Source organism: Equus asinus, chromosome 22 (assembly GCF_041296235.1).
Source record: "Equus asinus isolate D_3611 breed Donkey chromosome 22, EquAss-T2T_v2, whole genome shotgun sequence".
In the NCBI taxonomy this organism is placed as follows: Eukaryota; Metazoa; Chordata; class Mammalia; order Perissodactyla; family Equidae; genus Equus; species Equus asinus.
Window position 1 is genome coordinate 10,208,450 of NC_091811.1, and position 72,089 is coordinate 10,280,538.

General features: G+C 43.8%; 1 long non-coding RNA gene, 1 other non-coding gene and 2 pseudogenes across 2 annotated transcripts; 2 read left to right on the plus strand and 2 right to left on the minus strand.

Annotated features, from left to right (window-relative positions):
* Nucleotides 1–25,624: 25,624 nt before the first annotated feature.
* On the minus strand, nucleotides 25,625–52,480 carry LOC123283932 (uncharacterized). The gene is made up of 3 exons (XR_006524751.2): nucleotides 50,317–52,480; nucleotides 39,295–39,403; nucleotides 25,625–39,130 (listed from the first exon to the last, which is right to left on the minus strand). It is a non-coding gene; the product is annotated as an uncharacterized lncRNA (long non-coding RNA).
* Nucleotides 45,546–46,741, plus strand: LOC123283894 (olfactory receptor 4C16-like; annotated as a pseudogene).
* Nucleotides 48,697–48,826, plus strand: LOC123277057 (small nucleolar RNA SNORA18). The gene has a single exon (XR_011497224.1). It is a non-coding gene; the product is annotated as a small nucleolar RNA SNORA18 (small nucleolar RNA).
* Nucleotides 52,481–60,142: 7,662 nt separating the features above from the next.
* On the minus strand, nucleotides 60,143–61,102 carry LOC139041641 (olfactory receptor 2AE1-like; annotated as a pseudogene).
* Nucleotides 61,103–72,089: the final 10,987 nt, after the last annotated feature.

A 72,089-nucleotide genomic window follows, 5' to 3' on the forward strand; every position in this document is an offset into this window, starting at 1 on the left:
AGACTGAGCCACCTGCTGGACATGCCTGAACCACTTGACGGACATTCCAGAACCACATGCCAGATACGCTGGAACCACCTGCAGTACAGGCCTCAACCACCTACTGGACATGCCTGAACCACCTGGTGGACACACCGCAACCACCTTCTGGATGCGCTGGAACCATCTGGTGGACATGCTGGAACCACCTGAATAACATGCGGGAACCACCTGACTAACATGCCGGAACCACGTGCCAGACACGCCAGCACCACCTGCTGGAAACCCCGGAACCACAGCCCAGACATACTGGAAGGACATGCTGGACATGCAGGAACCAATTGCTGCACACACCTGGACCACTTGCTGGACACCACCAAAGCACATCCTGGAGAGGCCTGAATCAGCTGCTGGACATGCCCAAACCACCATTTGGACACTTCAGGACCATGTTTCAGAAATGCCTGTACCACAGGACGGCCATGTCTGGACCATGTGCCGGATGCATCTGGACCAGCTGACAGACATGCCTGAACAACCAGCTGGACACCCCGGAACTACCTGCCAGGCATACCGGAACCATCCACTGGAAACGCCTGAATCACCTGCCTGATATGTTGGAACCAACTGCCGGAAATGTTGGAAACAACACCCGGACAATCTGCAACCACCCATTGGAGACACTAGAATCAGATCCTGGACACACCGGAAGCTCCTGCCGGACACTCTGGAACCACCTTCTGGAACCACTGGAATCACCCACCGGATACGAAGGAACCACCTTCCAGACACACCAGAACCACTTGTCAGATTCGGCGGAACCAGGTGCTGGACATGATGAAACCACCTGTCGGATATGCCAGAACCAGGTGCCAGACACGAGAGACCCACCTGCTGGACAAGCCGGAACCACCTGCCTGACATGCTGGAACAACCTGCCGGACACGCCAAAATCACCTGCCTCATACACCGGAACCAGGTCCTGGAAAAACCTGCCAGACACACCGAAACCACCACCTGCACACTCCGAAACCACCAACCCGATTCTGGCAGTTCCTGCAGGTGGTTCCAGCATGTCTGGCAGGTGCTTTTGGTGTGCTGGGACCTGATTCTGCCATCTCCGGTGGGTGGTTCCAGAGTGTCCTTGTGGTGGTGTCCAGCAGTTGGTTCCAGCGCGTCAGGCAGGTGGTACAGGCGTTTCTGGGAGGTGCTTTGGGGGTGTCTGGCGAGTGGTCCGGGTGTGTCTGGCGAGTGGTTCCAGCATGTCCGGCGTGTCCTTCCAGTATGTCTGGCCTGTAATTCCTCATGTCCAGCCAGTGGTTCTGGCGTGTCCGTCACCTGGTTCTGGCATGTTTGGCAGGTGGTTCTGGCAAGTCCACCAGATGGTTCTGGCTCATCCTGAAGGTGGTTATAGCATATCTGGCAGGTGGTTCAATCATGTCCAGCAGGTGGTTCAGTCTTGTTCAGCAGGTGGTTCAGTCGTGTCCAGCACCTGCTTCTGGCATGTGAGAAAGCTGTTTCTAGCATATCCAGCAGGTGGCTCCAGTGAGTCCGGCAGGTGTTTCAGTTGTGTCCAGCACCATGTTTCTGTGCGTGCGACACCTGTTTCTGGCATATCAGGCAGGTATTTCTGGCATGTCCAGCAGGTTTTTCACTCAAGTCTGGCAGTTGGTTCAGGCGTGTCCAGCAGGTGGTTCTGGCATGTTGGGCACCTGGTTCCAGCATGCCCAGCATGTGATTTGGGAATGTCTGTAATGTGGTCCTGGCTGGTCCAGCAGTGGTTCAGACTAGTATGGCAGCTGCTTCAGGCTTGTCTGGCACCTGGTTCTGGCCTGTCCTGGACCTGTTTCTGGTATATCTGGCAGATGGTGCCGGTGTGTCTAAGAGGTGGTTCCGGTGTGTCTGGCAGATGGTTTTGGTGTACTCAGCAGGTGATTTGGAAGTGGCCGGCAGGTGTTTCCTCCATGTCTGGCAACTGGTTCTGGCGCATTTGGTAGGTGGTTTCAGTGTATCCGGCACCTGGTTCCCCCATATGCAAAAGTTGGTTCCAGCATGTCTGGCAGGTGGTTCCGGGGTGTCAGACCAGAGATTCCACCATGTTTTGCAGATGGATCAGTGCTGTCCAGCAGGTGGATCAGTCGTTCTGGCAGTGGGTTGCAGCATATCTGGCGGTGGTTGTGGCGTGTCCAGAAGGTGGTTCTGTCGTGTTCGGCAGGTGGTTCTGGTGAGTCAAGCAGGTGGTTATGGCATGTTTGGCAGGTGGTTCAGGCGTGTCTGTCAGCTGGTCCAGGTGCATCTGGCACATGGTCCAGGCATGGCCGTCCCGTGGTCCAGGCATTTCTAAAACATGGTTCTGACATGTCCGAAAGATGGTTTGGGCGTGTCTGGCATCTGATTCAGTCCTCTCCGAGAGGTGCTTTGGGGGTGTCCCACAGGTGGTCCTGGTGTTTCCGGCCAGTGGTTCAGCATGTCTGGCACGTCATTCGAGTATGTGTGGTCTGGGGTTCTGGTTTGTATAGCAGGCAGATCCAGTGTGTCTGGCACCTGGCTCCGGCATGCTTGGCAGGTGGTTCTGGCATGTCCACCAGATGGTTCCGGTGCATCCTGAAGGTGGTTATGGCGTGTCCAGCAGGTGGTTCAGGCTTGTCCGTCACTTGGTTCCGTCGTGTCCAGCACCTGCTTCCAGCATTTGTGTCACCTGTTTCTGGCATATCTGGCAGGTGGCTTCAGCATGTCCAGTGGGTGGTTCAGTCATCTCCTGCACCTGGTTATGGCGTGTGCAACAACTTTTTCTAGCGTATCTGGCAGGTGATTCCAGCATGTCTAGCAGGTGGTTCACGCTAGTTTGGCAGGTGTTTTGGGTGTGTCCAGCAGGCGGTTCTGGCCTTAGGGCACCAGGTTCCGCTGTGTCCAGCACTTGGTTCTGGCATATCCTGCAGGTGGTTTCAGTGTATCTGGCCCCTGGTTCCAGCATATCCAACAGGTGGTTCCGGTGTGTCTAGCAGGTGGTTCAGGTGTGTCTGGGAAGGGGTTCTGTTACATTCGGAAGGTGCTTCCGGCGTGTCTGGTGGGTGATTCCAGTGTGTCTGGCAGTTGGTTCCAGCATGTGTGGCTGGTGGTTCCATCGTGTCTGTTTGCTGGTTCTGATGTGTCCGGTGGGTGCTTCTGGGGTGTCCGGCAGCTGCTTCCCACATGTCCAGAGGGTGATTTCACCACATCCAGCAGGTGGCTATGGCGTGTCCAGGATCTGAATCCATCAAGTTGGGTGGTGGTTTTGGTATGTTTGGGTGGTGGTTCCTGCGTGTCCAGCAGGTGATTTTGGCGTGTCTGGCAGATGGTTCCAGTGAGTCAAGTAGGTGGTTGCAGCGTGTCAGGCAGGTGGTTCAGGTGTGTCCAGTAGGTGGTTCAGGCCTGTTCGGAAGGTGGTTTCGGCGCATCCAGCACCTGGTTCTGGCATATCTGACATGTCGTTCCAGCGTGCCCAGCATGTGATTCCAGATTGTCCATCAAGTGTTTCAGGCATATCCAGCAGGTGTTTCAGTCTTTTCTGGCAGGTGGTTCCAGCATGTCCTGCCAGGGGTACTGGCGTGTCATTCAGGTAGTTCCAGCGTGTGAGGCAGGGGCTTATAACATGCCCAAGACCTGATTCTGGCGTCTCCAGTGCATGGTTCCAGAGTGTCCGGGTTGTGGCTCCGATGTGTCCAGCAGTTGGTTCCAGCATGTCAGGCAGGTGGTTCAGGCGTTTCCAGGGGATGGTTCCGGTATGTCCAGCAGGTAGTTCAGGTGTGTCCAGCAGGTTGTTCAGGCATGTCTGTCAGCAGGTTCAGCTGCATTTGGGACATTGTCCTGGCATGGCCATCCCGTGGTCCAGGCATTTCTGAAACGTCGTTCTGACGTGTCCAAAAGGTGGTTTGGGCATGTCCAGCATCTGATTCAGGACTGTCCAGGAGGTGCTTTGGTGGTATCTGGCAGGCAGTCCAGGTGTGTCCAGCATTGATTCCGGCATGTCCAGTGTTTCTTTCTAGAATGTCTGGAGTTTGGTTCTGGGACGTCCAGCGGGCGATTCCAGTGTGTCCAGCACCTGGCTTTTCAGTAGGTGGTTCCTGCATGTCCACCACATGGTCCCAGCGTGTCCTGAAGGTCATTCCGGCATGTCCAATAGGTATTTCAGTCCTGTCCAGCAAGTGCTTCAGGCTTGTTCGGCAGTTGGTTCAGTCGTGTCCAGCACCTGGTTCCAGCGTGCGTGACTCCTGTTTCTGGCATTTCTGGCAGGTGATTCTGGTGTGACCAGCAGTTGGTTCATGCAAGTCTGGCAGGTGATTCAAGCGTGTCCAGCAGGTGGCTCTGGCATGTCAGGCAGCTGGTTCCACCTTGCCCAGCATGTGGTTCCAGAATGTCCGTAAAGTGGTTCAGGGTGGTCTAGCAGATGGTTGAGGCTAGTCATGCAGCAGCTGCAGGCTTGTCTGGCACCTGGTCCTGGCCTGTGCTGGACCTGTTTCTGGTGTATCCAGCAGGTGGTTCTGGCATGTCCTGCACATGGTTTTGGTGTATCTGACAGGTGATTTGGACGTGTCTGGCAGGTGTTTCTGCCATGTCTGGCACCTGATTCTGGTGATTTCGGCAGGTGGTTTCAGTGTATTTGGCACCTCGTTCCGGCATATCCAACAGGTGGTTCCGGTGTGTCAGGCAGGTGGTTCAGGTGTTTCTGGCATGTGATTCTGGTACGTCTGTAAGGTGGTTCTGGGATGTCCAGTGGGTGCATCCAGAGTGTCTGGCAGTTGGTACCGGCATGTCTGGAGGGTGGTTCTGGATGTCTGAGTGGTGGTTCCAGTGTGTCGGGTGGGTAGTTCTGGCATGTCTGTTGGGTTGTTCTGGCGTAAAAGAGGCCAGGTTCCGGCGTATCTGGCAGGTGATTTTGGCGTGTCCAGCAGGTTGTTCTGGCAAGTCAAGCAGATGATTGCGGTGTGTCCCACTAGGTTGTTCAGGCATGTGCAAAAGGTGGTTCAGGTCTATCCTGAAGGTGGTTTCTGCACGTCTGGCACCTGGTTCTGGCATATCTGACATGTGGTTCCAGCGTGCCCGGCATGTGGTTCCAGATGTCTGTAAAGTGGTTCAGTAATATCCGACTGGTGGTTCAGTCTTGTCTGGCGGGTTATTCAGCTTTCTCTGGCTTGTGCTTCCGGCATGTCCTGCCAGTGGTACTGGCGTGTCATTCAGGTGGTTCCAGCATGTCTGGCAGGGGTTTCCTGAGTGTCTGGTATGAGTTTCCAGTGTGTCTGGAAGGTGGTTCTGATGTGTCAGGAGGGTGCTTCTGGGGTGGCTGGCAGTTGGTGCCCGCATGTCCAGTGAGTGATTCCAGCGTGTGCAGCAGGTGGGTACAGCGTGTCCAGGACCTGATTCTGTCATGTCGGATGGTGGCTTTGGCATCTTTGGGTGGTGGTTCTGGCGTGTCCAGTAGGTGATTTCAGCATGTATGGCAGGTTTTTCCACCCTGTGTGGAAGTTGGTTCTGGTGTATTCAGGACTTGGTTTTGGGGTATCCAGAAGTTGATTTTGGCGTGTCTGGCAGGCTATTCTGGTGTGTCTGGCACGTGGTTCTGGCTTGTCTGGCATGTGGTTCTGGCATGTCCACCACCTGGTTCTTGTGTATCCGGTGGGTGGTTTCATGGTGTCCAGCACCTGGTTCTGCTGTATCTGACAGGAGGTTCCGGCGTGACTGTCAGGTGTTTCCAGGGTCTCAGGCAGGTGGTTCTGGTGTGTCTGGCTGGTGGTTCAGCTGTGTTTGGCAGGTGGATCAGTGCTGTCCAGCAGGTGGATCAGTCATGTCTGGTGGTTGGTTTCAGCATATCTGGGGGTGGTTCCAGCATTTTCAGAAGGTGGTTCTGGCATGTCGAGAAGGTGGCTCCATCGTGTCTGGCTGGGGCCCAATAACCTGCATCCCTTGGCAGACAGTCCAGAACCACCTGCCAGGCACGCCAGCACCACCTGCCAGCTAAGCCAGCACCAGGTGCCAGACACAACTAAACCACCTGCCGGACAAGTTGAACCACCTGCTGGAGAGGTCTGAGCCACCTGCCAGACATGCCAGAACCATGTCCTGGGCACGCCGGAACCACCTGCTGAACAGGAAGGGAAAAGCTGACAGACAGCCCTGATCCACCCAACGGACATGCCATAACCACAGTCCAGACATGACAGCATCACCTTCTGGACATGAGAGAACCACATTCTGGACATGCCAGAACCACTCCTCAGACACACCAGAACCACCCACCGGACATGACAGAACCACCTTCCAGACACGCTGGAACCACCTGACACACTGGAGCCACCTTACTGACATGCAGGCATCACCCAACAGACATGCCAGAACCACCTGAGGGACACGCTGGCACCACCTGCTGGTTACACCAGAATGAGGTGGCAGGAATGCCAGAACCAGCTGCCACTCAAGCCTGAAAAATCTGTCAGACCAGCCTGAACCACCTGCTGGACATGCCTCAATCACCAGGCAGACACACTTCATCCACCCGATAGACATGCCAGAACCAACTGCAGGACCCACCGGAACCACCTGCCGAACACACAGGAACCAAATTCCAGTCACATGGAAACCACCTGTCGGATACACTGGAACTAGGTGCCTGGTTCACTGAAACAACAAGCTGGATACGCCGGAACCAGGTGCCAGACATGCTGAAACCAGGTACCAAATATGCTAAACCCACCTTTTGAATATGCCAAAACCAGGTGCTGGACACTCGCAAACCACCTGCTGGACATAGCCAGACCACCTTTCGGACATGTCAGAACCACATTTCAGAAACACCTGGACCACGGGATGGCCATGTCTGGAACACGTGCCAGGTGCACCTGGCCTACCTGACGGACATGCCTCAACAACCTGCTGGACACGCCCGAACTATCTGCCGGACATAGTGAAATGATCCACTGGAAATGCCAGAACTGCCCAGCAGACATGACAGAACCACCTTCCGGTCTTGCCCCAGCCACATGCTGGACACTCTGGAACCACCAGCCAGACAAGATGGAACCTCCTGCCGGATATGCCTTAACCGCTGGAGGGACAATCTGGAACCACCTGCCTGGCACGCAGGATCCACCTGCCAGATATGCCAGAACCAGGTGCTGGACTCGCCGGAACCACCCGCAGGACTGGAGGGAACCACCACCCGGACATGCCGGAACCACCTGCTGGACAACCCTTAACCACCAGCCAGACATGCTGGAACCACAGACCAGATATGCAGGAAGGTCATGCTAGACACAGCAGAGCCACCTGCCATACCTACCTGGACCACCTGCCACACACGCCTGAAGAACCTACTAAACACTTCCGAACTGCCTCCAGACAAACCCAAACCACCATTCTGACATGTCAGAAACACGTTTCAGAAATGCCTGGACCACGGGACTGCCACGCCTGTAGCAGGTGCCAGAAGCACCTGCATCACCTGACGGGCATGCCTGAACAATCTGCCAGACATGCCAGAACCACCTGATGGACATGCGAGAACCACTTCCCTGAGATGATGGAACCACTTTTCTGACAAGCAGGAACCATGCCCCGGACACACAGTAACCACATGCAGGACATAATGATCCACCAGCTGGACACAACTGATCCACCCACCAAACGCAGCTGAATCACCCACGGGACACACCAGAATCACCTGCCAGACATGATGGAACCACCTTCCGGACATGCTGGAACCACTCATTGGACACACTGGAACTACCCACTGGACATGATGGAATCACCTTCTGGGCATGCCAGAACCACCTGACTGACATGCAGGAACTAACTGACTGAGACACCAGAATCACCCGCCAGTCATGCCAGAACCTCCTGCGGGACACACCACAACCCCCTGCCAGTTACAGCAGAACCAGCTGGCAGGAACACCAGAACTGGCAGATGGACAAGCCTGAACAACCTGCCGGAGCAGCCCGAATCACCCACCGGACATGACTGAACCACCTGCCAGACATGCCAGAACCACATGCTTGACTCGCCAGAACAACTTACTGGACGTGCTGAAATCACCTGACGGATACTCCAGAACCAGGCCACTTATATGCAGGAACCACATGCAGGACAAGCTGGAATGACCCGACGGGCAGCCTGAACCACAACTCAGACACACCGGAACCACCCACCAGACACACCAGAGTCAGGCCCAGGACACAGCACAACCAACTGCAGGACATGTAGGAATCACCTGTAGGACACACCGGAACCACCTTAAGAAAATACTGGAACCACGTGCCAGACACACAGGAACCACCTGCCAGACACCATGGAACCAACTGTCAGATACGCTGGAACCAGGCACCTGATACGCTGAAACCACCTGCTGAATACACCAGGACCATGTGCCAGACACGCCGGAAGCATGTGATGGATACACCAGAAACAGGTCCAGCACAGGCCAGAACCAGGTGCAGGACATGCCTGAAACACCTGCTGGACACACCTGAACCACCTGCTAGACCAGCCTAAACCACTTTACGGACAATCCAGAACCACATGCTGGGCACACCAGAACCAGGTGGCCAACACACCAGAACCACCTGCTGGACACGCCTGAACCACCAGCCAGTCTTGTAAGAACCACCTGACAGATGCACCAGAAACACCTGCCAGATACGCCAGAAACAGGTGTCGCACATGCCAAAACCAGGTGCCAGACATGATTAAACCACTTGCAAGACACGCCAGAACCAGGTGCCCCACACGACTGAATCACCTGAGGGACAAGACTGAACCATCTGCCAGAGAGGCCTGCACCACCTGCCAGACATGCCGAAACCACTTTCTGGACTGTCTGTTGCAGATGCCAGAACCGCCCACTGGACATGGGTGAACCAGCTGCCTGCCACGATGGAACGAACTGCCGGAATCTTGGAACCACCAATGGGACACTCTGGAACCACCCACCAGAGACTCGAGAATCAGGGCCAGGACACGCCAGAAGTACCCACAGGACACACTGGAAGCACCTGACTGACATGCAGGAACCACCTTCTGGACACGATGGAACCATGACTATGGCACTCCAGAACCAACTCCTGGACATGCCAGAAGCACCCAACGGACACGCCGGAACCATCTTCCAAACATAGAAGAACCACATGCCAGACACACAGGAACCACCTGCCAGACACGTCAGAACCACCTGTTGGATATGCCGGAATCAGGTGCCAGATACACTGAAACCACCTGCTGAATACACCAGAACCAGGTGCCGGACACGCCACAAACACCTGCCAGACAAGCCAGAACCACCAGCCTAACATGCCAGAACAACCTGCTGGACACGCCAAAATCACCTGTAGTTCCGGCGTGTCCAGCACGTGGTCCTGGCATATCTGAGAGGTGGTTCCGGCATGCCAGGCATGTGATTTCAGAGTGTCCGTGAAGTGGTTCTGGCGTATCTGGCAGGTGATTTCGGTGCTCTGTCGTGTCCAGGACCTGGTTTTGGCATGTGCAACACCTGTTTCTGGTGTATCCAGGAGGTGGTTCTCACAAGATTGGCAGGTGGTTCAGGCTGGTCTAGCAGGTGGTCCTGGCGTGTCGGGCACCTGGTTCCAGTGTGCCTGGCATGTGGTTCCGGATTGTCCATCAAGTGGTTCAGGCTGGTCTAGCAGGTGATTCAGGTGTGTGTGGCAGCTGTTTCAGGCATGTCCGGCACCTGGTTCTGGCCTGTGCCAGACCTGTTTCTGGTGTATCCATCACATGGTTTAGGAGTGTCCAGCACATGGTTCTGGCATATTCGGCAGTTGGCTTCAGTATCCTGGGCGCCTGGTTCTGGCGTATCTGACAGTTGGTTCCGTGGTGTCTGGCAGTTGGTTCCCGTGTGTCTTGTGTGTGTGTTTCCAGTACATTCTTAAGGTGGTTCTTGCGTGTCTGGCTGGTGGCTACTGTGTATCCGGGACCTGATTCCGGCGTGTCCAGTTGGTGCTTTCAGAGTGTCTTGGTGTTGGTTCCGGCGTGTCTGGCAGTTGGTTCCCACATGTCCGGTGGGTGATTCTGGCATGTCTGGCAGGTTGTTCTGGCCTTTGACAGAAATTGGTTCTGGCATATCCAGGACCTGGTTCTGGTGTATCCGGCAGGTGATTTTGGCGTGTCTGGCAGGTGGTTCCGGTGAGTCAAGCAGGTGGTTCTGGCGTGTTTGGCAGGTGGTTCAGGCGTGCACAGCAGGTGGTTTAAGTCTGTCCAGGAAGTGGTTCCGGCATGTCTGGCACATGGTTCTGGCTTATTTGGCAGGTGGCTTCAGCGTACCACGTGCCTGGTTCCGGCATATCTGACAGTTGGTTCCATGGGGTCTGGCATGTGTTTCTGGTACATTCTTAAGGTGGTTCCTGCATGTCCGGCAGATGCTTCAGTCTTGTCTGGCAGTTGGATCAGTCATGTGGGACACCTGGTTCTGGCGTGTGCTGCGCCTGTTTCTGGCGTATCTGGCAGGTGGCGCTGGCGTGTCCGGCAGGTGGTTCCATTATGTCTGGCACATGGTTCCTGGGTATCATGCAGGTGATTTTGACGCGTCCTGTGGGTTGTCCCAGCGTGTCCAACACCTGGTTCTGGCATGTCCAGGAGGTAGTTTTAGCGAATCAGGCACCTGGTTCCAGCGTATCCAACAGGTGGTCCTGGCATGTCTGGTAGGTGATTCTGGTGTGTGCGGCACATGGTTGCGGTGTATCTGGCAGGTGATTTCAATGCGTCCAGCAGGTGTTTCCAGCATATCTGGCACCTGGTTCTGTCATGTTTTGCAGGTTTTTCATTCATTACCTGCACCTGTTTTTGGCGTGTGCAATACCTGTTTCTGGATTATACTTCAGGTAGTCCCAGTGTGCCCAGCAGGTGGTTCTTGCAAGTCTGGCATGTGGCTCAGGCACATCCAGCAGGTGGTTCTGGCGTGTTGGACACCTGGTTCCAGCATTTCTGGCAGGTGGTTCCCGACCATTCAGCAGGAGGTTGCACCATGTCCCCTACCTGATTGCGACGTGTGTTTTGCGTGGTTCTGGTGTGTCTCTGTAGTGCCTCCAGTGTGTCCTGCAGGTGGTTCCGGCACATGTGGTCAGTTTTCCCGGCGTATAAGGAGATTGGTTCCAGCCGTCAGTCGAGTCTGGCTGTTGGTTGCAGCTTATCCAGGGGTGGTTCTGGCATCTCCACAAGGTGGTTCCAGTGTGTCCAGCAGGTGATTCCAACATGTCTTGTGGGTGGTTACGGCACATAACCCCAGGCCAGATATAATTAAATGATACGTTGGATATGCCAAACCACTTGCTGGAAACACCCAGACCACCTGCTGGACACTCCCAAAGCACTTCCCGGAGAGGAGCAAATCAGATGTCTGGCACACCCAAACCATCTTTTGGGCACATCAGAACCATATTTCAGAAATGCCTGGAGAGGTCGGCCATGCCATGTGCCATGCCATGTGCCAGGTGCACCTGGACCAGCTGACTAACAGGCCTGAACATCTTGCCAGACTTGCCAAACTACCCTCTGGCCATACCGCAACCATCCACCAGAAACGCCTGAACCACCTGCCTGACACGCTGGAACCAACTGCTGGAAACATGGGAGCCACCACCTGCAAACTCTGGAACCAACCCCAGAGAAGCAAGAATCGGGTCCCGAACATGCTGGAAGCACCTGCCGGACATGGTGGGACAACCTGCATGAACTGCCAGAATCACCCACCGAACACAATGGAACCACCTTCCTGACACGCCAGAAGAACCTGTCTGACACGCTGGAACCACCTGCCAGGCACGATGGAATCACATTTTGGACATGCTGGAACCACCCTAGGACATGCTGCAACAAACCGCCAGAGATGACTGATCTACCTGCTGGACAGAACTGATCCACCTGTCAACCATGGCTGAACCAGCAGCTGGACACAGCAGAAACACCTGCCTGACACCCCAGAACCACCTTCCTGACAAGCTGGAACCACAGGTCGGATACAGCAGAAGTAGGTGCCAGACAATGCAAATGCACCTGCCAGATATGCCAGAACCAGGTGCCAGACATACCAGAACCACCCTCCAGACATGCCAGAGCTAATTGCCAGACATGCCGGAAGCACCCACCGGACACGCCAGAACCACCTTTCGAACATAACAGAACCACATGCCAGATACACCTGCCCCACCTGCCAGACATGCCTGAACCACCTGTTGGGTATGCCAGAACCAGGTGCCGGACACACCAGAACCACATGCCGAACAATCTGGAACCGCCTGCCAGACACGCCAAAACAACCTGCTGGACATGCTGAATTCACCTGCCACACATGCTGGAATCATCACCCAAACATGCCAAAACCACCATCTGACATGATGGAATCAGGTCCTGGACACGACATAGCCAGATTCAGGGCACACCGGAATCACATGCCAGACATGTGGGCACCAACTGCTGGACACCCCGGAAGCACTCACCTGACACATTGGAACCACCTTCCAGACGTACCGGAAACTCATGCCAGACACTCAGGAACCCCCTGCCTGACATGCTGGCACCACCTGAATGACACGCCAGTACTACTGGCAGGGCATGCCAGAACCACCTGCCGGACAAAGATGAACTACCTGCCAGACAAGACTGAACCACCTGCCAGATATTCCTGAATCACTTGACAGATAATCTGGAACCACATGCTGGGCATGCAAGAACCACATGTCAGATATGCCAGTACCAGGTGCTGGACGCCCCAAAACCACCTTCACGACAGGCCTGAACCACCTTCTGGACAGGCCTGAACCACCTGCTGGACATGCGCAACCATCTGGTGACTTGCCGGAACAACCTGCCAGACACACCAAAATCCCTTCCTGGATACACCAGAAGCACGCCATTATATGCCGGAACAACCCAACAGACATCCCAGAATCAACTGCCGGACACTCCAGAAGCACCCACTGGACACGCCGGAGCCACCTTCTGAACATACCGGAATCACATGCCAGACACCTGCCACACATGCCAGAACCACCTGTTCTATATGCGGGAACCAGATGGCAAATACACTGAAACCACCTGCCAAATACACCAGAACCAGGTGCCGGACATGGCAGATACACCTGCCTGAAATGTACAAATCAGCTGTCAGTTAAGCTGAAACCCTGTGTCGGACATGCCGAAACCATCTGCCGGATACGCCAGAAACAGGTCCAGCACAGGCCGGACCCCGGTGCCGGGCAAGCCTGGAGCTGCTGCAGGACTAGCCTGAACCATCTGCTAGACCACCCTGAACCACTTTACGGACATTCCAGAACCACATGCCGGGCATGCCAGAACAAGCTGCCTGACACACCAGAACACACTTCCACACAGGCCGGAAAAGCCTGTGGCACATGCCTAAATCACCAACCAGACACACAAGAACCACCTCCCAGACATGCCAAAACCACCACCTGAAATGAGGGAATCAGGTCCTGAACACACTGTAGTCACCTGCCTGATACCACGCAAACACCTGCCAGACACACCAGGACAACCTGTCGGATACGGCAGAACCATGGCCAGACACCCTGAAACCACTTGCCAGAGATGGCAGAACTAGGTGCCAGACACGCCATAACCACCTGCCAGACAGGCCAGAACAACCTGCCAGACACACCAAAATCACCTGCTGGATACGCCAGAACCAGGTCCTGAATACACCAGAAGCAACTTCCACAGAGTCTGGAAAAACCTGCTGCACATGCTGAAATCACCTGCCGGACACGCCGGAACCACCACCTAGACATGCAAAGACCACTACCCAACATACAGAATCAGGTCCTGGACACACTGGAATCACCCTCTGGACATGCAGGAACCAAAAGCCGGACAACCTGGAAGCACCCACCTGACACATCACAACCACCTTCCAAAAATACCGGAAACTCATGCCTGACACACAGGAACCCCAAGCCTGACACACTGGAACCACCTGAGTGACACGCCAGTACCACTGGCAGGACATGCCAGAACCACCTGCCAAACAAGCTGAACCACCTGCCAGATACGCATGAACCACTTGATGGACAATGTGGAACCACATGCCGGGAATGCAGGAACCACATGTCAGATATGCCAGAACCTGGTGCTGGAAGTGCTGAAACCACCTTCTGGACAGGCCTGAACCCACCTGCTGGACACGCATGAATGACCTGCTGGGCACACCGCAACCACCTGCTTGACTTGCTGGAACCATCAGCCAGATAGGCCAAAATAATCTGCCAGATATGCTGGAACCAGGCCCCTAGATGCCAGAACAACCCAACAGACATGCCAGAACCACCCGTCGGACACACTGGTACCACCACTCAGACACGCCAGAACCACCCTCCAGACATGCCAGAGCTAAGTGCCAGACACGCCAGAAGCACCCACCGGACACGCCAGAACCACCTTCCGAACATAACAGAACCATATGCCAGATACCCCTGCACCACATGCCAGACATGCCAGAACCACCTGTTGGATATGCCTGAACCAGGTGCCAGGTACACTGAAACCACCTGCCGAATATGCCAGAAACAGGTGCTGGACATGGCAGAACCTGGTGCCCTAAGTGCAGAGCCACCTGCTGGACACAACTGAACCACCTGCCAGACTTGTGCGAACCACCTGATGGACATGCTGGAATCACCTGCTAGATATGCTAGAAAAAGGTGTCACACACGCCGAAACCAGGTACCGGACATGAGTGAACAACCTGCCAGACACGCTGGAGCCATCTGACGGATATGCCAGAAACAGGTGTCACACATGCTGAAAGCAGGTGCTGCACACGACTGAACCAAGTGACGGAACAGCCTGAACCACCTGCTCGACACACTGTAACCAACTTCAGGATGCACTGGAACCATCTGCTAAACATGCCGGAAGCACCTGCTGAGCACGCTGGAACCAGGTGCTAGACACACTGGAACTGCCTACTGGACATGCCAGAAACACAGGCAAGACACAATTGAAGGACACACCAGACATGCCGAACCACTTGCCAGAAACACCCGGACCACCTGCCGGACACCCCCAAAGCACCTCCTGAATAGGACTGAATCAGATGCCGGACATGCCCAAACAACATTTCGGACACATAAGAACCATGTTTCAGAAATGTGTGGAACACAGGATGGCCATGCCAGGACCAAGTGCCAGATGCAACTGGACCACCTGACAGACATGCTTAAACAACCTGCCAGACACACTGGAACTACCCACCAGACATACTGGTACCATCCACCAGAAAAACCTGAACTACCTGCCTGACACACTGGAACCAACTGCTGGGCACGTTGGAACCACCACCCAGACACTCTGGAACCATGCACTGGAGATGCCAGAATCAGGTCCTGGACATGCTGGTACCACCTGCAGGAACTGGCAGAATCAGCTGCTGGACACGGTGGACCACCTTCTGGAAACGCCAGAACCATCTGCTGGACACAACAGAACCACCTTCTTGACACACTGGAACCACCCCTGGATATGCTGCAACCAACCACTGGACATGACTGATCCACTTGCCGGACAGCACTGATCCACCTGGCAAACACGGCTCAACCACCAACCGGACACACCAGAACCACCTGCCTGACACCCTGGAAACACCTGCCTGACATGCCGGAACCACCTGTAGGATATGGCAGAACCAGGTGCCGGACACTGTAAAACCACCTGTGGGATACGCCAGAAGCAGATGCCGAACACACCACAACAACCTGCTTCACATGCCAGAACCACCTGCCAGACATGCCGAAACAACCTGCTGGACACACTGAAATCACCTGCTGGATACGCCAGAACCAGGTCCTGAATACGCCAGAGGAAACTTCTGCACAGACTGGAAAAACCTGGCGTACATGTCGAAATCAACTGCCGGACATGACAGAACCACCACACAGACATGCCTAAACCACCACCCGACATGACGGAATCAGGTCCCGGACGTGCCGTAGCCACCTGCCAGACACGCTGGAATCACCCACCGGACATGTGGGAAACAACTGCTGGAAACCCCGTAAGCACCCACCAGACACATTGGAACCACCACACAGAAACGCCAGAACCACCAGCCACACACGCTGGAACCAACTGCTGGACACCCTGGAAGCACCCTCTGGAAACGCCAGAACCACTTTACTAATGTAAAAGAACCACTTGCCAGACATACCACAAACACCTGCCAGACACACCGGAACCACCTATTGGATATGCCAGAAGCAGTTGCTGGACATGGTGGAATCTGGTGCCCTAAGGCCAGAACCACCTGCTGGACATGCCCGAAACACTTGCCAGACTTGCGTGTACCACCAGCCGGACATACCGGAATCACCTGCCAGATACGCTAGAAAAAGGTGTCACACATGCTGGAACCAGGTCTTGGACACGACTGAACCAAGTGACAGACAAGCCTGAACCCCTGATGAATTCATCGTAACCACTTTTAGGATGCGCCAGAACCATCTGGTGGACATGCTGGAAGCATCTGCCAAACACACTGGAGCCAGGTGCCAGACACACTGGAACCGCCTGCTGGACACGCCAGAACCCCAGGCCAGACATACTCCAAGGACATGCCGGCCATGCCAAACCACTTCCTGGATACACCCAGACCACCTTCTGGACAACCCCAAAGCACCTCCCGGAGAGGATTGAATCACATGCCAGACACTCCCAAACCATCATTCAGACACATCAGAACCACACTTCAGAAATGCCTGGACCACGGGACGGCCATGCCTGGACCATCTGCTGGATGCACCTTGACCAGCTGACAGACATGCCTGACCCACCGGCCGTACACGCCAGAACCACCTGCTTGACTCACCAGAACCACCTGCCCGACATGACAGAACCACCTTCTGGACACACTGCAACCACCCCGGGATATGCTGCAACCCACCACCCGACATGACTGTTCCACCTGCTGGACAGCACTGATCCACCTGTGAAACACGGCAGAATCACCAGCCTGACACCCCAGAACCAACTGCCAGACATGCCGGAATCACCTGTCACATATGGCAGAATCTGGTACCAGATACCCTGAAACCACCTGCCGAATATGCCAGAACCAGTTGCCGGACATGGTGGAAACACCTGGTGGCCACGTCCAAATCACCTGCTGAATACACCGAAACCATCTGCCGGACACAGCCGAGCCACCTCTTGGACGCGCTGGAACCATCTGCTGGTTATGCCAGAAACAAGTCCAGGGAAGGCCAGAACCAGGTGCTGGACAAGCCTGAAGCAGCTGCCATACCAGCCTGGACAACCTGCTGGACCAGCGAGGACCACTTTATGGACATTCCAGAACCACATGCCAGACGTGCTGGAACCAGGTGCCCGACACACTGGAACCACCTGATGGACATGCCTGGACCACCAGCCAGGCTTGAGGGAAACACCTGCCAGACATGCCAGAACCACCTGCCGGATACGCCAGAAACAGGTGTTGCACACACAGAAACAAGGTGCCGGACACGACTGAACCAGCTGCTGGATATGCCAGAAACAGGTGTTGCACATACCAGAAGCAGGTGCTGGACATGACTGAAGCACCTCCCGAACAAGACTGAACCAGCTGCTGGACATGATTGAACCAACTGCCTGATGTTCCGTAACCACCTTCAGAATGCGCCAGAACCATCTGGTGGACATGCCGGAACCATCTGCCGAACACGCCAGAGCCAGGTGCCAGACACACCTGGACCACCTGCCGGGACCTGATTTTGGTGTCTCCGGCAGGTGTTTGCAGATTGTCCAGGTAGTGGTTCCGATTTTTACAGCGGTTGGTTCCAGAGTGTCTGGGAGGTGGTTCAGGCGTTTCTGGTGGACGCTGGGCATATGTCCGGCAGGTAGTTCCAGAGTGTCCAGCAGGTTGTTCAGGCATGTTGGGCAACTGGTTCTGGATTGTCCGTAAAGTGGTTCAGGCTGGTTTAGCAGGTGGTTCATGCGTGTCCACCACTTGGTTCTGGCCTGTGCTGGACCTGTTACTGATGTATCCCTCACATGATTCCATCATGTCTGGCACATGGTTCTGGCATATTCGGCAGGTGGCTTCAGCGTACCGGGTGCCTGGTTCCAGCGTATCTGACAGTTGGTTCCATGGTATCTGGCAGGTAGTTCCTGTGTGTCTGGCAGGTGGTTCTAGTACATTCTTAAGGTGGTACCGGCGTGTCCGGCAGGTCGCTGCTGTGTGTACGGGACCTGATGCCATTGTGTCGGGTTGGTGCTTTCAGAGTGTCCGGGTGTTGGTTCCAGTGTGTCTGGCAGTTGGTTCCCACATGTCCGGTGGGTGATTCCGGCGTGTCCGGCAGGTGTTTCCCACGTTTTATGGAAATTAGTTCTGGCATATCCAGGACGTGGTTCCAGTGTATCTGGCAGGTGATTTTGGTGTGTGTGGCAGATTGTTCCGACATGTTAGGCTGGTGGTTCCGGCTTGTGTGGCAGGTGTTTGTGGGGTGTCCGGCACCTGGTTCTGGCATCTTCGGCAGGAGGTTTCAGTGTATCTGGCACCTGGTTGCGTCATATCCAACAGGTGGTTCCAAAGTGTCTGGCAGGTGGTTCTGGTACGTTAGGAAGATGGTCCCAGCATGTCCATTGGGTGCTTCCGGCATGTGCAGGAGTTGGTTCTGGAGTGTCAGAGTCATGGTTCCAGTGTGTCCGGCGGGTGGTTCCAGGTGGATCTGGCGTGTCCAGTGGGTGCTTCAGGTGTGTCTGGAGTGTCATTCAGGCATGTCTGTGTGGTGGTTCGAGAGTGTCCAGCGGGTGGTTCCCACGTGTCTGTCAGGTTTTTCCGGCGTCTAAGGGGCCTGGTTCCAGCGTATCCGACAGGTGATTTTGTCGTGTCCGGCAGGTGGTTCCAGCGAGTCAAGCACGTGGATTTGGCATGTTCGGCAGGTGGTTCAGGCATGTCCAGCAGGTGGTTCAGGTCTGTCCGGGAGGTGGTTCCGGCGTGTCCGGCACATGGTTCTGGCATATGTAAGAGGTGGTTCCAGCATGCCCTGCGTGTGATTCCAGAGTGTCCATCAAGTGGTTCTGGCATATCTGGCAGGTGATTTCGGCGTGAGTCAGGTGGTTCTGGCATGTCCTGCAGGTGCTTCTGGCGCGTTCTGGACCTGATTCTCACATCTGTGGTGGTGGTTCCAGAGTGTCCAGATGATGGTTCCGATGTGTCCAAAAGTTGGTTCCAGCCTGTCAGTCAGGTGGTTCTGCTGTGTCTGGAATGTCATTCCCTGTTGTCCTGCATTTCGTTCTGATATGTATGATGATTTGTTCCGGAGTGTCCAGAATTTGGTTACATCGTGTCCGGCTTGTGGTTCCGGCATTTCAGTCACATGGTTCCATCATGTCTGGAGCATGATTCTGTCTTGTCTGACCTGTGGTTCCAGCATGTCCGTTGACTGGATCAGGGTTGTCTGTCGGCTTCTTACTTCCTGTTCAACAGGTGTTTCTGGCATGCCCATGAACTGGTTCCTGTGTGTCTGGCAGGTGGTTGTAGTTTGTCCACCACATTGTTCCAGCACGTTTGGATGGTGGTTGTAGGGGGTCCGGCAGATGGCTCAGGTCTCTCCAGCAGGTGGTTCAGGTTGCCTGGCAGGTGGTTGAGTCGTGTCCAGCACCTGGTTCTGGCTTATCTGGCAGATAGTGCTGGCGTGCCTGGCAGGTGGTTCTGGACTGTCCACCAAGTGATTCAGGCGTATCGGGCAAGTGCTTCATTCTTCTCTGACAGGTGGTTCAGGCCTGTCCAGAAGGTGGTTCTGGCGTGTCCAGCACCCAGTTCTGGCATATCTGACTGGTGGTTCCGGCGTGCCCAGCATGTAGTTCCAGAGTGTCTGTCAAATGTTTCAGGCGTATCCGGCAGGTGGTTCTGTCTTGTCTGGCAGGTGGTTCAGTTTTGTCTGGCAGGTGGCTCCGGCATGTCTGGCCAATGGTACTGATGTGTCATTCATGTGGTTCCAGTGAGTCCAGCAGGGTGTTCCTGTGTGTCTGGCATGAGTTGCCGGTATGTCTGTAAGGTGGTTCTGACGTGTCCGGTGGGTGCTTCCGGGGTGTCTGGCAGTTAGTTCCTGCATGTCTGGTGGGTGATTTGGTGTGTCCAGGAGCTGATTCTGTCATGTCTGGTTGGTGGTATCAATGTTTCCGATGGTGATTCTGGCATGTCCGGCAGGTTTTTCTGGCCTGTCTGGAAGATGATTCTGGCGCATTCTAGACTTGATACCAGCATGACCAGCAGGTGATTCACACAAGTCTGGCAGGTTGCTCAGGCTTGTCCAGCAGGTGGTTCTGGTGTTTCCGGCACCTGGGCCTAGCATATCCAACGTGTGGTTCCAACGTGTCTGGTGTTTGCTTCTGGGGTGTCTGGCAGTGGATTCCTACATTTCCAGTGGGTGATTCTGGCATGTCCGGCAAGTGGCTACAGTGTGTCTGAGACCTGATTGCATCGGGATGGGTTGGTAGTTTCGGCATGTCCAGGTGGTGGTTCCAGCATTTCTGGCAGGTATTTCCAGTCTGTCCGGAATTTGGTTATGGCATATCTGGGACCTGATCCTGGCACATCTGGCCGGTGATTTCAGTGTGTCCAGCAGGCTGCTGCGGCATGTCTGGCAGGTGGTTCTCGCTTTTCTGGCAGGTGGATCTACTGTGTCCGGCACCTGGTTCTGGCATATCCAACAGGTGGTTCCAGAGATTCCGGCAGGTGGATCCAGGGTGTCAGGCAGGTGATTACGGTGTGTCCAGCTGCTGGTTCAGCCATGTTTGGTGGGTGGATCAGTGCTATCCAGCAGGTGGATCAGTCGTGTCCGGCGGTTGGTTTCTGCATATCCGGGGGTTGTTCCAGCCTGTCAGTCAGTTGGTTCCAGTGTGTCCAGAAGATGGTTCCGTTGTGTCCGGTGGGTGATTTTCCACTTCCTGTATGTAATTCCAGCGTGTCCAGAAGGTGCTTCCGGCCTGTCCAAGACCTGATTCTGGAGTCTCCAATGTCTGGTTCCAGAGTGTCTGGGTGGTGGTTCCGACATGTCTGGCATTTGGTTCTAGCGTGTCAGGCAGATGGTTCACTGCCGGGAGCCATCAGCCTACAAGTTAAGCCTCTGCCTTGTGACACGGTCCAGGAGAGAGATGAGGGGACTCACGGCGACCCTCAAGGGAATCTACCAGGCTGCCCTTGCAACAAGTCTCCCTGGTACTTTTGACTTTCCTGCTTCTGCTTACTCTGTTCTACACCTGGTGGTGTTTCTGGGGAATTCAGCCTGGCCTTGGGAATGAGAATGATACAATACAATATTCTAGGGAAAGTTCTGGGGAAAAACATCTTCTAGGGAAAGAACATTCTGACCCGTCCTTCGGTCAGGTGAAGCGATGGGAGTGGAGAGGGAACAAAGAAATCTGTGGCCCCCACAGATCTCTCTGGGAGGACGGTGGTTGCCACGGCCCATTGAGTCAGGAGGCTGCTGGGGGTAGCCTCCTTGAAGTACAGAATTACAGAAGCTTGACTCCCCTCAGGCCTGCACATAATCCATTGCTCTTAAGACTATTATCTACCTTACAATCAATTACTCTTAGGACTATTGTCTACCTTGCAAAAACCCGCTTACGTGAGCCAAAGATATGTCCTGGGACTGTTTCATGAAATCATCCTTGCATACCCTGAGCCCTATATAAATCATACATACACAAAATAAAGTTAGACTTGGACACTAAACTCCTTGTCTCACTACCTGCTCCCTCGCCGATGCCGTCCATCCCCCAGGAGACCCTGTTCGGCTGGGGCTGGACCCCGGCAGTTCACGTGTTTCTGTTGGATGGTTCCGGTGTGTCCAGTGGGTAGTTCTGGCATGTCCGGCAGGTTGTTCAGGCATGTCTGTCAGCTGGTCCAGGTGCATCAAGCACATGGTCAAGGAATGGCCCTTCTGAGGTCCACATATTTCTGAAACGTGGTTCTCATGTGTCCGAAAGGTGCGTTGGGCATGTCTGGCAGGTGATTCAGGCCTCTCTGGGCAGGGCATTCGGGTGTCAGGCAGGTGGTCCAGGTTGGTCTGGCATGTGGTTCCTGCATGTCTGGCATGTCGTTCCAGTATGTCTGGCCTGTGGTTCCAGTGTGTCCAGCAGGTGGTTCTGGAGTGTCCGGTACCTGGCTCTGGCGTGCTGTGCAGGTGATTCTGGCATGTCCAACTGTTTCTCTGTCAACTATATAATTTTGCATTTTCATGCGGGAAGTTTATTGCTAAAAGTTACAGTTGAGGAAATGTCATTTTCCAACTTGTTAGTCAAATTGTTTTTTAATGACAAAGTGTAATTTAAGTCAGATTAACAAAAATTATCTACAGGAACTTATACACCAAATACAGCCATATTCTAGTACACAGAACACTGAATTGGAGTTTAGAGATTCAAATTGGAATACTTTATCTGCTACTTACAGCTGTGGAACTCTTGAGTATAAGGAATTTACTAATCTTCTCTTAGTCTTATTTGCTCATCTGTTGCCAAGAGATGGAAGAAGATTGCCTCTGCAGTATCACCTTCCAAGTACCTCAGGAATGCAAATAATGGAGGATCCTAATATACATCTAAAGTTCAAGATGTAGAGAGTGTGGTAAACATGGCTTTTAGCATTCCAGCACCTTCCAAAGTGAAGGTAGGTGGAATGGAGGTCAAAGAAGCCAACTTGTATTAAGTTTAAAATACGAACTATAGCTGCTCACAAGAAAGAATCAAATATTTCATAGAAGGAGATTTTTAAAGGCTTTATTAAGGTAGTAAAGGTAAAAAAGGAACAGAATATAAATTCCGTGGAAACTGCAATAGTTTCTCTCCTTAGTTCCTAGCACTGAATTATAAGCCATTTTGCTAAAGATGTGGTAATAAAGTGAGCATTTTATCTGGTGGTCAATTTTCCAAATATACTAAGAAACCAATATTTAAAAATATATAAAAATATTCATATGGTTTATAGTAATTTATACACAATATGGTATTTTGAAAAAATTTAAAAGAATCTGCAAGTGCTTTGGTGACTCAAAGACTAGTGCAGATTGTTTAATTTTAGTTTATTTTCACAATATAGTAACAAAAATCTGGGTCTAACAAGGTTTTTCATACTTTGGTTCTACACGTTTTATAAGTTTATTTATTCTTTCCACAAATAATTATTGAATAACTATTATATGCCAGGCATATTTTAAGTGTTTGAGATAAATCAGTGAACAGAATACAGAAAGATCCTTGACCTCCAGAGCTTAGACTCTAGTGAGGGAGAGAGAAAATAATAAACTAACACAGAGTAGATTGCATATTTCATTAGTAGTTTACATGTACTGTGGAAAAATAAAACACAGAGGACAGTAATAAGGATCATCAGGGCAGGGGCAGTCTGTACTTTTAAATAGATGGTCAGGGTAGTCTTCATGAAAGGCATCACATTTGCATAAATATTTGAAGAAGGTGAGGGTGTCAGCCATGTGAATATCTGCTCAAACAAGTGTGTCTGGTGGGTTTGAGGAACAGTAAGCTGGCCAGTAAAGTGGAAACTTAGAGAGTAGGAAGAGATGAGGTCAGAGACAGGGTGGTGGGTCAAGATGACATACAGCTTTGTAGATTACATTAATATTCATTTTTATGATAGTGAAATTCTTTTCTGATTGTTTCAAGATTTCTCTGTAAAGTAGAAAGTAAAGTCATTGTGGAGACTGAGGAAAAAGACGAAGGTAATGGGGATTTTAAAGAGAGAGAGCAGAAGAGATAGCCCTTTAGGCTGTATAGTCCATTATCATTAAAATTCTAATAGCCGTTTAGTCACTTTAGGACAGTGAGAGAATACATAGACTGTGCACGAGAAGAGTGCTGGTCTAGCAGCACGAAGGGCTCACTTGAGATCCAGTTCGTGTATTTAACATGAAACCAGCTAGTGTGGTCGCTAAATACAATGCAGAGGATCAGGTACAACCTAGTTAAAAATTCACATAATCCTTTACCATTTTCTGAAGACAGGAAAGTCTACAACATCCTCTAGTACCAGATTAAATTGAAGGAGCGACGACGTGAGTGCCACCTCGGAAGATCGCATAAGGGCCAAATTAATCAAAGTGTTGTAGAGTTACAGAAATGGCCATTAAGAAGGCTGCCTAACCTGAGTAAAGGTTGTGAGGCTTGTTCCTCTATCTGCTTAGGAAATCACCCTAGGAATTTGTCTTTATCTGAGCATTTATCATAGCATTGGCTGAGCTTATTTCTCCACAGCTGTGACCAATTTTCCACTTTTAAAAACATGTATTGTTAGCTCTCTTCAGTAATAAGCTTTTCCTATTCCCTCCAGATTGAGTCTTTGTACTTTTAGTTCTCTCTTAAAGGTCTGAAGAGTGTTGTGCTTCAGCTAAAAGTTCTGTAAAATGTGTATTTGGCACCCTCTGCAAACAAATCTCAAAACGTCTCAAATCTGGCAGCCAGCCACCCAGGTGTGAAAGCTGCTAATGGTGCCCCAGGAGCCATCCCCAGAGTATCATTTATTCCTGATTTTATCCCAAAGATTTGCTGCCAACATTTCCTATAATTAACAGGATTCTTCCACTTTATTGTGCCTATGAACGTAAATGTGGTTCAAATCCGTTTTCATGGGACGGATTGTTAACGTCACTTTCTTACAGAGTTTCATTTTCTGCACAGAGCATGTTACAATCCTAGGACCCCAGGGCTGGCTCACTTTGCCTCTGCTCTTTGGATGACCATGTCCAGTCTAGAGGGCAGGACAGTTACCTAAGTTGACAGACATCTGACAAAGCAGAATTATTACATCATAGATCTAGTCCTTAAAACCTACTGGGTCTTTCCCTAAGAGGAGGACATGTTTTGATACATTTTCACATTTCTTATAGTCCACAAGGTTTTAATAATTGCAATACACTCATCTTTTAGCTTGGTTCTGCCTGTTTTATAGAGGCAGCATGCACAACTTTCAGGGGATTTAAGAGTTGTAGCTATCTCAAGTGGATATTTAAATTTGGGTTTTGACTATTTGTTACACAGAAGAGAAAGCATTAAGATGGAAATTCTCTTGTGACAAAACTCTCATTTTACAATAAGCAAAAATGAGCTGATGTTGATTTTTGCTGACATAGAAATCATATTATTTGTACTTGAAAATACATTTACCACTTCTGATGGCCTTCCTTCCTTTCACTGGATCCAAACTTCCATTTGGTATTACGTGTCTCTCACTGATGAGTTTCCTTAAGCTTCGTTATTGTGAAGTCTAGTGTTGAGGAAATCCTTGAGTTTGTATATCTGAAAGTCTTTACTTCATCTTAGTTTTTGAAAGATGTTTTTGATGCATTGAATTCTAGATGGGAAATCTTTGAGTACTTTAAAGATGTTGCTCCAGTGTACTATGGTTTACATTGTTTCTGGTGAGAATTTTTATCATTATTTCTCTGTACATAAAGTGTCTTTTCTCATTGGCTGCTTTTAAAGTTTTCTCTTTATCACTGCTTTTGACCAATTTATTATGATGCAGTTTTAGTGTATTTTTCTTCCCTGATTTTTTGTGCTGTGGTTTGTTGGATTATTGGATCCATGGGTTTATAGTTTTCATTAAATTTGGAAAAAATTTTTCCATTAGTTTTGTAAATATTTTTTCCTGTGTTTTCTGTTAATCGATTCTTTGAGGATTCCAGTTACTCATGTTAGGCTATCTAAAGTTTTTCCATAGCCCACTGGTAGTCTTTGTATTTGTTTTTCAGTCCCCTTGTTCTTTGTTTCCCATTTTAGATAGTTTCTATTGCTGTTTCTTAGAGTTACTAACCTTTTCTGCTGCAGTGTCCAATCTTCTGCAGTGTCCAATTTTCTGTTAATCTGCCATAACTGAAACCTTTTGCATTTCAGTTATTGTATTTTCATCACTAGAATTTCAACTGAATCTTATTTGTATGTCCCATGTCTCTACTTACCAATCTTGTCTCCACTTTCTTGAAAATACTTAATATAATTATAGCAATTGTTTTCATATACCAACTTACTAATTTTATAGTCACTGTAATTTTTTGGTTTGTTTACATTGGTTATTTTTCTCCCATATGGTAAATTAGTTATCCCTTTATCTTTGCATACTTGTTAATTTCTTTTTATTAAGATTATGATAGTTAACAACCTTGTGAAATTACAGTTGTACATTATTGTTAGTTATGTTGTAGGTACACCACTTCACCCTTTGTGCCCTACCCCCAACCCCCCTTTCCCCTGGTAACCACCAATCAGTTCTCTTTGTCTATATGTTAACTTCCACCTATGAGTGGAGTCATACAGGGGTTGTCTTTCTCTATCTGGTTTATTTCACTCAACATAATACCCTCAAGGTCCATCCATGTTGTTGTGAATGGGACAATTTTGTCCTTTTTATGCCTAAGTAGTATTCCATTTATATATATATACCATGTCTTCTTTATCTAATCATCAGTTACTGGGCACTTAGGTTGGTTACATGTCTTGGCTATTGTGAATAATGCTGCAATGAACATAGGGGTGCATGGGACTTTTGGAATTGCTGATTTCAGCTTCTTAGGATACCCAGTAGTGGGATGACTGGGTCACAAGGTATTTCTATTTTTAACTTTTTGAGAAATCTCCATACTGTTTTCCAGAGTGGCTGCACCAGTTTGCCTTCCCACCAACAGTGTATGAGGGTTCCTCTTTCTCCACAGCCTGTCCAACATTTGTCACTCTTGGTGTTGGATAGTTTTGCCATTCTAACAGGTGTAAGGTGATATCTTAGTGTAGTTTTGATTTGTATTTCACTGGTGATTAGTGATGATGAGCAACTTTTCATGTGTCTATTGGCCATCCCTATTTCTTCTTTGGAAAAATGTCTGTTCATGTCTCTTGCCCATTTTTAGATCGGGTTTTTTTATTTTTTTGTTGTTGAGCTGTGTGAGTTCTTTATGTGTTATGGAGATTAACCCTTTGTTAGATAAATAACCTGTAAATATTTTTTCCCAATTAGTGGGCTGTTTTTTTGTTTCAATCTTGTTTTCCCTGCCTTGAAGAAGCTCTTTAGTCTGATGAAGTCCAATGTGTTTTTTCTTTCTATTGTTTCCCTTGTCTGAGGGGTTATGGTGTCCAAAAAGATTCTTTTGAAACTGATGTCAAAGAGTGTACTGCCTATATTCTCTCCTAGAAGACTTATTGTTTCAGGCCTAATCTTTAGGTCTTTGATCCATTTTGAGTTTATTTTGGTGAATGGTGAAAAAGAATGGTCAATTTTCATTCTTTCACATGTGGCTGTCCTGTTTTACCAGCAGCATTTGTTAAGGAGACTTTCTTTTCTCCATTGTATGCCCTAAGCTCTTTTGTCAAAGATTAGCTGTCCATAGATGTGTGGTTGTATTTCTGGGCTTTCAATTCTTTTCCATTGATGTGTGCATCTGTTTTTGTACCAGTACCATGCTGTTTTGATTACTGTAGCTTTGTAGTATGTTTTGAAGTCAGGGATTGTGATGCCCCCGGCTTTGCTCTTCTTTCTCAGGATTGCTTTAGCAATTCGTGGTCTTTTGTTGTCCCATATGAATTTTAGGATTCTTTGTTCAATTTCTGTAAAGAATGTCATTGGGATTCTGATTTGGATTGCGGTGAATCTGTAGATTGCTTTAGGTAGTATGGACAATTTAACTATGTTTATTCTTCCAGTCCGTGTGCATGGAATGTCTTTCCATCTCTTTATGTCATCATCGATTTCTTTTAAGAAAGTCTTGTTGTTTTCATTGTATAGATCTTTCACTTCCTTGGTTAAATTTATTCCAAAGAATTTTATTCTTCTTGTTGCAATTGTGAATGGGATTGCATTCTTGAGTTTTTTTTTCTGTTACTTCATTGCTAGCATATAGAAATGCTACTGACTTATGAAGTTTGATTTTATACCCTGCAACTTTTCTGTAGCTGTAGATTGTTTCTAACAGTTTTCCTATGGATTCTTTGGTGTTTTCCATATATAAAATCATGTCTTATGCAAAGAACGAGAATTTTAATTCTTCCTTGCCTATTTGGATTCCTTCCATTCCTTTTTACTGCCTAATTGCTCTGGCCAACACCTCCAGTACTATGTTGAATACAAGTGGTGAAAGTGGGCAGCCTTGTCTTGTTCCTGTTCTCAGAGGGATGTGTTTCAGTTTTTTTCTGTTGGGTATGATATTGGCTGTGGGTTTGTCATATATGGCCTTTATTATGTTGAGGTACTTTCCTTCTATACCTATTTTATTGAGGGTTATTATCATAAATGCATGTTGGATCTTGTTGAATGCTTTCTCTGCATCTATTGAGATGATCATATGGTTGTTGTTTCTCATTTTGTTAATGTAGTGAATGATGTTGAGTGACTTGCGGATGTTGAACCATCCCTGTGTCTCTGGTATAAATCCCACTTGATCATGGTGTATAATCTTTTCGATGTATTGCTGTATTCGGTTTGCCAAAATTTTGTTGAGGATTTTTGCATCTACGTTCATCAGTGATATTGGCCTATAGTTTTCCTTCTTTGTGTTGTCCATGTCAGGTTTGAGGATCAGGGTGATATTGGCTTCATCGAATGTCTTAGGGAGTGCTCCATCTTCCTCTATTTTCTGGAAAAGTTTGAGAAGTGTAGGTATTAAATCTTCTTTGAATATTTGGTAGAATTCTCCAGAGAAGCTGTCTGGTCCTGGACTCTTACGTTTGGGGAGGTTTTTTATTACTTTTTCTATTTCTTCACTTGTGATTGGTCTATTCAGATACTCTATTCCTTCCTGATTAAGTTTGGGTAGGTTTTAAGAGCCTGGGAATTTATCCATTTCTTCTAGGTTGTCCAATTTGTTGGCATATACTTTTTCATAGTATTTTCTTATGATTCTTTGTATTTCTTTGGTATCTGTTGTGATTTCTACTCTCTCATTTCTAATTTTGTTTATTTGAGATTTCTGTCTTTTTTTCTTAATGAGTCTGGCTAAGGGTTTATTGATTTCATTAATTTTTTATAAAAACAAACTTTGTTTCATTGATCATTTCTACTGTCTTTTTGGTTTCAATATTGTTTATTTCTGCTCTAATATTTATTATTTCCCTCTTTCTACTGACTTTGGGCTTTGTTTGTTCTTCTTTTTCTAATTCCGTTCGTTATCATTGAGGTTATTTATGTAAGATTTTTCTTGCTTATTGAGGTGAGCCTGTATTGCAATGAATTTCCCTCTTAGGACTGCTTTTGCTGCATCCCAAACAAGTTGGTATGGCGTGTGTTCATTTTCATTTGTCTCCAGATAATATTTGATTTCTTCTTTACTTTCTTCAATAACCCATTGTTTGTTCAGCAGCATGTTGTTTTGTCTCCACAATTTTGCCCCTTTCCCAGTTTTCTTCTTGTAGTTGATTTCTAGTTTCATAGCATTATGATCCAAAAAGATGCTCAATATTATTTCAACCCTCTTGAATTTACTGATGCTTGCTTTGTTTCCAAAGATATAGTCTATCCTTGAGAATGTTCCATGTGCACTTGAGAAGAATGTGTAACCTGCTGTTTTTGGATGAAGTGTTCTATATATATCTATTAAGTCCATCTGGTCTAATTTTAAATTTAATTCTACAATTTCCTTGTTGATTTTCTGTCTGGACGATCTATCCATTGGTGTTAATGGGGTGTTGAGGTCCCCTACTATTATTGTATTGTTTTTGTTGTGTCCTTTTAGTTTTGTTAATAGTTGCTTTTCATATTTTGGTGCTCCTGTGTTGGGTGCGTATATATTTATGTGTTATGTCATCTTGGTGGAGTGTCCCTTTTATCATTATATGCTGCCCCTCTTTGTCTTTCTTTATATGTTTTGCTTAGAAGTCTACTTTGTCTGATATAAAAATGGCAACACCTGCTTTTTTTGTTCATTATTATCTTAGAGTATTGTCTTCCATCCCTTCACTCTGAGTCTGTGTTTGTGTTTGCGGCTGAGGTGTGTTTCCTGGAGTCAGCATATTGTTGGATCTCATTCTTTGATCCATCCTCCCACTCTGTGTCTTTTGCTTGGAGAGTTCAATACATTTATGTTTAGAGTGATTATTGAAACGTGGGGGCCTACCGCTGCCAATTTATCTCTTGTGTTCCGGTTCTTTTGCATTTCTTTTGTTTCTCGTCACATGATTTTTGGATATCTAATTCAGGTAGGTAAATTTCTGTATTGGCTTTCTTCTTATTTGTAATTTGTGTCTTTATTCTTGTTATTTGTTTAGGGGTTACCAGGTGGTTTATATAACACGTCTCATAGAGGAGATAGTCCTTTTTCTGATAGTCTCTTATTTCCTTAAATTAAAACATTTCATCCCTTCTGTCTTCCCCTTCTAAGCTTTTATTGTCAGATTTTTTTTCCTCTTCCTTCTTGTGTTGTGAGTTTGTGGTTAAAATGACAAGGTTATATTTTTTCTTTGTGTTTCCCTTCCTTTTATCTTTAATGTTTTATTTAACTTTTGCTAACCTGTTCTGATGGAGAGCTGCCACTTTCTGTTATTGTCCTTCTACTTATCTCCTTTGTTCTGGATTTTGTAACCCCTTTCCTTTTTTTGATTTTTCAGGTATGAGGTTCTTCCTGAGCTTTTCTTGAAGAGGTGGTTTTGTGGCATTGAACTCCCTTAACTTTTGTTTATCTGGGAAAGTTTTTATTTCTCCATTGTATTTGAAGGATATTTTCACTGGGTAGAGTATTCTTGGCTGCAGTTTTTGTCCTTCAGAGTTTGGAATATTTCACTCCATTCTCTTCTAGCCTGTAAGATATCTCCTGAGAAATCTACTGATGGCCTTATGGGTGTTCCTTTCTAGGTGATTTTCTTCTGCCTGGCTGCCCTTAGTATTTTCTCTTTGTTGTTTACTTTTGCTAGCTTGACTACTATATGCCTTGAGGTTGGTCTTCTTACATCAATAAATTTTGGAGGTCTATTGGCTTCTGTCACATGAAGTTCCATATCTCTCCCCAAGTTTGGAAAGTTCTCAGCCATTATTCATTTTATCAAGCCTTCTGCCCCCTTCTCCTTCTCTTCTCCCTCTGGTAACCTATAATCCTTATGTTGCATCTCCTAATTTAGTCGGATAATTCTCAGAGAGTTTCTTCATTTCTTTTTAGTCTTAGTTCTCTCTCCTCCTTTGAATGCAGCGTTTCTATATTCTTATCCTCCAAATTGCTAATTCTGTCCTATATATTATCGACCCTACTATTCAGAGAGTCCAGATTTTTCTTAATCTCCTCCATTGTGTTCTTCATCTCCAGTATTTCTAATAGCTTCTTCTTTATAGTATCAAGCTCTTTTGTGACACAGCTCCTAAACTCATTGAGTTCTCTATCTGAATTCTCTTTTAACTCATTGAGTTTTTAAATAATGACTGTTTTGAATTCATCATCATTTAGGTTATAGATTTCATTGTCTTTGGGATTGTTTTCTGGGTACTTGTCATTTTCCTTATGTTCAGGAGATTTAATACATTTTTCATACTGCTTGATGTTGTGGATTTGTGCCTCCGCATAGGGATAGAGTTTAGTTACTCTTTCCACTTGTTTCAACTGGTGTGGGTGGGGAGCATCTGTTTAGACTGCACCAACCAGGAACCTTGTCAGCTGTTACTGACTGGACCTGGGCCCCTCCTCGTAGTCACAGTGGTCCTGTGGGGTCCCTCCTCATTTGTGGGGGAAATCACAAGGGGGCCTCATGCTGCTGGTGCCTGCTGTTGCAGACCACCTAGACACACTCCCTCCTTTGGGTCTGCAGCAGTGTTAAGGCTTTCCCAGTGTCTGTGAGCAAGGTCACCTATAATTGCAGCTCTGTCACTGTCAGAGCCTACAAGATCTCACCTGTCCACTATATGTCCCAGCAGAGCTATAGGTATCTTCTGCAGTCTGTGGTTAGCTCACCTAGCAGTGCTACTTTTGCCCCAGGGCCTTGCAGCCTTGTGATTGCCAGTCAGGGCCTCTCCACTAGTGCTGTGCAGAGGCTTTTGCTGAGGCTGCTGTGGGAAACTACACTTCCCCGCTGGGCCACTGAGCTGGGCCACTGGAGCTCCACCTAGCACCAGACCACTCCCATGGAATCTCTGGGTGCCCCTTGCCCCATCTGGGACACAGACAGAGTCCATGTGTCTGGTGGTGGCTGGCAGGCTGCTGCCCTGCCCGGGATCCTGCTCTTTGGGAGCCTCCCATGGCTCTGATGATGGATGCTGCCAGTGCAGGACCCTGGATTTTCCCCCTGGAATGTAGAGCTGGGTCGTTGGAGCTCCACCCAGCTGCTGACCATGCCCATGATATCTCTGGGTGCCTCTTGCACCATCTGAGGCACAGCCAGAGTCCTGAGTCTAGTGGCGACTGGTGGGCTGCTGCCTTGCTGTGAATTCTGCTCTTTGTGAGCTTCCTGGCATTCTGAATGCTGGGCGCAGCCTCTCTGCTAATGGCGAGCAGAGGCTTTCCCTGCTGGCAGTGTGGGACCCTGGAGTTTACCCTGGGCCACAGAACCAGGCCCTGGAGCTCCACCCAGACCCCAAGCACAGCCACAGGATCTCTGGATGCCTCTTGCACTGTCTGGGGCACAGCTGGAGTCTGTGGGCCTGGCGGTGGCTGGTGGGCTGCTGCCTTGTCAGGAATTCTGCTCTTTGGGAGCTTCCCAGTGTTCTGAATTCTGGGTGGGGCCTCTCTGCTAATGGCAAGCAAATGCTTTCCCTGTTGGTGGTGCAGGACCCCGGAGTTTCCCCCTTGCCTTAGGTGTAATTGCAGGGGGCTTAGGTACGTCTGTAGTCACTTTTTTCCACCATAGCTCCACCGGTGCATGCATATGCCCACCCTTGGTGTGTGATGATGCTATGGGGGAGTCCACTGGAAGAGAGCCTCTTGCAGGTACTAGGCTATCTGTGGGTTTGGGGGTCAGAGAGTGTTCACCTATCTCCACCTCCTCCCAGGGGGAAGTCTGTCCACTTTCCAATGTATAGCAGCAAGGGTCTCTCAGGCATCTTGAGATGCTATTTGGATATCCTTTGTTAACTGATTAATGTCCAATTAGTTGTAGATTTGAAGGGGGAGAGGCAAATAAGATTACTCACTTTGCCATCTTGGTCCTGCTCTCCATATTTGGTAATTTTTGATTGAATAATAAACATTATGAATTTTACCTTTGTTCCTGGATATTTTGCATTCATATAATTATACTTGAACTTTGTTAAGTGAGACTAGAGCAATATTTAGCTTATGGTAAGTTCATGGTTAACTTTCCTTCACTACTGAGGTAATGCATTTCTGAATAATCTAGTTGGTGTCCTGTGAATTATGAGATTTTTTATTCCAATGAGTGAGAGACCCAAACTATTCCAGGTCCTATGTGAGTCACAGCCTTGCTTCCTCTAATATCACTAATCCTACTTGATATATTAAAGATACTCAACATTTTAAAAATTTCAACTTCTCCACAAGTTGAGTTATACATTAAGGAATTTCCAAGTAAAATTACTAATAATACACTTTTTAATTAGAAAAGTTTGTTCACATTGAAAAATAAATATACAAAACATGGGAAGGTAAATTTTTACCAAAATAAGGGGGAAAAGTGTTCCCAGATATTAAAATATAACACTCAGCTACAATAATTACAAAATTGTGGTATTAGCCGTAGAATAGATGTATCAGTGAAACTGAACACAAACCTCGAAGTAGAACATAATGTGTATGACATTTTGGAATAAAGTTAAGGTGGTGTCTCAAGTTACTGGAAAAAATAAATCATTCAAAAACTTGGTGTGGAACTGTACAGCTATCTGGAAAAAATATTCATTATATTATGGTAAATATATATAGACAAAAATTGAAATCGAAAATATCTGTCAATGTAATTCAGGAAGCTATGGAAAAATTGTTTCACAACTTTGTCTTTTCTACTAATGATGTAAGCACAGTTTGAATTGAGAGAGGGTTTTATAACAAAATTCAGCAGATGGAAAAATTAAGGACTGAGGATAAATGAGAGGGAAAAAAAGAAAGTAAAAGTGGTGATTTTCTTGAAATTATAGCAAGGAGGAGGACCTGTGCTTTATAATTTGGGACTCTCTTCTGGTCATATGAGTATTCGAGGAAAGACATGAATGATTGAGAAAGTCCAGCATCATGTTCTCAGAAGATCTCTGATTCCTGTGATCCAGTATGTTTATGTTTGAAAATTTAACTGTTCACTGATTCCTTTTATGTCCAAGGGTTATCAAAACCCTAGGACATTTGCCCCATCTAGGATGGTGCAGTGTTGTGATTGGGGAAGCAGGCCTGTGTGGCAGCTGCTGCTCTGGGATGGGGCTCCAATAAATTTATTGGGTTCAGGAGGCAGAGAAAGATTTCAGTTGGGAAGTTCTGAGAATCTGAGCCTCTATGTATGTTTTACATGTTGACATTCTATAATCAAGTAGAGGTATATATATTTATTTTTGCAAGAGTACAATGCTCCAATATTAACAATGGTCATAACAGCTGTAGTATTAAATAGCTCAAAGACAATTAGGAGATTTCAAATAATTAAATAGGAAAATAGATTGACAGTTAATGAAATATTAAGAGAATATGTTGGCTACATACAAGTTTGGGAAGAATGCTATAGCCTGTTCTAGCTAAGAAATATTTCAAAATATTTTTTAAAAAATTAAATCAAGGAGATTAATAATAGCTAGAATATGTCAAAATTCTAATCTTCATATAAAAGGTCGAATTTTAGCATTTATAACACTAGCAAAAATTACTTTTAAGGACTTTATTTTATTCTAAAGTATTTAATTTATTTAGGTCAGGGATCTTTCAAAAAAAGCACTCTGGAAATTCTTCACACTAGATAATGATAAATTTAAAAAAAAAGAAATAGAGTGTCCACTGTGCCATCTCAAAATGTCAGCAAGAGGAAAATTCCCAAAATGTACAACAACAACAAAAAAATCAGACATAATAAATAATACAAAGAGTAAAAATAAAAAGATGTTAGAAAAAATCTTAGCTCAGGTCATTTGCCAAGCTTACACCCAGGCAGCTGGTTCATTTTGACAACTTGGATGGGAGCAGAAATGGCCATTCGAGGTTTGAGTGTAATTTTTTTTTTCCATTCCAAGAACCTATGTGCCCTGAGGTTAGAATTTGTTAACACCAATACCAAAGATGACCAAAAGCAAACAAATGATGACTATAAATTCCACCAAAGTGCACTCCAATCTGAGAGCACATTTCATTATGGATTCTTAGGACCTAATGTGGGGAGTTCTGATGCCATGTTCTCACCGGCTTAGGTCCCCACACTATGTGCCCCACAGAGATGATACCAGATATCACCATGATGAGTTAATTTTACTAAAGACCACTGATATCACAGAGACCTCCCTACATACTCAGGTGTGCTAGCATCCTTCTATGATGCCACACAGCAAGGAGAGAAATCTTGGCAATTGATAGTTCTCAGTCTTATTCCAGTAGCTTAGAGCCATAGGTTAGTTTCTGTTGTAGTATGCCCTTCTGAGGTGCATACTCAAGAGATCATTTTGGAAATCTTTGTGAGTACCATAAGTGGTACCTACAGCATGCACCATGCCCATGGAGTTTCAAGAAGAGTTTATTTTCCTTCCCTCCAAAGACTGTGCATTTTTAACTTGACTAAGTGTCCTGTTTGTTAACTTTTATTTCTCCTCTTCCTCTTTTTTCTGCCCTATCCTGGAAAATTTCTTCAACATCTCAATGTAGGAATTTCCAAGACCCTTTCCAATAGTCATCATTCTCTACAAATGTCTAAACCAAATAAAAAGTAAAAATATTTTCAAAAGATAAATTTCATATTTTAATCAATTTAAATACTACAGAATTAAATATCACAATTTAAATATTTCAGAACTGTTCGAGCCTTATCAGATAATTTTATTAATTTGAAGCAAGAAGAAAAAAATAGGATTCCATTCTTTATCAGTGAGCTGTTAGATTAAGAAAAATAAAGGAAGAAAAAATTTGTGCAATTTTATTTTTCTTTGTGATCCTATTTCCTTGTTGCTGAAGTGATTTACCGTTTGTTGCAGTTATGGTTGTCATGTCTATGTTCACATTTTGGAAAAGTGTATATTATAATTATTAATATTATAAGAATGTCACTCTGCTTAATGTTTCATATCCAAAAGAAAATCAAAATGAAAAATAAAACAAATAAGGAGATATTGTCTCCAAGACATATATAGAATGTTCACCAATATTTGAGAGTAAATATTCACATATTGAAAATGAATCTGCATATCATGACTAGTTTGTAATAGTACCATCCTGCAGGTTGGACATGGTGGTAACCCATCAGTCGTATCTCTAAAGGGCAGAGATGTCAGCAATGACACTGATGTAGGCAGTTAGCTGTTCAGTGTTTCAAATTCTCAAGGCTGAAGCTGAACTTCAGAGCATCCTTATTTACAAGTATTCTGCAAGATACGCAAATTTGAGAAACGATCTACACAGTAAAAAAGGTACACTTAGGCACCATGTATGTAAACAATGGAAATTTAGTTCTAAGAGACACACAAGTCTTGAATGTGAAAGTGCTGCTGTGCCCATGTTCTGAATGATGAGAAGACGGAGAAGAATGATCTCAGGAAGAGATTCTGTGTAAAGACAGAGAGTTGTCATGAACTTGTGGATTGGAGATAAAGGAAAGAGGCCTGTCACAATTCTTGACTGTGCAGGGCACTGGAGACAGAGACACCTTTCAAGGTGGCTGTTGTAATATCTTCAGAGGATCTTTTATTATGTTGTGGACATTGGGACCTGCTAGTAAGAGCCATTTTCAGTAGCTCAGTAGTAGGATTCAGCTCTGAAGCCTCTTGAGAAGAAACTGTTGCTAAAAGAAGTTATCATTGGGGAGTTGATAAATGACAGTGCCTATTAGTGTGGAAGTGATTTTGGCACCAAGCACTCTGAGTAATTAAAGCATTGCATCAGCCCTGGAGACCAAGAGTCCACGGTGGCAGGAGATATTGACCACAATTGGCATGTACCTCAAGGAATGCACGTTGTCTTTCCCTCCTTCATGAGAGAAAGGCAAGTACTGTGATTCCAAGGAATCTCCATAAATAAGGCTTATCTGAAGACTGCTTCCTTGTCATTGCCTCAATATAGCTTATGACCTCCAAAAATTACACTTTGGAGAAAACTTGGCCTATGTCTATAAAAGTCTATACACTAGCTAATAAATCATATTGGATTTTTTTATTAATCACTTTTTATTTTTCGGAGCAGTTTTCAGTTCGCAGCAAAACTGAGAGGAAGATACAGAGATTTCCCATATACCCCCTGCCCTAACACTTGCATAACCTCCCCTATTATCAACATCCCTGACCAGTGTGATACATTTGTTACAACTGATGAACTTACATTGACACACCATAAGCACCCAAACTCCCTAGTTTACTTTAGGGTTCTCTCTTGGTCTACGTTCTATGTGTTTGGACAAATGTATAATGCCAGGCATCCATCCTTATAGTATCATGCAGAGTTTCACTGCCCTAAAAATCTTCTGTGCCTCATGTATTCATCTTCCCCCCACCTCTTCATATTGGGCTTTTAAATTATGAAATAAGATGAAGATAAATCTATCTTTAATTAGGCCATCTTCTTACATTCTTTGCTTTTAAGAGATTTCTTATGGGCTAAATTATCTGCAGACAGAGTCTGCCATTAGAAGGAACTGGGTCCACTTGGGACACAAGGTTCTGAAAGTTCATCTATTTTTGGAGCTCTTTAACAAATCAATAAGAGAACAAACATGACACATGTCATTATCATTTTTCAAACAGAAGATCTTATTCTACTTGGCTAGATTTTTGAGCCCAGGCTATATTCTAGGGAACAAAGAATTTTATAATGTCACGCAATACTCTTAACTCCTTCAGTGCCATGCCAGTCTTGACCTCTGCAAGTTATCTTCAATTAATGTAGGTATGTAGGAGTAGATGGAAATTTTTTTATAAATATGTGTCTCATTAATATAAGCATAATCATAAACCTCATGTCTAACTTTCTAGATCACACATGTCAATGATAATTGATAAATAAAGGGACATCTTCCTGCCTCAAAGAAACTCTCTTCCTTTCACAGGACGTGAGTCTATTTTAGCGTACAAAATTTTTATTCCTAGTGTGACACAGGTAAAGTGGCTGAGAATTGACATCTTTAATTTTTGTTAAAAAAATATAAACCCAGGTTGTTTTGTGTATTATGAATTTATTCATGTTCTTAATTAAAACAGTAACAACAGTACAGAACATTCATCTACTTAATCCTTCACTCATCATGTATAGTTTTTTGATCTGTTTGTAAATATTCCAGTCCTCTCCTTTTTTGGTTTAGACTGCAATTCCTGGACTCCTTGTGGAAATATATTACATTATCTTGTAAAGTTGAATATTGCCACATCCTGCAACATATTAATTACATTTCTAGAGGACATGTTTAAAAATGTTCGTAGTTACTATTCATAGTAATGAAATACTAATTGAGAGGATAATGGATGAAAAATTTTTGAAATTATCACGCAATAGAGTATGTATAGAAGCGAAAATGAATCTACAACTATATTCAACAACTGATATAAAAGTTAGTAGCCTTAATGTGGATGAAAAAATAAAACAACTCTTAGAAGTCTGCAGATAGTATGCTAAGTTCAGAACCAGGAAAAAACTAAAAAACTACTTATGTGATAAAGATATTCTGCTTTTAGGAGGCAAGATAATTGTACAATTAAAAAATCAGGATATTGGCTATCTTTAGGGTGGGGCAGGGGGCAGGATATGGAAAAGGTTAAAAATTGATTTAATTATTGGTAATGGTAGGTAGATACCGTCTCGGGATAGTAGTAAGCTTACAGATATTCATTATATTATTTAAATAAATGTAAAAGGCAGTAATATAAAATGAATCAAATAAAAGACAGTAAAAAAGTTTGGAAATGGGTGAATTCTACAGCTGGAATTCCATTATAAGAATCGCTTTCTTCTGCTTGTATGTTGCCTCTGCTTCATTTTGTGTTGGTTCCATTTTCAATCAGGCTTTCTCCACTCATGGTAAGATTATGAGGAGTTCCACCTCTGTACTCTTAGAAACTCTATTAGGGAAAAAAAAGACTTTTCTCAATAGTTCAAGAAAAGTACTGAGATTGCATCTTATTTGCTAATAGATGCATGACCCAATCATTACAACCTGGGGAAATGCTTTCTGATTGACCACACAGGAATGATACCCATCTTTGGGAGATAGCACTGCTCATACCTTATGTAATGAAAAGGCAGAAATTGTGGTTTCTCAGAAGAAAATCAAGTTTCAATTACTCCAAGAAGGAAAATGGACTTGTGTTCAGCAAAAACAATCAATTCAGGGCCTGTAAGATAGTTTTTTATAACATCTTTAGCATCCTTATGATGAAGGCAGGATAAATCTACAGAAGTACTTAGACATTTTTATAGCAAAACAAATATACACCAAAGGTTGAATACATCATTCTTTGGGGGCTATATTCCACACAACAGCATGAGAAATATCATACTCTATTATAAGAACAACCTGACATTTTCAGTGTCCCAGCTGATGTCTCCCAGGGCTGTTGATTCTAAATGCTGTTGAGGCACATAAATGAAAGCGATTCCTAAAGGAGTATTTGTTGTATCCCAAGACCTGACCTCACATCTACCTCTGTCCTAAATTAGCGGTTTTAGTGTAGTTCAGAGAGAATCTTAACCTATTTTTTTAACCATTACACAGGTGATTTTTCAGAAAAGGTAATTAAAAAATGTTACTCAAATTATTTTCAATTAGGCTTGAATTGTTTTAATCATTCATTCACCTAGTAAACAATTGATAATTTGAAGCACAATGTGAACTGTTGTTTATAAATATTTACTATTGTAGATATGCTGTAGAACAAGATAGTCATGAACCCTACCCTCGATGACTATCTACAATTTCCAGAACTCAATAAGAGTTTGAAGAATAAAATAGGATTTTTTCCTGGTTTCTGGTCTTTATGCAACATTTTCCTATTTTTAATTTCTCAATGATTGATCATTTCAATCAGGACGTTCATGTATCTGAGTTTTACACACTAGTACTCATGTGGCCTTCTTATGCAGAAAATTCGCTCACTTCTTCCTGAGAGACTACTCCTTTGGATTTCAAATCACTGTGCTTTCATGATTTTACTCATGATCCTTTAAGCATGCTTCTTAACAGTCTTCAAAAATTCTTTTAAATGTTCGTGAAACTCTACATTTTGTCGTTTGCTCATTTCTCCAAACTACCCGTTTACTTTGGGTGACCTCACCCAATCTCATGATTTAAGCTATCATTTACCAGTAAAGATTTCCCAATCTAGTTCTACAGCCCTAACTTGAGATTCACAATTTTAAAAAAAGCCAACTGTCTACTGAACATGTTCCCTTGTATATCCTATTTTGACCTGACCCTGTCATCATTGCCCTATTATTCTAAACTCCCCAACCTGAGATACCACTGCTAGCCATTAGAAATTTTTTTCATCATCACTGTCTAGTACTACCTGGTTTTCAATTTGGGCTAGTGTCACGAAAATGTGTGGAAAGAAGACAAACCATGGAAAAAGAGAGTGATTAGATCTCCCCATTGAACTTATTAAATATGCAATTGGGCAAGCTGCTTAATTTCTGTGAGTTTTATTTTTTTATATGAAATGTCATTGTTAACACCTACCTCATTGAATAGTTATGTAAATGAAATGATATAACTTATGTAGGGTGATAAATAGAGTCTAATATACAAAATGTATTCAATAAATATTTGGTGAAGTAACATTGTATCAATAAAATGTATTCCAAAATAAGTGTCTGTTTACTAACATTAATTAGCAAAATAAATAGAAATGAATTCAAAATAATATATCTATTCAATGCTCAGTATGCATGTTAATTCTCAGTATAAATTTGTGGTTCCTTCATGAAGAATGGCTATAGCACACAGAATAGAACTTCTCATTGCGGGACACCATACTGCCTTCCCTGGATTGTACTTGTAAATAAATTATGAGAGCTAGGAAAGTGTCTCTCCTAATGCACAGAGGGGTAATTTAGGGAACTAGGTGGGAGCAGAGTAGTTTCTTGCTGATCTACTTCCTCTTTCACCACAGACTCTGTTTTTTCTTCTTCCTCTTCTCTATCACCCTCTCTGCCATCCATTTATGTTTTGCTCTTCTTCCCCTGATATCTTTGGTCAGCCTAACACACATAATACCTCTAAACCCTTGTTTGTATTTGGATACCGAGTGTGAGGAGGGTTCACTTTCTCTTTTGTGGGCTACATAGACAAATTAAAAGTTAAATTTATTACAGCATGTGGGATGCTTCTGATTAGCAAAGAAAAGGAAACTTTAGCACATACTACTCTCTGGGATGCTTATATTTTACATCATTATGTCAAAACATTCCCTCAGGAATTAAGACGGGGAATTTTTCTCCCAGTATTCTGTGGGATGGCTGCCTTCAAAAAGGGAAGGAAAGACTTGACACTATATAGTGTTCTAACAGGTAAGTGACAGGTTATTTACATCTTTGTACCCAGAAAGGCATCATTACAGAATAATGCAAATTCGTTTTTAAATATATTTTATGTGTGTCTATATTGCTCCTACTTCCTCTGATAAAGGAACAGATAAAAGAATAAAGGAACAGATAAAAGAATAACGGTTTTAAAAAGTTTACTCTTAATATAGTAAATAAACAGAATCAAATATAAGCTTTAGAATAAAAAGGTCTTTTGAACTCAACAAATATGTTATGAGCACAAAGTATGTGAAAAGCCACCATTGTTGTGTGTGGATACAAAGAGGAATTCCATGCCCTAAGGTTTACTACAGATTCTTGAGATGGCAGGGTAAAAAAGTTCACAAATGCTTTTCATGTAAGGTAGCTGAGCAAGATAAGTCCTCACTATGGGCATTAAAAGTTAGAAAAGATTACGCCTGATTAGAGTTTAGAGAAAAGGTTAATAGAGGTAGTGACCTTCGCATAGCTTCTTCAGAATGTCATCTCCAAGTGACAGCTTTAAATATAATGTTGTTTGTTACAGTATAGAATTACTAATCTCTGCATGTTTCTAAAATGATATCATAAGAATAGAATTTGCAGTTTACATGCATCTCAGATTTAGTTTGAAAAACTGAATAACCACTACTCATGGAAAATTCAGAAATGACAATGTGCAGGCTAAAAACTATGTAAAGAAGAAGAAAGGTAATGTCCCATATGTGGGGGAGGGGAGCTTTTTCTCATTCTTTAATTTGGGCTTTTGAGGGATAAAGAATCTTGGGTCAACCTGTTAACCTTCCCACAGAAAATGGTAAATTTTGTGTATACATAAAATGAGATTCTCCCAAAGATAGAATTCTAGTGTAGCCAGATCAGGGAGGGGTGAGTAATTTAAGAGACAGTTGTTAAGGAGAGTAAAGATTCTTACTGTGGCCTCTGCAATAAAACAGATAGGATAGGTTAGAAAGATCCACCTAACACTCTATTCCACTCTCATCTATTTTCCACCTCTCTGCTTTTCTTTCAGCTCTTTTCTGTTACCTCCCCATCCAACACATTGTTTGTTTATTATTGTTTTGACAAATTTAGCCATGCTAAGTTTGGCTAAACTTGTTTCAGGTAAGTACAATAGTTATTAAGTTGTGCTATTTTATTAGTGTTGTCTTCAGATCATTGTTACCCATTTTTTGTGTCAGATTCCTTTGAGAACCTGATGAAAGGTGTTAACACACCTCTGGAAAAAATCTACATATGAACATCCACAAAGACATGAACAAAAACATAACCAATATCAGGAGGATATGAAAAATGTCAAGGCTCTCATATTCTTTAAGGGCCAAGGATTCATGATAAAAAATAGTTAAATGCTAAGATGATCATTTTTACGGGTGTCAGGGTCTCAAATCTTGCATGGCCATGTGGTGCTGTTCAGACTACACCATCTTCCACTCCAGATTGTGGAGATGATTTACTAAGTTATTTAAAATTCATCTCAGTATTTTTTTCTGAATTTATAAATTGGGAGTATGTTTGTCTGCCTACCATGCATAATAGAAGGCCACAGAAGATTAATGATGTGAATGCATTTTGTAATCAGAATAGCACTAAACCAATCAGATAAATATATTAAGAAGTAATTGAGAAGGTTCAATTTAAAAACATTTACTCAGCACCTACATTGTACAAGACATTGAGCTTTGAACTGTGGAGAATAAAATCTGAGAATACATAATTTTCAAAGATTTTTATTCCAAAAAGGAAGCTAAAGAGAGAGCACATACAAGTGAATTTAACTAATATTATGTAATATTATAAGAAAAGCTATCAGAGAAGCCCTTAGGGAACAGGAGAGAGAATTTCTTTTATCATAAAGCAGTCACTGAAGGCCACCAGATGTTTCTTAGCAGTTGGGTCCTGGAGTTTTGGGACAGTTGAAGTAGTTAGAAATGAAGTGGCATTCTAAGAAGGAAGGAGACTATTGATTGAACTGCTGACTAAATATTTATGAGAACTCATAATTATTAATAAGTTAATGAAAATATATGTATTTATAATTCTTAAGTTATCTTAAACAATATATGTCCAGATGTATAAATAAACTTGTTCCTACGGCCAGCCCCATGACCAAGTGGTTAAAGTTCCACGTACTCCACTTCAGTGGCCCAGGTTTGTGGGTTTGGATCCTGGATGTGGACCTATTCTACTCATAAGCCATGCTGTGGAAGCATTGCATATACAAAAATAGAGGAACACTGGCAGACATGTTAGCTCAATGTCAATTTTCCTCAAACAAAAAAAGATACCTGTAACATTGGCAACAGATGTTAGCTCAGGGCAAATATTACTTAGCAAAACAATAAAATAAAATAAACTTGTTCTAGAAATGAACATTCTAATTGGGTTGATAGCACAAATCAAAAGTCATACACTCAAAGGAGTGGCCACAATTATGGGACTTAATTCCAAGTACAAATATTTCATGATGGATCACTCTTTCAAATTAAGAAGGAAAGAATGAGTTTATGGTTTTGATTAAGATACTAAGGATCAGTTTCCTCATAGTTGAAGACCTTTGTCAAAAGTTTCATTGTGCAAAGAGAGTTTTTTAAAAATCTTTGTATCCTAATATAAATTACTTCGTCAGACACTTTCCTGAGAGTAGTTTTTGATTTGGAGGAACATAAGGTATATTTCAAGTGGGCTCAGGAGAAGAAAGCTTACCAAGCGAGAGGAAAAGGTGTATAAGGGAAATTTGCATCTGTTTACTCTATAATAGTCTGTGCTTTGGCCACTTACAACTTTCAAGACAGTGTATTGAAGGATTGAAGAGGAACACAATGAGATACGTAAACCTTCCAAACTTTTTACTTGCATATAGTCCCTTTCAAAATTATCTTGAAAAGAATGATGTAGATAAAAAGTTTTCTTCTTAGAAGTGAAGGCAGTGATAGTATTCCTTTCTAAGTTTGAAAAAAGAGAAATATTCATTGAAATAAATTAAATTTCAAAGTTAAATCATCAGTGACTTAGCCAGGACAGAAATAAATTGAATGAAGTGTTACTGACTGTCCACTACTCTTGTTGTCTAAAATTATATCTCCTTCCCTCCTCTGAATCTCTAGTTTGTTACAAGAACAAAGGAGTTTTCAGGTGCTTGGATAATACAAACTCTACTGGAGATTACAACCACCATCTGATCCTACATGAACTGCGTGGTGTCCTCCCAAAATCACTTCAGATGTAAAATGTTTAAGTTAAACACTTGAATTATGAAAACAAGAACTGTTGAGTTATAACACCCCTCTTTCATTTTTATGCAACCTTAGGGACTTTGGGTCCTCTAAGGGATGTCTTTCAGAAATGGGAAAAAGGAAAAAATAGAAATAAGGATATTTGAGATATTGCCAACTATTAAAGAATATTCACTTCTCTACATTAGTATATATCAAATACTAAATATCATAAGAGCACCACAAGGTAACATCATATTATTTAGAGGATATAAGTACTTCCTGTTTCTCTTTTCAAGCTCTAATATCTGGAAATTAGCATCCAATGAAGGGATGCATAATATATATTAAAAAATAGACATTTCTAGAATTATGTGTAACAAATATGCAATGATAAATATATGTATAAAGAAGATATTCTTCATGGGTTGGGGCTGGGGTATAATTTTCCATTTGTATTATGAGCTTCCAAAAGTAGTCAGATATATCCAAAATCCCAAGAGATACACCATCCAAACATGGATGTCAATTTATTAAATATGGAAAAATAATTAATTTAATAATAAAATGGAGCCACATTACAAACTGTGGAACAAAGTGTTGAGGTAAGTTACTAAGAAGCAACAGCTAAAATGCCCATGATAAGGAACATTTATTTTTCTTCAAATATTCCATAACATCATATATCACACTATATGTTACACATACAACCCTGAATTAATTCCCTTATATTTTGCAGATGAACCATTTCACACTCCTTCTTCTCATTCAAGAAATCATGCAGCTGAATAATAATGCGACTGAGTTCATTCTGCTTGGGTTAACCCAGGAACCTGTTAGGAAGAAAATAGTGTTTGTCACTTTCTTACTTATCTATTTGGGGACTTCGCTGGGTAACTTTCTGATTATTGCTACCATCAAGACCAGCCGGGTACTTGGAAGTCCAATGTACTTCTTCCTTTTCCACTTATCTTTATCTGATACCTTCCTCTCTACATCCATAGGACCTAGAATGGTTGTGATGCCCTTTTGAAGAAGACCACTATCTCTTTCAATGAGTGCATGATCCAAGTCTTTTCATCACATTTCTTTGGCTGCCAGGAGATCTTCATCCTAATTATCATGGCTGTTGACCACTTTGTGGCCATCTGTAAGCCCCTACATCACATGATCATCATGAGCCATCAAGTCTGTGGTGCATTGGTGACTGTAGCCTGGGTGGGGTCCTGTGTACATTCTTCAGCTCATTTTTTCTGGCCTTGAGTTTACCCTTCTGTGGTCCCAATGTGATGGATCACTATTTCTGTGACTTGCAGCCTTTGTTGAAACTTGCCTGTACAGACACCTACGTGGTCAATCAACTCTTGGTGTCCAACAGTGGGGCCATTTGTACAGTGAGTTTTGTCATGGTGATGTTCTCCTGTGTTATCATCTTGCATTCTCTGAGAAACCACAGTGCTGAAGGGAGGAAAAAAGCCCTCTCAACCTGCATTTCTCACATTATCATGGTCATCTTGTTCTTCGGTCCTTGCATATTTATATACACACGGCCTGCAACCACCTTCTCCATGGACAAGATGATAGCTGTGTTTTATACAATTGGAACACCTTTGTTCAATCCTCTGATTTATACACTGAGAAATGTAGAAGTGAAAAATGCCTTGAGGAAAATATGGAACACGAAGTTGATCTCAGGTAACAAATGATGAATAGAAGTTTCAAATTTTCTTTATCATTAGGATTGATCAAAAAAGTCCATAGAGAATATTGTCCTCTTATTGCAGAGTTAACATTATCCCAACGTGGGGCATAAGAATTAGTTTCTTCAAGAAGATAGGCAATATGAACACATATACTGATTAGCATTGAGTCAATTTTATATAGAAATAGAAACAGCCCCAGCTAGAAACAGTCATGTAAGACATATGCTTTACTCTGCCTCTCTTGCCTGCCTAATAGCACTGTGTTGTGATGTAGTATTATCTCTCCCTTTCCTCATATTGATTCTTTGTGTTCTCTATTTATTCTTACACTTCTATATGCTTATATCAACAGCCTGGCAAGGTTTCCTCCAAACTGTTCGTTTATTAAATACTGTGGGATCATAATGTCTGACCATGAACCTTCAACTTGGTTGTTCTTCCTGACTCAAAGAAAGCACCAGATTCAAATAATTATAGAAACTTCATGTTGTAAAGGACAAGACACGTAATGCAGATAATCTCTCTTCTATGTCCTGTGGTTATACTTTGAATTGTTACCATATGTTTATTAAGATCCTTCTAGAAGAGTGACAGAACACTGTGAGAACAGTCACCCTTCTGAAGGAGTCTTTTTTATCTTAGGAAGGTTCTGATTATTTAGGTTATACTCAATATTATTCTGTTTGTAAAAATTACTTTTTGCTTCTAAAATGATCCATTCTAATTTTGGGGAAGTTTTAAGTTTTCTCTTGAGTCATCCCAATTATAATAATTTGTTCATAAGATCAGGTTCTTATGATTATGGCATAGATGGCCCAAATTAATATGGATATATTTATATGGCCTAGAAGAGTATATGCAGTTGATAGTAGGGAACTTGAAAATAAGAATTGATTAAAGAAATAATATTGTAACCAGAGGAGGATTTTTAGGCTTTGGAGCAGAAGAGTTACATCACTGATATGAATTATTTTAGTTAGATTTAATATAATCCAGAAAAGAGAGTAATTTGAATGAGACTGAGATATTTGAATGAAAACTATGTTTATGCAATGGAGATGGATATCACCATTTGTCACCATCCATCAGCACCACAGACTAATTGTATGAACAGTAAGAATCTTCTGATTTCAATTTCTATTCTTGTTTTTATTTTTATCCATAGAGAAAATTCAAGGAGTATTTTTGTTTATTTGGAACTTCTATCTCTATTTATAAATTAATTATATTAAGATTACTAGTTTTATATTAATTTTATTGTACCAGGAACTTTAGAATTTCTTTAGCTTGAGAAAATGAGCATCTATTTCTCCATGTGGGAATGTAAAACTCTGAATTCCACAATAAACTCTAGTGACATATATACATCACTTTTTTCAGATTCTATGAATTTCAAGGCTACTTCATCTCAAGCATTTATTATTGGTCACAGCTGCTGGAGTTTGATTCTGCTCTTGTAAGCTTTGCAAAATAGTCATTTCCAGTTGGCATAGTTTTAGTTGATGTCTTCTATTTCAAGACAAAGTAATTATGAAAAGGGGTGTATATTGGATCCAACTTAGGTGCCTCCTGAGATACACTCTATCTAATATGTCTTGTGGACATACTTTTAACACAGAGCTTCCATGCCCACTGTTGCCACGTCTCCTGCCCACAGAAATTCTGGTCTAATTTTTGTCCAGGATTTTATAATAAAGATGACAGAACTGTAAAGATGACTGAATATGCAACCTAACTAGGAATTTTTTGTTGAAGTCAGTATTCTGATAAGAAAAGAGTAGGGCTCTGAGATCTAGACAGACATAATTGTGCAGGGCAGGGTGAAAACCATGAAATTACAAATTATCTTGCATCCTCTTTATTATCATAAGTAGCTTCCTCTCCCTTGAAAGAGAGGAAAGAACAGTCTTCCTTAGCCTAGACACCATGTCATTACCTTATTTGAAGAAATTGTCATGCAATGGAATTTGCTTTCCTCGTGGGCTTCCTCCTACACCCCTTATTGCTTCCAACCAGCTAACCAGGGGAAAGCTGCAAGAAAGTCTAAGCAAGAATGTACATTCTTGCTCTAGGATAAAATGAAATGCATGAGAAATTGCAGGACTTTGCTGCTAAGTACAAGTGTGAACCATGGGAGCACTTCATTATGGGAAATGTTAACACAGAATGGCAAAATATAAATCTTGAATTGAGGTCTATCCAATGGGGCTTTTTCTGTAGACTCACACTATTGGAAATGGCTTGTCAAGTAACTATGTGGTTTGCTTTACTCACAGAACTATTTGTTAGATCTGTGGGAAAGAACTACAATACAGAGTTCCTAAAAGTATAAAAGACCCAATAGTTGACTTTTTTTAATTTTAGGTATTGACAGTATCGTAAATATCTGTACTATTTTTTGGTGTGGAAGCTTAGGAGTGAATATGACTTGAACTTAATTCATATTTAGAAGACCCTAAAGTAAATTTCTTGAAGAAATTAATTCCCAAAGTTTCTAGGTGAGACATTTTTGAAGTGTGTCATCAGTATATCCATATTCAAGTGGAGATAAAATAAACTCAACTAAAAAATTGTGGGCTGACTAACATGACAACTGTGGATTAAACATGGGTTATATTTGTTTATTTATTTTTATCTTTTTATCATTCTTAGAAATGTTTATTACAAGTATTCTTAAAGAGTTCTCTACATTCATTACAGAATGGTAAAACTTCCATTCACTGATATAACAGTGTTCTCACTGCATTTTTTAAATTCTTCCTTTTCTAAGGGAATCATATTATAATATGTACCAACTTAACATATGCACCTTAAATTTGCACAACGTTATATATCAGATATACTTCATCTAAAAAAAAGAAAGCATAGGGTCGTTGTAAAAGGGCTGTTGCGTACATGAATCTTGACTCAAATTTTGGTGGAACTAAAGTAAGCTTGATGGGCAGTGGAAGGAATTATATGTAAAATTCCCTAAATAAAAATTTATTGACTTTAATCAGCCATAAGAAATGATGAAATTCGGCCAATTGTGACAACGTGGATGGACCTTGAGGGTATTATGCTGAGTGAAATATCTCAGAGGGAGAAAGTCAAATTCCACATGATCCTGTCCAACCAGCCTGGGAGGTCCAGTACGTCAAACACCCTGTCAGTCTTACTCACCAAGTGTCCAGACCACTGAACACGCGCCGACCAGAGGAAAGGAAGGACTTGTCCCAAAGTCAACTCTCCAGACTTTCTGTGGAAGGAGGGAACGAACGCAGCACCCTCGAGCCTCACGCTTTCTTTGCCATACTTTCAAGTGTGGGACACACAACGCTCCCCGGACACCACTGCACCCCTAACAGGTAGACTTCCACACAGTCAAGGGCTTTGGAAAGCACTGGCTCTGCACACAAATATTATGCGGCCCTCGACAGGCCACTTCCCCTGAACCGGCCCGAGCTTCAGGTGCACAACAGGCTTCATGAAAACCCCAACGGAACGTATCCTCTAAAAGAGGGAGACCTGCACTCCTCAGAACGCATGGAGACCAGTGTCGTTATCGACTTCGCGTCTGTCCTTCCAAGAAGCCAAGACCACGGGTGCCACTTCAGCGCCCAACTCCCGGGCACCGCACCCCCAGGCTGGCCCCGTGCCCGGCACACACCTCCCGTTCCACGAACGCCTGAAGCGCAGGAAGAGACCCCCTCGCTCCCCGCGCCGCACAGCTGTCCCGCCACCTGACGGGCACCTCTTGGCGCACAAGCCTATTCCTCAGGTACATGCTCGCCTCCCACCAGCCCTCAGGCCCACGACCCCAGGTACCTCTCCCAGATGGAATCATCTTCGCGGGCGCCCTGGTCGTCCGTGTCCGGCGAGCAGGAAGAGCGGGAGCTGAAGGAGGGCCTCCTCAGGCAAGCGGTCATGGCTGTGGAGGGCCCGGGCTGCTGTGCCCACCGGGGACATGGAGCGGCGTCCACGGACGCCGGGGGAACGGACGAGCGAGCCTGGCCCGGGAGAGAGCAGCAGAGCGCGGCCGGACTCCGCCGGGCTCGGCTCTGGGCAGGCAGGCGCGGCTCGCTAACGCCTCCCACGCCTCCCAGGACGGCGGCCCAGCAGCCGCGCGCTCCTCTCCTCGCGCGCGCGCGCGCGCCCGCCGCCCAGACGCTCCCCGGCCGCTGCCCCGACCCCCCTCCGGCGGTGGACTGCGGACAGGGACAGGGACACCCTCCTGGGAGAACTCCTGGGGCCCCGCCCACACGCTGCTTTGGACCTTCGCGGAGCGGGAAGGTGCGCTGACAGGGACGCAGGGTCCCCGCTAAGCTCGCTCTCGGGGAACTGCAGCCTCCTCCCTCGGCTTTTACTTGAACGTCACACCGAAACCGTGCAATGTCTACAAGAAAACATAGGCAGTATGCTCTTTGACATCACTCTTAGCAGCCTATTTTCAAGTACCGCGTCTGACTGGGCAATGGAAACAAAATACAAAATGAACAAATGGGGCTACATCAAAGTCAAAAAAATCTTCTGCACGGCAAAGGAAACCCTCCACAAGACCACAACACAACCTAACAACCGGGAGAAGATACTTGCAAACCATATATCGGATAAGGGGTTAATATCCAAAATACAGAAAGAACTCATGCATCTCAACAACAACATAAAATCGACAACCCAATTAAAAAGATGGGCCAAAAGATCTGAGCAGTGATTTCTCCACAGAAGAGATAGGGATGGCCAACAGGCCTATGGAAAGGGGCTCAACATCATTAGCCATCAGAGAAATGCAAGTCAAAACTACAAGGAGAGGTCACCTTCCTCTGGTCAGAATGGCTCTAATTAACAAGACAAGAGACAAGTGTTGGAGAGGATGTGGAGAGAAGGGAACTCTCCTACACTGCTGGTGGGAGTGCAGACTGGTGCAGCCACTACGGAAAGCAGTATGGAGTATCCTCAGAAAACTAAGAATACATCTACCATATGTATGATCCAGCCAGCCCACTGCTGGCTATTTATCCAAAGAACTTGAAAACACCAATGCAGAAAGACACATGCACCCCTAGGTTCACTGCAGCATTGTTCACAACAGCCAACAATTGGAAGATACCTAGGTGCCCAACAAGGGAAGAATGGATAAAGAAGATGTGGTATGTATACACAATGGAATACTACTCAGCCCTAAGAAATGATGAGATCCGGCCATTTGTGACAACGTGGATGGACCTTGAGGGTATTATGTGAAGTGAAATAAATCAGAGGGAGAAAGTCAAACACCGTGTGATCTCACTCATAAGTAGAAGTTAAAAACAATGACAAACACACACAGAGCAACGGAGATTGGATTGGTGGTTACCCGAGGGGAAGGGGGGAGGGGAGAGAGCAAAAGGGGCGAGGAGGCTCACATGTGAGGTGACGGACTATAATTAGTTCTCGGGTGGTGAACACGATGTAGTCTACACAGAATTCGAAAGATATTACAATGGACATCTGAAAGCTATATGATGTTAGAATCCACTGTTACTGCAATAAAATAAGGTAAAATAAAATAAAATAAAATAAAATAAAGAAGTGTAGGAGCCTCAAGAGTCTAACAGGCTTTTGAAAAGTTATTCTAGGGACTTTTATGGCTTAGCTCAGGGCGGCAGACACCAGCCTGAGACACAGCTGTGACATAGCCACTAACTTCAACTAAATTATATTCCGACTGGAGGGAAATCAAAACTACTGTGATCATAATTTAGTGAAGGCTTCACTTTGCGCCAGATCCTGTGCTAACCGCGTTGCACCAACTGTCTCATTTAATCCTCACATCCGAAAGGTAGGTTACCGTTATTCTCCCCATTTTAAAGGTGAGGAGGCGGAAGCAGAAAGATGGCAATCTGCCTGGAATTCACAGAAGGATTCTCGATGTAATGACATGACTTTTGGACGAGATTTAAAGGTTTAACACATTACAGTGAAGATGCAGATCACACTATCACAGAACGTGAAAAACACTGAGTCCTGCCAAATGTATTAAAACACTAATTACGGATCCTCACAATCTCTTGGCCTGTTTTTTCAGATGAGGGAAAACCCAGTGTGAAAAACCCTTGAGGAGACGTCTGCAGAGGAGGACTATGTCTGGTCTTTAAAGCCAGGAACTATCCCAGTAGATTCTGAGTCAGTGGGTCCAGAGTAGGCCTTGAGCGTCTCTGTTCTTTTCAAAAGCCCCACAGGCTATGCTTCCGTGCCCTTGGAGTCGGGAAGTACCGTCATGCCCTACATCAGGACGTTTCAGTCAACAACGGGGGTCCCATCAGATTAGTCCCATATGGCCTAGGTGTGTAGGAGGCTCTGCCATCTAGGTTTAGGAACTCCGTGGTGTTTGCACAGTCTCGAGATTGCCTGACCATGACACACTCCTCAGAACTTATCCCCACTGTGAAGCAAAGCATGACTGTACTGCCTTAGATCCTCCACGGTTCCAGACCCTGCACTGTTTACGTGACTGCACACGCAGAGGGCACGGTGTCTGAGGCAGAGAGCACCTGGAATCACACAAGCTCTCGACAGAAAGTCAAGGAAAGTCATGCTCTGCTTACACAACTCTCTACTTTTCTCTGTGTCTGAACCGTTCCATAGCTAATCTGCTTTTTTTAACCGAGCAGCTTTGCAAAAAAAAAAAAAAAAAAAAGTTTACCAACAAATACTAAACAAACCAATGTAAACGATACATATGAAATAAGCCTAACCCTACTATGCTACTGAAAAGCCTTTTATTTCCCTGGGATAATTTTGACAGCCTTAGATTCTTTTCCCAAGAGCAGCCAAGTTGAGGGAGATTTTTTCTAATTACACAGTGCTACAGATGCGGTCAGTAGCAATTGTAATCTGGAAAGGAAACAAAGTTGGCTGTAATCCATTCCAGTTCACACGTTTCACCAGGGACAGCCTCCAAGCCTTTACTACTTATGTATGCGTTTATCCATTTCTTTAATCAACCACTACTAACGCCTACTAAAGACCAGACACAGCTCTAAGTACTTTACGGATATGAAATATCCTTTAACCTATTTTCAGATTTTAACAAGACTTCCCTCTGATTTCTTTAGATTCCTTGCTTTGTGTGCAGCAATAGCTGTGGCCTTGCATCCATGCAAGCTCCCCCACAAGGAAACCATGGAGACCTAGTAGGGAGTCAGAACTTCTACACCAACCTGAAGAGATGAGGAGATCTTCCCTCATCATGTGCCATCAGAGGCTGAGTAGAAAAATTTGATTTCTACCTCCCTTGCCATAACAAGACAGTGTCCCCCACTCTTTCTCAGCCAGAACTGAGACAGACAAAGCTAGATAAAACAGAAGGTTTAAATAAAATCCAGAACCTCAAAAACCAAAAAAATCCAGGGCCTCATATCACTATACACAACTTGCTCCAGTTTCCATCAAAAATCACTCGTCATAGCAAGAAACAGTAAGATCTCAGACTGAATGAAAAAAGAAAACCAACAGATGGTAACATGAGGATCACAGAGATATCAGAATTATCTAATAACTGTTTTAGAGTAACTATGATAAAAAATGCTCCAATGAGCAATTTTGAAGACACTTGAGACAAATGAAAAAATAGAAAGCCTCGGCAAAGAAATGGAAGATTTCAGCAATGAACATCAGTGTCAGTATCCTGGTGGTGACATTGTACTAGAGTTCTGTGCCATGTTACCATTGGAGGAAACTGGGTAAAGGGTACACAGGATATCCCTGTATTATTTCTAACTGCATGCAAATCTGCAATTACCTTAAAATAAAAAGTTTGTTAAAAATTACGTAGCTCACATTTAGGAAAACAGACTGAAACACAGCATTTTAATGTCAATTAACACCCAGAAATTTAGGCTTGTTGAAGATCAAGGTGTGGTTATTCTGTCCCATCTCATTGTTGATAATCAGTCAATTAGTTATTCAATAGGTAACTGTATTTGTATTCACCAATATGTATATTCAACAAAAACATATTAAGTGCCTATTGGGTGCAATACACCATGTTAGGAGGAAGTAATAGCAGCTACAAATACCAGTTACTGAGAGACTACAATACAGGAATATACATATGTACTCATTTTTTTTCCATAAAAATACTTATGGGTGTAAACGTTATCATCATGACCTTTTTTTTCTGGGAGTTGAGTTTACTGTGACTATAAATATTTAAAAGTTAAGCCCATGACCCTCAAAAATACAAAATAAACTTCTATCAAATATTTTATTCAACTAAGTAATGTGGAAATCAATGAGATGATCAAAGTGGTTCCAAGAATCACAAACCCTTTTTGGGAAACAGGGGTTTATATAGTTTATCAGTAAAAGCACATTTGACAACACAACATCAACCAAAGAATGTTAGATCAAGGTTGTTAGGTTATATAGAAAATGGTTAAGATCCTAAAGGTCAATAAAACTTTAATCTCTGCTTTATCTTTCTCCTGGACAGAAATCTACAGATTAACATATAACTGCACAATGTTTGGGTTCTAATCAAATAGTAAATCATAAAGTCAAACAGATACATTGTTCTAGATAAATGAATAAGCCTTAGGTTGGCTGGTTAGACGATGCTATGGTATGCCAATGAAAGGACATTCAGTCATCTTCTTACATTATTTCCAAGTTTTTAATAATTTTTATGAATGAAATTGATTAATGTTAGACCCCCTAATAAGTGGAAGAGCCCAAATTTCAATACTATTCTAACTCCAAATCTTATTCTCTTTCAAATAAACCACGTTTCTGTCGAACATCTCCAGCCTAATGATATAAAGCAGGAAAGTAAAGAAAAATTCCAATAAAGTATAAAAAGTGATTATAGAAATATAAGTAGGATGTACTGGGGACATAAGGAGTCAATAAGCCTTACAAAGACAAGGAATGCTACTCAGGTGAGATGATTCAAGCTCAGTCTAGAGACAGGTGTTGATAGTCAGATGTAGAAGGAAAGAATGATGCCCCAGGAAGAAGAGAAAGCATGTGTTACATGCACTTGTATGAGGATAATGGAGCATTTTGAGAATTGAAGATAGATTTCTTTTAAGGTTTTAATAGTGTTTAAAGATTTCAAAGGGCTACCCACCCAAAAAGGCTCTACGTCCAGATAGGTTCACATGGGAATTTCATCAAATCTTCAGGAAACAGATAATTTTCACGCAATTTGAACTAAACCACAAAATTAAGAAGAAGCAAAGCTTCAGGAATTTTGTTGTTTGTTTTTATTGACTATAATTCAATATAAAATTTATACCAATATTTGGACTGTCTTGAACTCATTTCTGCCTCACTATAAGCTGAATGTTCTTTGAAGTTTTTCCATTTGAAACACTTAAAAAGCCCTAATTGAGTGTAGTGTGCCATTTCTTTAATGTGCTTGATTATATTTTCTAATATTTTATTTAAGGATTTAGGCTTTCATTAATGAGATTGGTTTATAATTCTTTTTAGTGATGAATTAAATTTATGAAATTAAATCTTCAGAAATTCCTCTTGAGAAAAAATATCAAAATACAGAAATATCTATAAATCCTATAATTCTAAGAGTATGACAACTTTTTAAGAGGAAAGATTGTGATGAACATTAAAGTCAGCAAAAGGTATGTAATGGAAAGAGCACTGGCTTTGGAGTCAGACAGTACTGAGTAAGGCCAGGACGAGGGAAAGGTAGGTGAGGCGCCTGGGGTACAAAATTTATGGAGCACTCACTCTCAGGGTCATTCAAGGGCAGGGTTGGCACATGAAAGTGAGTGCTTCCTTAAATTTTGCACCTCTGGTTTTTCATTCCCCTCACCCTAGTCTGGCCCCATGCTCTTAAGTCTGGATCCTAGCCCAGCCCTCACTACCTTCAAGATCCCAGGTGAGTTATTCAAGCTCTTTAAGCCTCAATTATTTTCTTCTGCTAAATGTGTTGATACTGTCCACCTACCTTAAACGATTCTGTAAGAATTAAAGAAAGATATATTATGTGACATATCAAGCAAATTGCCTACAATACCACAGATCCACAATAAAATGTGTACTTTTATCCTCACTACACAACTCCTCTCAAAAAAGGTGCTACAGGAAAAGTAGTTAGAAGCAAGATAATCATGCACGTTTTCTATGTTGCTAGGAGTTTGGATTCCATCGAGAATGATGGTTCTCAAAGTGTAGTACCTATACCAACAGCATCAGCCTATCATGAGAACTTATTAAAATTGTAAATTCTGAGTTTCTGAATCAGGAACCCTGATAGCAGGGTGAAGCAACCTGTTTTAACAAGCCATCCAGGTGATTCTAACATGCACCAATGTTTGAGAATCAGTGGTCTAGAAGAAGATGAGTATAACTGTGATATTTTAAGCAAGGAAATTATGTGGATGGATTTAATAATAGAAATATGAATGGGTGTGATTGAATGGGTGAGAGGTGAGAGGGATTCAAGACAGAAGACAGGAAGACTTGTTAGGGAGTTATTTTGTTAAAATAGATGTTATTCAAATCTGAACAAAAATAATAGAAGTGGGAACGAATAGGAGATAGGTGTGCAATAAATTGGATGGCAGGAATGTAATTTTGAAGCTTCAGTGACAGGTTATATCTTGGCCATCTCTATATCTGCAAACCTCTGGAAATTAGGTCACTGAAAGTTATCAACAAGTGCCTGCTTTTGAAGGAGCGAATCGAGGATATGTCCTACCCTACCCATATTTAAGTGATATAAAAGGTGTAATTTTTGTTTCTAAGAAAAAACTAATTCCCTTGCATACAGAAGATGAACAAAAGAGGTGAGGCTAGAGCTCCTTGACCTTTGTTATACCGAGAATGCAATAGACACCATTATCTTGGAATTTCTCTCCCTATAGCATTCCTTTATTTGTCTAATCACATCGATTTGGCCAAATGTGAATATTTTGAGGACTCTTAAGAATCATTGAACCCAAGTTAGTGTCACCATGCTTTTCTTGCCAGATATGAAGCAATGTATGGAGTGTCCAGACAATCAATACCCAAATAGTGATCGAGATCATTGCCTCTCAAAAGTGTGATCTTCTTGGCCTATGGAGATCCTATGGGGATGGTACTTGCCTGTGAAGCTCTTTGCCTGTCTGTCCTAACAGCTGTGGTTCTTGGCATTTTTGTGAAGTATAGCGACACACCCATAGCCCAAGGTATTAACTGGGCTCTCAGCTACTCCTGCTCACCTCCCTCATCCTCTGCTTCCTCTGACCTTACTCTTCATTGGACATTCCAACCCTCCACCTGGATCCTCCAACAAATGTTGTCTGGAATCATGTTTATTGTGGTGGTTCCCACCATTTTGGCTAAAACCATCACTGTAGTTCTGGCTTTCAAGTTCACAACCCCAGGGATAAAGATGAGGCAGTGGTTGCTGTCAGGGGCACCTAATTCCATCATCCCCATCTGCTCATTGATTCAGTTGACTTTCTCTACTGTCTGGTTGGGAAACTCTCCCCCTTTTGTTGATGTACATGCACATTCTGAGCCTACCTTCCCCATAATTCTGTGCGATAAGGGCTCTGTCGTTTTGTTCTACCTTTCCTTAGGATACTTGGACTCCTTGGCCTTCATGAGCTTCACCTTGGCTTTCCTGGCCAGGAGCCTGCCTGGCAATTTCAGGGAAGCCAAGTGCCTCACATCCAGCATGCTGGTGTTCTGTAGGGTCTGGATCACCTTCCTCCCTGTGCATAACAGCACCAAGGGGGAGGTCATGGTGGCTGTGGAGATCTTTTCCATCTTGGCTTCTAGTGCTGGGCTACTAGGATATGTCTTTGCCCCAAGAGCTATAAGGTTCCGCTAAAGCCAGATAGGAGTATCCTGCCAGGATTAAGGGGTAAAACAACTCTCATGGAAAATGAATATTCTATGGAATTACTGGATTATACAGTAATTTCATTTTCTAATTTTTGAGGAAACGTGAAACTGTTTTCTATAATGGTTGTGCCATTTTACATTCCCACCAACAGTGCTCAAGGGTTCCACGTTTTTCACCACCTCACCAACACTTGCATTCTGTTTCTTTAATGATAGCCATCCTAATGGACATGAAATGGTGTCTCACTGTAGTGTTTGTTTGTTTGTTTTTATTAAAGGGTGAGATTTATTGTTTCCTGTTTTATTAGATATAGTTGACATATAATATTATATTAACCCAAGGTGTCCAACACAATAATTTATGTATCTATCGTGAAATGATGACCACAGTAAGTTTAGTTAACATCCATCACCTCACAACATTATACATTTTTTCTCATCGGAAGAACTTTTATGATCTATTCTCTTAGCAACTTTCAAATATACAATACTGTTTTGTGAACTATAGTCACCATGCTGTAAACTATATCCATAGAACTTATCCATCTTATAGCCCTTACTGTCCTTGAATAAGTATCCATAATGTTGGCTTCAATTGTTTTGTTCCCAAATAATCTTATAGGATTCCTGACAAGGGCATTGTTGTGTGTGTAGAGAGGGAGAGGCAGCAGAAGAATAACCCCTTGTCTCTAACTGGGATTGTGAGCTAGCTGTTTATGAATCACCCTTGGGACTTCAGAAACAACCCAGGTATAGTTTGTGTAAAAATTAATTCTACTTGTCATTGGAGTATTACAAAGTAAATCCAACCTCAGGGCTAGGTGGGTAAGGTGACACCCAGCTCATGAGGGGTGGCTCACTCGATTACAGATGGCTAAAAAGCTGTTTCTCAGGGGAAAATACTTAGTTGTCGAAGACAGTATAACTTTCCTCTCAAACCTTAAGAGTTATTATTCTGAAGATGGTCCCAGGGATTCATGACATTTTTAACTAGTAGGGAAAGCAGGATATAAAAATTTGTCCCTCACTCTGGCATCCCTCAGACCATTAGACCCCAGGAAAGTTCACTGGGATGCCAGGCCTCTGCATATACACGCGATTAATATCTGGCTGAGACAAATGATTCTTACCAAGCTATCCACTGTAGTATTCTTTTTATAATATCTTCAGCTCTTTGAATTAATTACCTTGAATGTCATGTGGGACAGTAAAATAATCCAGGTCCTTTTCATTTATTAACCCATGCAACAAATAGTTATTGAGCAGTTAGTTCATGTCAGGCTCTTTTCTTGACTCTGGTGAAACAATAGTACACAAAGTAAAGTCCTTGCCCTCAGGGAGATTGCATACTTGTAAAATAGACAATAAGTATAATGTAAAGTAATTTTGTGTAACATCTTGTAAAGTAGTGCTACAAAGTGAAAGAAGGGCACACAGAATGGAGAGTGCTGCTTTGGATAGGGTAGTCAGGAACATGCTTAGAAATGCTTACATCTAAAAAGAGATAAAAAGGAAATGAGAGAGTGTCAAGCACTTTCAAGGCTTGATATTGGACTTCTCAGTTGGCAGAACTGAGAGAAAAAAATGTTTGTTGTTTAAGCCACCCTGTGTGTGGTATTTTTGGAATAGCAACCCAAATGGAGTAAGATAGTACTCTATGGTGCTTTGATGCCTGCGACCAAGTTAGAATACTGGAATTGTGTGCTGACCACTTCGTTTATGTAGTAGTCATCGGGAACCTGAACCCTTGAAAACTGTTAAAGGTTTACTCAGATCACTTTAAGGAGATTATCCCATTCTATTGCCATACTCAGGGCAACTCCAATTGCTGTCTTTGAGTGATAACATCTCTCCCCACCACTCTCCTCAGAGCCTTAGCTACATCCTTATTCCGGAGAGTATAAATCAAAGGATTCATTGTGGGAGTAATGATGCTGTAGAAAACAGAACCAACTTTATCTTGCAATGGAGTGCACTGGGACCTGGGCCTCATATATGAGAACATGCAGGCACCAAACCAGAGGGAAACCACAGTGAGGTGAGAGCTACAAGTGGCAAAGGCATTTCTCTTACACCCAGCTGCAAGCATCTGAATGATGCTGTGGAGGATGAAGGCATAGGATGTAGAAACCAGCAAGATGGGGAGGAGGAGAAGTAGGATGCTGCTGATGAACACTGTGGTCTCAAAAACAGCAACGTCTCCACATACCAGCTTCACAACAGCTGGAAATTCACAGTAGAAGTGGTGGATTTTTCAAGGCCCACAGAAAGGCAATTGCATCAACATCACCGTATAAATTAGGGAATTTATGGATGCCCCCAACCATGACATGACAGCCATCATGAGTCTCACCTTTCTCTTCATGAGAGCAGAGTAATGCAGTGGATGACAGATGGCAACGTAGCGGTCATAGGACATGAGAGCTAGGATAAGACATTCAGCACCACCCACAGACAAATAGAGGAAGTGCTGGGTGGCACAGCCCACAAAGGAGATGGACTTCTTGCCAGATAGGTAGTTGGTAGCCATCTTGGGGATGGTTGTGGAGACAAGCATCAGATCCACGAGGGAGGGATGGCTGAGCAGGAAGTACATGGGTGTATGAAGCCGGGGATCGGCACAGATGAGGAGAATGGTGAGGGCGTTGCCACTCACTGCAATAAGGAAGAGCACCATGGTCAAGGAGAAAAGAGAAAGATGGGTGAGGGAGTCATCAAAGAGCACTTCAAAGATGAAGTCTCCCAGAGAGGTCTGATTCCTCTGCCACATCTCCCCTTTCTCAGTCCCTGGAGAAACAGGAAGTGGAGATGAAGTGTGGTATCAAAAATACTGTGGTTCAGCATACCTGACGATAAGACATTTCATCCATGAAATAATTTTTGGAGAAATTTTTTCTATTTTCAATTATTCATCAGCTCAAATTATTGAAGTACCCTTTTAAAAAAAGAATTTCATGGGGCTGCTCCGTGGCCGAGTGGTTAAGTTCGCGCGCTCCACTGCGGCGGCCCAGTGTTCGGATCCTGGGCGCGGACATGGCACCACTCATCAGGCCACGTTGAGGGGGCATCCCACATCCCACAACTAGAAGGACATGCAACTAAGATAGACAAGCATGTACCGGGGGTGTGGGGGGGTTGGGAAATAAAGCAGAAAAAAAAAAAAGAAAAGATTGGCAACAGTTGTTAGCCCAGGTGCCAATCTTAGAAAAAAAAGAATTTCAAATCTCTTTTCCCAAATATGATCACTCTGAAATTCCAGAATATCTGGGATCTATTAAGTGCCAAATTTCAAAACAAGAGTATCTCCTCATTAAGCAGGAAATACATATGCACACATGTATATACTTTTATATAAATACACTAAATTTTATTTATATTAAATGAACATGTTAAAAGTATACATATATGCTTTTTTGGCTTATTCTATCAGTCAGGGTTTAACCAGAGAAGCTGAACCACTAAGATATTTACCATACATAGAAACATACATTTAATATTGTACAGAAACTTGGCCTTATGCAGTTGTGAGAGCTGGTGAAGCAGTCTGTGTAAGGCTGTCACCTTTGTGTCTGATGCTGGTACTTGAAGTCCATGAGACAAGCAGTCAGCAAGGCAAGTTGCGTATAAAGTGTAGATCAAGAGCAAGCTGGAATGTACGAGGTTGAGCTGTAATTCCACAAGGTAGACTGAAACCCATGTCAGATCTTGTGGCCTTTGGAATTGGTGGTATTGCGGAAGCTGGGGCCCTTCTTAATGAGGCTGAACACACACACGTAACCCAGAAGTCACAGAAGCTAAAGGAGGATCCAGGGAAAAGTAGAGCAATCACAGTCCCGGCTGCTGCTTCAAAACAGGAGGCAAGTCAGCTGTTCAGGAACAACATCTGTAAAGCAGAAAACAGCTGCTTCCCATCTGCCTCTAAATCTCCCTGAGAATCTTTCCTGTGGCCCACCATAACCAGAAACACACAGAAATGGGAAATCAGGGAAATGTACTTCATCCTAGCCTCAGCCACCCATTAAATACCAACAGGGTCCATCCCCTGTCAATTTGGTACACGGGCACATCTCCTTAAGCCACACTTCATCCCAAAATAAACACAACAAAGTCATCTTTCCACCTAACATGATATAGCTAGCCTGCACATAACCAAAAGCATGCCAAATACTCATCTAAAAACAAGGAAGAAATACCCATTACTATTGTCCACAGAATGAGTCCTCCTATCCAAGTGCTGACCCATTCTGTGGAAGTCAGTTAACAGTCTTCCTCAGGCACTCCTGTTCCTGCCAATGGACTCACAAACAAAGTGGCCATGGAAGCCAGGATGGAGGCTATATACAGGCTCAGCAACATGGATTTCCACTCACCAAGTCCAATCTAGTTACAGACACTGCTGTGTCCCAATCTGCCAACAGCTGGTGCCAACACTGAGTTTTTGATATGCCATCATTGCCCAGGGGAACAGCCAGCCACTTGGTGGTAGACTGATTACATTGCATAGCTTCCATCATGGAAGGGAGTGTGCATTGTTCTTACTGGAATAGACACTTACTCTGGATATGGATTTGCCTTCTTTGCCTACAGTGCTGATGCCCAAACTACTACTGCTGGACTTACAGAATGCTTTCCTCACCATAGTTGTATTCCATGAAGCTTTGCTCCTAACTAAGGAACTCATTTCAAAGCAAATAACGTATGGAAATGGGCCCATGCTCATGGAATCCACTGGTCTTTCTGTATTCTCAATCATCCTGAAACTACTGGTTTGATATAACAGTGGAAAGGGTTTTTGATGACTCAGTTACAGCAAAGCTAGTTGGCAACTCCTCACATTGCTGGGGCAGTGTCCTCCAGGATGTGGTAAATACTCTAAATCCTCATCTAATTTATGGTGCTGTTTCTTCCGTCATAAGTCTTCATGGGACCAGGAATCAAGAGGTGGAATTGACAATGATATCTCTCACTATGACATTTATACCTATGACCCACTAAGAAAATTTTTGCTTCCTATGTCTGCACTTTTAGGTTCTGGTAGTTTAGACATTTTAGGTCCAAAAGGAGAAATTATGCCACCAGGTGAGAAAAAAATTATTTCATTTGCTTAGAGTCGTGACTGCCACTTTGGCTCTTCATATCACTGAATCAACAAGTGAAGGAAGTTCTATATACTGGCTGGTGTGACTGATCCTGACTAACAAGGAAAAACTGAGTTGCTACTAGACCGTGGGGGTAAGAGGAGCATGTCTGCAATGCAGGAGACTTTCTAGGGGGCCTGTCTACACAAATGTCTGTGAGAAAACTACAAGAACCCATTTCAGACAGGACTTCTAATGGCCCAGATCTTTCAAGAGTGAAGGTTTGTGTCATCACACCAGACAAGGACCATGACCAACTGCTGACAAACGGAATGCAGAATGGATAGTGAAAGAAGACAGTTATAAACACCAGCCACGACCATGTGAGCAGCTGCAGAAATAAAAACTAATAGTAAGAGGCATTTCTTCCTTACTCGGATAAGAATGTTTTGTACATATATATTAACTCAATATTTTTGTCTTCTTCTCCTCCATCATCCCCTTTTCTAACATAAGCTATATTCATACAGTTAGCTACATATCTCAGTATTTAAGTTACAGGACAGAAAATGTAGAGTATGAATCAGGAGTAGGAGTAGAATGAATTTCACCCAAAGACACAAAAGGGCTCTTGTTCGTGTGGGGAACAGCTTGGTGTGTTTTATATCCTCTTCTTTGTAAAAGGTTAACATGTTTTTGAGTGTACATTGATAATTGGATCATGTTAGGTATAAGAATAACTCAGCATTGTCATCATTTGAAGATTAAGTATAGTTTACAGAAATGTCTATGAGTGCCAAGTTGACACATAACAAATATCCCATATTTATGTACCTAAAAGTAAATAAGAAATATGTCCTGGTAGACATGAGAGCCTTAAAATTATTGATAAGGCTGATAAAAGTAGGATTATAACTTTTAACCAGCTAAATTTCCCATCACTCCTTTATCTAATTCTTCTATGAATACTAATAAGAATGAGAGTTTGACCTCCCTGGTAAAGCCCAACTCAAAAATCTAATCTAAACAGATCCTCAAAATATCCCTCTTTGTGTTTTTCTTCCTAAACATATCTCTAGAGCTTCATGCATTAGACGCTATCTACCTACCATTTAAAGTGAAGAATTCATAACTGAATATATTCTTCAAAGTATAATTTGACCAGTAAGAAAGAAGTCATGCCTACCATCTCTTGCCATATTCATGCAGCCTAGGATCATCATTTTCGCTGTCACCTCACACTCTTATTTCAAATCCAGCTTCTTCTGCAGTAACAGCCCAACTTTCCCATCTTCCCCCTTATGATTCCAACCCCAACAAGACCGCCACACATTTCCCTTTTACTAAAGAATTCATATATTCCCCTATCTCTTTCCTCATTTGTTTACAGCTTACTTTCTAAATCTCTGTAGCATAAGTTTCTCCACTATCTGATTCATGTGTCTCTCTATTCCTTCCCCACTTAACTTTCCTAATAATTTCCCATTCTGATTTGCAGCCCTCAACTGACTGTTTTCTTCTGCCTCATCAGGCAGCTTTCCTCATGGACTGACCAGTACCATCCTCTGACTTAAGTAATTGGGAAATAATCTGACAATGCAAGAGGATGCCGTAGTTTCCATTAAACGTTTCCTGGATACCTCAAGCCCCAACATTACCTTACCTGGGTTTCCTCTGCAGAAATGTGGGCAGAACAATAGTATAGCAGTGAAACGGAGAGGGCAGGATGGGTCCACATTCACTCACACATTGGCTACTGATCATCCAAACAAGTCTTTCCTGGGATGCTCATCAGACTTCCTTCTCTAACCCTGGAAATCTCCATTTACTGTTGGGATGGCATAGGTGATATTGTCCCACACAGTCATCACTGTTTACACTAATTACTCTAGGGACAGAGCATCATCAGGAGCAACTGTATGTGTAATTCTGTAATGCTCTGGCAATCTGGGCTCAGATTTTGCACTCCAACAGCATACATCAGGACAGGTTAAGTAAGTGAATTTATTTAACCTCTACTAGTTGGGCCTTGAATCATGATATGCTTCCTCTGCCTTGAAACATATATTTCAGGTGCCTCTCTACACCAAAATGACAATTTGAACTTGGGCAATAAGATTCTCCATTAATGATACCTGATCAAGAAGCTACATTTAATATCAGCTTAATCGTCTATGAGTCAAGAGTCAAAAGAAAACCTGTTTTCTATTTTCTGCTATTTGGGATCACTCAAGGCACTCTCTTCTTAGCTTCACACCTCCTTTCCTACTGAATCAAATCAGACTTTGCATATAGCACTGTTTTGTTTTAGAATAAGCCCCTTCATGGCTGCATGAATGTTTCCTCAGGAATGAGACTTGACCTGAAACAAGCCAAACATGAAGGAAGAGGAGCACCGTCTGTTGAGAAATGAAATAGCCCCTAACCCAGAGGACCTATGATGTCCACTGAGGAAAACTGGAGACACTACATATGTGGCATCAGAGATTCCAACCCAGAGGACACATCCTGAGTCTCTGCTGGAAACCTTTACTCAAGATGCCAATTACACTTGTTGTATGCATTGAGATAAGCATTCCCAAAGGGCTTCCTTGGAGTTAGTTTGTAGGGGTCAGAAGAAAGAGTTATTTCAATGAGCAAGTCTCTGAAGACAACATGGGAGTATCTTCTCTAATGGTCAATTAACAGTGGAGAGAAAAATTTCCTAGAGTCTCTGGCCTGTTTTTTATTGCGGAATCAAGTTCTCTCTAGCCCCTTTCCATCCAACCCTTTTGAGAGGTCAGTCTGAGAAATATCTAGTCTCTATTACCCACAGGATCCTTCTGAGGGTTTCCTCATTTACCATATCACAGAAGAGAAGTCAAATAATGGAGATAGGAAATTACCACTAGCATTTCTCAACCTAGCTGTTAATCATACTCCAATTTTATAGACTGCATTTATATAACATGTGAAAAGATTTCAGGTATAGCAGTAAAAGAAGAAAACGGCATATCCATACATCTCCTTCTTATTTACTCTCATCTCATTCTCATACCCTGCTCTTTCTCTCCATTATAAGGATGCATTGAACTATCCTTTGTTACTCTATCTCACTCGAGATGCTAAAATATCTTACTTCACTCAGCTTATCTTGTTTATTCTCAGTGAAAAACCAATACAGCCTCAATAAAATAATTTAATAATAAAAAATGTGGTTTATAGACACACACACAGTGGGATATTACTCAGGCATTAAAAAAGACAAAATCATGCCATTTGCGACAACTTGGATGGGCTTTGAAGGCATCATGCGAAGGGAAGTAAGGCAGACAGAGAGGGACAAATACTGTATGATTTCACTCATATGTAGAAGATAAACAAACAAACAAGCACATGGATAAGGACAACAGATTGGTGGTTACCAGAGGGGAAGGGCATGGAGGGAGAGCAGAAGGGGTAAACGGACATATATGTATGGTGACAGATAAAAACTAGACTATTGGTGGTAAACACAATGTAGTCTATACAGAAGCTGAAATAGAATAATATACACCTGAAATTTACACAATGTTTTAAAGCAATATAACCTCAATAAAATAATTTAGAAAAATGGTTGATAGGTCAGTTGACTAGGCAGAAAGGCTAAAAGCATTTGTCAGTTTCTGCTGGTATCAGAAGTTGCCCTCGTTCTTCCTTTTCTTTTTCTGCCTCTTCCTTCCCCTTCTCTCTCCTCCTCTTCCCATGCCTGCTTTTCCCTTCCTAGATAATTCAGTCCTAAAGCCAGTATGTGGGGCACAATCAGGTGGCAGCCACATATTGGGTTGCAAGGTCAGAGAAGGGAGTCACAGTTGCTACAAATCAGAGACAAGGTATGATGCATAGGATCTGCACCTGGAGGAGCATCCTGGCGTGGGCATGGGAGAGCAATCAAGGTAAGAAGGGGATCCATACAGAGGGGTTGCCTGGCAAGAGCAGCCAGAGCCTAAATACGGTGTGGAGAGCCCACATAGGATGAGCAGGGCATCCCTGAGAGGAAAGGGATGGAGTGAGGATTGGCCACATAAAAGGGGATTGATCAAATAAGTAAATATATTGAGGATGACAGAAGCCACCTTTCTCACTGTTTGAGAAAGGAGTCACTGATTCTGAAAGGGAGAAGTCCAATGAACCCTGTGGAGTCAGATTGGAATTAAATGTATTGGTGTAAATTCCTACTTTTCTATATTGATAGATTAGATAGATACAGAGAGAGAGAGAGAGATAGGTTAGACAGATTGATAGATAGACAGATAATGTATGTGTGTATGTGTGTGTGTGTGTGTGTGTGTGTGTAGTTATAAAAACACATTTCTTACTTCTGTCTGCCAATGGGGCTTAGAAACAGTGAGACCCTAATAGCAATAAGCACACCTCCTGCCAGGATCTTGACTTATATATGTCATTTTCCGCTAAAAGGAACCAGGACTCCTTGGAGAAATGGCTGATTCTAAGGCTAGGACTGGGAAAGTACAAGACAAGCCCGGAAGATCTTGTGCTAGAAAGCAGGAGAATGCTAAACAGAGATGGAGACATGTCAACAGGTTGCAGAAACCAGCCTGACGAGATTTGACTGACCAAGCATGAACAATTTTATCATAATAAAGAATGATGGTAAGAGGTTATGACACATTGCGTTAACTAGGAAACATGAGTACATACAGATAGATATAAAAATGGATAAATTGCAATTTGATGATATTTTCACAAAGTGCTACTGCTTAAAATTCCCATTAGCTACATAAGAGAAATGGTAGTCTCGCAGTGGAGAGACCTGGCAGACAGCCCCTTAGTCAAGTGATCAGAGAGAGCATCACCAAGAATGGGGTGAATTGACTGAGCATCGCCTGATGGGATGCAGTGAGAAGAACTCAGCGTCACCTCTGTGACAGTCCTGCCAAGAAGGCAAACCTGAAAGAAATCCTGAAATGGTCAGACGAAAACAAACTGAGGAATATTCCACTCCTCCTGTCTGATTGTGTGTAATCTTCAAAAGAGCCGAGGTCATGAAATCCAAAGACTGAGCAAGTGTTCCAGACTGAAGGAATCTCAAGAGAGGTAACACTTAAACACAACACGTGGGCTTGGTTCTCCTGCTATAAAGGACATTATTGGGACTAGTGGGAGGATTCAATGGGGTCTGAGGATTAGATGGCAATAATGTGGCAGCATTATCTTTCTGACTTTGAATGTCAGTTTTGAGGCAATGTAGGAGAATATCCTTGTTTGTAGGAAATACAGGGCGCTATGAAGTGTCAGGTGAGCAACTTACTCTGCGATGGTTCAGGAAAATAGTTCTTTGAACTGACTGTTCTGTAAGACGCGACCATTTAGGGGGTGGGGGATTCAGAAAGACACCTTTTCACTTATACAGCTCTCCTCTTCTCTCACCTTAGTCTTACTTGTGTTATTTTAATAGGAGGAGGCAGCACCACACAGTGATTGAGAGATGGGGGCTCTGAAGCTGGACTTCCTGGGTTTTGAATCCTAGTTCAATCCAGAACTGAGTCTAGACCAATCAGTGGCTTTGGGACAATGAGGACAAGTCGCCCTCATTGCATAGCTTGCCCAACAGGGTTTGCACTGAATTTCAGCCCCTGAATACCCCTCAGATTAGTGTGATTGTGCACAAATTACCTCGGATTTAGCCACTGTCTCAGTTCAGGTTTTCTAAATGCAGAGCCTAAGATGAGGATTATGGTGCAAATGGTTTACGGAGAGAGTGTTTTCAGGAGAAGGGAGTGAAGGGAGCTGAGCAGGGCAGGAGGAAAGGCTGAGTGAAGGTGTGGTCTCAGTGGAACCTGATCCCATGGGGAGCTCTGGAGCCAGAATTGCATTACAGAGCAGATCTCACTTTTTGGCAGGGGCCATCATTTTTACCCCATCAGTCAGTCATAGACTGGTCTCCCACCCTCCAGGAGGCACAACTGCCAGGTGAAAGGGCTTTAGTTTGGTCATGGATGGTTCTCCTGAGAAAGGGGCAACTGTGAGCTAGTAATAGCCAAAACTCCCAGCAACTAGCCAATGGATGCACAGCCCAGTGAAAGGGATCTGGTACCTTTCCTATCAGTGCAACCATAAACAAGTTACCTAATACCTTAGCACCTTTGTACTTAGCGCCTCAGAGTCCCCATCTGCAAAATAGGGGGATAACATAGCACCTGTCTCAAGTGATGAGGAAATCAGATGCTGTGTGCAACATGTTTAGGGCACAGACCACGAAGCATGCAGTGACAGCTTAATAAATGTCAGCTGTTATTTTCAAAGACATATTATCCTCAGTCCTCAGGAGCCAATATTGGTTTTGAAGTTTGGCCTACAGCATGACCAACTCCAGCTTCATCTTCCATTTTAGGAAATAAAATTGTATACATCCTTCACAGAGTTCTACGTATGAAATCATTGGTGTCACAGCTGATGCCATTGAATAATTTCCCTAAGAACAATATAAACATCCCCATTCTAGCAGTGACTTTGTCATCACAACTAAGCCTGACCAAACTTGGGGGCATGCACTGCAGTGACTCTAGAGAAATGCTCCCACTGTCTTCATGTGGGCCCTCACCTGCCCTCCCATAGCATTGCTTTTCTGGTCCCAGAATTCTGACAAGTCCCTCTGGTGATATTCAGGCTGTGCCGTCTCCAAAATAGATAACAAGCCAGAATGAGACAGGTTTATCCCTACAACACTCAAAGATACACAGGCTGGACAAGGGAAATATCAAATCAACTTTGGTCAATTCAGAGATTCTCTTCTCCTGTGACACACTGGCTGAGACCTTCTGCAGAGTAGGTAATTATCCATGGGGTGGAAGACCCTCAGTTCGGTGTCCAAACTTCCATATTCACTTCTTTTGGCCAGGAATTGTTCTCTCCATGGAATCCTGTTGGAAGATGCAATAACTCCTGGAAAGTTTAACAGTGTAAGTCTGCAGGTATGTATCGGTCATTCTATCGATCATCTATCTATATATCTGTCTATATCTCTCAATAAGCTGTCTACCTCTACCTATTTATCTATCACCTATCTACATCTATCATCTCTCTCTCTCTTCATCTATGTATCTATATAAAAAGATAAGAAATATCTGAGGAGAGGCAGGCATTCCAGCCCCCAGTTGCTTGACTCTTTCCAACCCAGACATATGGAGAGAAATTTTGCGATGACCTCTGGCCCAGCCTGTCTGCAACCACATGACAGACTTCAAGAAACAGCTGCCCATGAGGGTATTATGCTTAGTGAAATAGGTTAGAGGGAGAAAGTCAAATACCATATGATCTCATTCATAAGTAGAAGATAAAAATGACAAACACATAGCAACAGAGATTGGGTTGGTGGTTACCAAAGGGAAAGGGGGAGGGGGGAGGGCAAAAGGGGTGATTAGGCTCACACATGAGGTGATGGACTATAATTAGTTTTTGGGTGGTGAACATGATGTAATCTACACAGAATTCAAAATATATTACGATGTACATCTGAAAGTTATGTAATATTATAATCCAATTTTACTGCAGTAAAATAAATTAAAAAACAGAGAGCTGCCCAGCTGAGCCTAGTCAACCCCAGATCCATGAACAGCATAAAGGATCAATATTATTCACTGTTTTGGAGTGGTCCATTATGCCACAATAGATAATTGAAACATCTCTCACTCACTTCACGTAGAGTAATATGTATAGGATGCAGAAGATAATTAGAACTGAGACAAATAGGAGGAAGCAGAAATCACACACCATCATGCCCACAACATCCTAGTGGCTTCAGAGGTCAACTTGACTTATTTGGGAGGAGACTACAAAGTAGTGTGAATGCCAGGAGCAGAGAATCATTGGTGGTGTTTTTGAAAGCTGTCTACCACAGCCTGCAGCCAAAATGTGCCCTACTGAAAGGCATATGATGGGAACACAAAGGCTTGGCATCAAGCTGACCCAACACATAATAGTGCTCAATAATGTCAGTATGCTGTCATTCCCTTTTGCCCTGAACCATGTGACTCCAAAGGACACTCCTGCTTAGACCTCGACACTCCTTCCTCCGAGCTGACCCACAACCCCACTGCTGCTTCCAGTGATTCACTGTAACTTAAAGGTTTTTTGCTTCCTCCAATATCACATGTGGTTCCCTGTAAGTTCCCTTGGCCCTAGCAAATGCACATCTGTTTTGAGTGGTTGTTCCTGTTATCTTTTGCTACCTGACAAATTAACTCAAAACTTGGCAACTTACAACAACCATTTTATTTGGGTAATTGTTTTGTGGGTCAGGAGCTTAGGAAGGGTTTGGTTGGGCAGGTCTTGCTAGGAGCCTTTCACAGAGTTGCCATCAGATGGCGTGCAGGATGTGCCACCACAAGTCTCGACTGGACTGAACATCCAAGATGGTACATTCACCTGGCTGGAGCTCAGTTGGGGCTATGGACCACAGTGCTCCCAGGTGGCTCCTCCAGGTGGTTGGGGTCAGCCTGCAACATGGCTGGGCTCCAAGGGGGGATTCCAAGAAAGCAGCACTCAAGTCTAGAGATCCAGATGGCCTTGTTCTTCAGATTCTCCAGGCATATAAAACAACAAGCTAGGGAGTTAGGCCACACCGTGTGTCATGTGAATTGCTGGAACTCATTCCTCTGGGGGATTTCACCTTGCTTTTCCACAATTTCTTATTCCCCA